The sequence below is a fragment of the Schistocerca cancellata genome, chromosome 6 (genome assembly GCF_023864275.1).
Source record: "Schistocerca cancellata isolate TAMUIC-IGC-003103 chromosome 6, iqSchCanc2.1, whole genome shotgun sequence".
In the NCBI taxonomy this organism is placed as follows: Eukaryota; Metazoa; Arthropoda; class Insecta; order Orthoptera; family Acrididae; genus Schistocerca; species Schistocerca cancellata.
Genome location: NC_064631.1, coordinates 92,345,161 through 92,417,249, shown reverse-complemented (window position 1 = coordinate 92,417,249; position 72,089 = coordinate 92,345,161). Strand labels below are relative to the sequence as shown.

Here is a 72,089-nt window from a genome sequence, read left to right as displayed (position 1 = left end):
TGGCCGAGACTGATTTTGATGTATCTGCCACATCTTTTTGCCAAATCAATGCGCAGGACTCTGAACTGATGGAATCTCTTCCCTTGCAATACAGTAAAATTGCACAGCTCACGGAGGCAGACCCAGATCTCAAGATTTTGTTGCATTACATTCGCACGTCTTGGCCTTGGTCATTGAACAGTATCCAGAACACAGCTGTGCGTCGATATTTTGCAAATCACCGTAGCCTTTAGTTCAACTAAGTGTGATTCTAGTTCAAAATGACTGTGGACAATCGCGTGTGCTTGTTCCTAAGGTGTTGCAAAAAAAATGTGTTGCGATTTCTCCACCATGAACATTGGAGAATTGTTCGCATTAAACAGTTAGCGCACCAGCAGTGTACTTGGCAGGGCATGGGCGCCCACATTGAACAGATTACGTCACAGTTTCACGCACCCGCAGAAAATCAATCTGCAGACTTTGCAGCACCATTCTGGAACACTCGTTGGCTCATAGTGGTAGAATCTTTTAGTAAGTTCCCATTTGCTGTGCCCTTGGCTTCTACCACATCACGTAGCACCATTGAAGTGTTGTACTACATATATATGTATACATATATATAGAAGGTATGCCAGAAGTATTTCTGTTGGACAATGGATCACAGTTTACTTCATGTGATTTTGAACAGTTTTGTGGAGAAAATGACAATCGTCATCCAACAAGTGCTCCGTTTCACCCCCAGTCTAACGAGAAGCAGAACGTACTTTCAAACAACAGATGGCCAGGCTTCGGACCACCCACACATGGGAACAGGCACTGCAACTTTTTCTCGTCTCCTATCGCTCCCACTCTGGATACGGACTATCATCGGCGGAAATTCCGCATGGCCACCGCCATCAAACGCCGCTACATTTGCTACACCCGTTGCAGCATCCGGCGCCACCAATGGTCCGCAAGTATCCCTTTCTGCTGCGCGATCTTAGTCTTTTCAGGGTTTATGGCAACCATGGGCACTGGGAAAGAGGCGTGATCATGAATGTACTGGCTTTTTTATGTACTTGATTGCAGGACCCAGTGGTTTGCACCACTGCCACCATTCGTGTATGTCATTTGTCCCGTGATTCTACTGCTTTTCTTCCCATAGATTTACGGCCTCAGGGGACCACAAGGCCTTTGCAGCCTCCTGCTGATGCCACCAGGGCACCCCAGGAACAGCAGATTGACAGTGCTTCCCCCACTTTTACATTCAGCTGTTACAAGTAACGATGAAAAATGGTGGTTCCGGAAGTGCTGACAAAAGGCAAACACAAATACTTGAACAGTCCTAAGTGTGTATTTACAACAAACACTTTTTGTGATACCTCATCCAATGGACTTTTCAGTTAGGTATGACGCAAATCTATCTTAGAAAAGTAACGTCCTGCTCCAAGCCTGTCCATGAATTTCTCAGGCTGAGGTAACGAATATGTGTCAACTACTGTCTGTGGGTTGATTGTAGACTTGAAGTCAACAGAAATGTGAATGCAACCATAAGAATTAAGCAACAAAATGAGAGGACTTGCCCATTGATTACCTTGAATGGGAGCAATTACACCCACCATTATCTTGCAAATCTTTCAATCCACTGGCTACTTTGTCTCTTAAATCAATTAGAATGGGGTGGGCCTGTAAAAACTTAGTTAGTGAGTCAGTTATTTGGTTGCATGTTCCACTGATCAGTCACAGGGTATGGTAGCCGTTATCATGTGGAACATGTCAAATGCACAAGAAATGCACATATGAAACAAGATTTTTTAATATATACTACAGTACAGAGTTATCTGTCAGGCATTTTATGTCATCTGATAGTTTGTTCAAAATTTTTATAGCAGCATACATTATCCCATTCTGTGCCAAAGATAGGTTGAGTAAACGATAGTGTAAGTCTTTCTTTTTTCTGGTATTATAATCATAAATGTCACTGTTGTTCTTATACTGGTCCGTGTTGTTGAGAACAAATTTCATTAGTGAGTAAATGTACTGAGAGGCTGTTGTAAGAATTCACAATCTTTTAAAAAGATGCCTACAAGATGTGCGACTATGAACCCCACATGTTATTCTAACCACTTTCTTTTGAGCAGTGAATACTTTTTGTCTAAGTGTTGAGTTGCCCCAAAATATTATTCCATATGACATCAGAGAGTGAAAGTATGCAAAGTATGTTAGCTTATTAATTTCTGTATCCTCAAAATTGGCAATTATTCTGATTGCAAAAGTTACTGAAACTAGTCGTTTTAGAATATCCAAAACATGAATTTTCCAATTAAGATTCTCATCTATATGTACACCCAAAAACTTAGTATGCTCTATGCTGTCTACTAACTTCTGTTGTTGTGTTATATTCATTGAAGGAACTGTACTTTTTGCAGCAGAAAATTGGATGTACTGTGTTTTTCCAAAGTTTAGAGCAATCCCATTGGCAGAAAACCAATTAATGACTTTTCCAAAGACCTTATTTCTATCATTTTCAATTGGAGTTTCTTCAACTGGATTAATAATGATGCTTGTATCATCAGCAAACAGTGTCAGTTCAGCTTCTTGTTTCAGATAAGAAGGAGGTCGTTCACATACAGGATGTTACAAAAAGGTACGGCCAAACTATCAGGAAACATTCCTCACACACAAATAAAGAAAAGATGTTATGTGGACATGTGTCCGGAAACGCTTAATTTCCATGTTAGAGCTCATTTTAGTTTTGTCAGTATGTACTGTACTTCCTCGATTCACCGCCAATTGGCCCAATTGAAGGAAGATAATGTTGACTTTGGTGCTTGTGTTGACATGCGACTCATTGCTCTACAGTACTAGCATCAAGCACATCAGTACATAGCATCAACAAGTTAGTGTTCATCACGAACGTGGTTTTGCAGTCAGTGCAATGTTTACAAATGCGGAGTTGGCAGATGCCCATTTGATGTATGGATTAGCACGGGGCAATAGCCGTGGCGCGGTACGTTTGTATCGAGAGAGATTTCCAGAACGAAGGCGTCCCGACAGGAAGACGTTCGAAGGAATTGATCGGCGTCTTAGGGGGCACGTAACATTCCAGGCTATGACTCGCAACTGGGGAAGACCTAGAACGACGAGGACACCTGCAATGGACGAGGCAATTCTTCGTGCAGTTGACGATAACCCTAATGTCAGCGTCAGAGAAGTTGCTGCTCTACAAGATAACGTTGACCACGTCACTGTATGGAGAGTGCTACGGGTGAACCACTTGTTTCCGTACCATGTACAGCGTGTGCAGGCACTATCAGCAGCTGATTGGCCTCCACGGGTACACTTCTGCGAATGGTTCAACCAACAATGTGTCAATCCTCATTTCAGTGCAAATGTTCTCTTTACGGATTAGGCTTCATTCCAATGTGATCAAATTGTAAATTTTCACAATCAACATGTGTGGGCTGACGAGAATCCGGACGCAATTGTGCAATCACGTCATCAACACAGATTTTCTGTGAACGTTTGGGCAGGCATTGTTGGTGATGTCTTGATTGGGCCCCATGTTCTTCCACCTACGCTCAATGGAGCATGTTATCATGATTTCATACAGGATACTCTACCTGTGCTGCTAGAACATGTGCCTTTACAAGTACGATACAACATGTGGTTCATGCACGATGGAGCTCCTGCACATTTCAGTCAAAGTGTTCGTACGCTTCTCAACAACAGATTCGGTGACCAATGGATTGGTAGAGGCGGACCAATTCCATGGCCTCCACGCTCTCCTGACCTCAACCCTCTTGACTTTCATTTATGGGGGCATTTGAAAGCTCTTGTCTACGCAATCCTGGTACCAAATGTAGAGACTCTTCGTGCTCGTATTGTGGACGGTTGTGATACAATACGCCATTCTCCTGGGCTGCATCAGTGCATCAGGGATTCCATGCAATGGAGGGTGGATGTATGTATCCTCGCTAACGGAGGACGTTTTGAACATTTCCTGTAACAAAGTGTTTGAAGTTACGCTGGTACATTCTGTTGCTGTGTGTTTCCATTCCATGATTAATGTGATTTGAAGAGAAGTAATAAAATGAGCTCTAACATGGAAAGTAAGTGTTTCCGGACACATGTCCACATAACATATTTTCTTTCTTTGTGTGTGAACAATGTTTCCTGAAAGTTTGGCCTTTCCTTTTTGTAACACCCTGTATATCAAGAACATAAGGGAACCCATGATTGAACCCTGTGGAACACCTAATTTCATTTCAACCCAGTTAGATGAAGTTGCAAACTTATTTAAATCACTTGACCCATATAAAGAATTTTTTGTTTACTGTTCTGTAGGTATGACTTAAACCACTCATATGCTATTCCATTTATACTGTAGAATTGTAATTTCTGTAACATAATGTCATGGTTCACACAATCAAATCCTTTGGACAAGTTACAGAAAATTCCTATTGGTGACATTTTAGTATATAAAGACTCTATTATGTGGACAGTGAAATTGTATATCACTGTCTCAGTAGAACAGCATTTTTGAAATCCAAACTGTGATTTACTAAGTACCCATTTACTGTTGAGATGGCTAACCTCGCTTGAGTACATTTTTCTTGAAGATTTTTGAAAATTCTGGAAGCAAGGATACTGGTGATTAATTATTGACATCTGTGGTGCCCCTTTTTGTAGAGAGTCCTGACAGTAGCATATTTTAACCTGTCTGGAAAAATACCTTGAGTTATTGATGCATTACATATGTGACACAGAATATCAGCTGTAATTGCTCCACATTATTCTAATATCTTATTAGAGATGGACTCTTCTCCAACAGAGCATTTATTTTTCAAAGATTTAATAATTTTACTTATTTCACAAAAGGTTGTTAGTAAAACTTAATCGGACTAAATTTTTTTCAAAACTTACTCTTCCATGCACTGCCTGGCTTTTTCTTTTGAACTATTCTCACCAATTGTTTCTCATACACTTAAGAAATTGTTGTTAAATACATTAGCTACTTGTGTACTGTTGGTTAGGATGGTCTCATTCTCTTTAATAGTGGTACTACCTACCCCAGTGGTTACTTTTCCTGTCTCTCTTCTAACAGCATACTGATTTTATTTTATTGCTGGAGTTTTTAATTTCTTCTCTAACATACTTATTTATTGATTTCCTTACAACTTTTCTCAGTGTGTTACAATAATATTTATAGTGTAAAACTACTTCTGGATCTTTACTAGTTCTTACTGTCTCATAGAAATTTCTTTTTCTCACTGAAGACGCTTTAATACCAGTAGTAATCCCAAGTTTGTTTGAAAAGTGTGTGGTGTTACATTAAGTAATTTTCTTTAGGATGCAATGTTCAAAAAGGGATAGAAATTTATCAAGAAATATGTTGCACTTATCACTAGCATTTGGTTCATTATATACAGCTCCTCAATTAACATTTCTTAAACTTTCTCTCAAGTGCTCTATAGATGCTGGGTTGAGCAACCTCATACTTTTTCTTAATGGTTTCTGAACAGTACACCCTGTTAGGTTTTGTAAGTTAATGTAAATGTGTGACCAGGTGCCTCCTGTCGGGTAGACCGTTCGCCGGGCGCAAGCCATTCGATTTGACGCCAATTCGGCGACTTGCGCGTCGATGGGGATGAAATGATGATGATCAGGACAACACAACACCCAGTCCCTGAGAGGAGAAAATCTCCAACCCAGCCAGGAATCGAACCCGGGCCCTTAGGATTGACATTCTGTTGCGCTGACCACTTTTTTTTATTTTTAGTTAATGTTTTTAATACGTTCTTAATTTGGTTTTACTTTATACCACAACAAAAATAAATGTCATAGCACCGCATTGTGCATTGAGTAAACAAAACAATATCTTGGCATGTTCCTACACCGAGTTAATGTATATGAGGAAAACGAAAAAAAAAAAAGAAAAAATGTGTTGCATACATGATGCAGAAGGGTGCGTCACTACGCTCCTTACACTTCATCATCCAGGTACATCTTCACATATGTTGTATGTTATTCCACCGAGAATAGAACTTACTCTTGTCAGCTCACTTAATGGGTGTCTTCTCCTACCTGTTGATGATCCAGCTGCGTGAAGGGTCGCGTAGGGCACTCCCTAATTAATTAGAAAAATACTGTCCGTATTTTGGGTTCCATATGACCTTGCAATGACGTTCTTGTAGTTAGTTCCAAAAGTCGAATACATCTTTAGGTCCATCGTGAAATATGTAGTGTACCGCATGCCCACGGATCCACGTGACTGCATTGGTTTTGCTGGACGGGAAATACTGTTGATCCGGAAATAGTAGAAACCGAGGTGTAATGTGTTCCGGAGTCACTCGTAGAAAATACCACAAAATTTGTCGCACCAAGCGCCGTATGTCTTCTGCCGCGCCACATGTGAGACGGTGTTCGTCCGCGTCTGGAACCCCGCAGTCTACACATAGAGGCGATTCCGCCATATTTATCTTGTGGAGGGGTGACTGGGTGATCTGTTTACCATTGACTGTGATGTACCATGTGGAGCGGACGTCTGTATCGAGTGTAACCGCGTGTATCGTCCGCCACACAACCTTCCAATTAACCTGAGAGCTTTTGGTCTCCACGATGCTTGGTGGGCGCCATTGCTGTAGGGCATGATATACACTCCTGGAAATAGAAAAAAGAACACATTGACACCGGCGTGTCAGACCCACCATACTTGTTCCGGACACTGCGAGAGGGCTGTACAAGCAATGATCACACGCACGGCACAGCGGACACACCAGGAACCGCGGTGTTGGCCGTCGAATGGCGCTAGCTGCGCAGCATTTGTGCACCGCCGCCGTCAGTGTCAGCCAGTTTGCCGTGGCATACGGAGCTCCATCGCAGTCTTTAACACTGGTAGCACGCCGCGACAGCGTGGACGTGAACCGTATGTGCAGGTGACGGACTTTGAGCGAGGGCGTATAGTGGGCATGCGGGAGGCCGGGTGGACGTACCGCCGAATTGCTCAACACGTGGGGCGTGAGGTTTCCACAGTACATCGATGTTGTCGCCAGTGGTCGGCGGAAGGTGCACGTGCCCGTGCCCGTCGACCTGGGACCGGACCGCAGCGACGCACGGATGCACGCCAAGACCGTAGGATCCTACGCAGTGCCGTAGGGGACCGCACCGCCACTTCCCAGCAAATTTGGGACACTGTTGCTCCTGGGGTATCGGCGAGGACCATTCGCAACCGTCTCCATGAAGCTGGGCTACGGTCCCGCACACCGTTAGGCCGTCTTCCGCTCACGCCCCAACATCGTGCAGCCCGCCTCCAGTGGTGTCGCGACAGGCGTGAATGGAGGGACGAATGGAGACGTGTCGTCTTCAGCGATGAGAGTCGCTTCTGCCTTGGTGCCAATGATGGTCGTATGCGTGTTTGGCGCCGTGCAGGTGAGCGCCACAATCAGGACTGCATACGACCGAGGCACACAGGGCCAACACCTGGCATCATGGTGTGGGGAGCGATCTCCTACACTGGCCGTACACCACTGGTGATCGTCGAGGGGACACTGAATAGTGCACGGTACATCCAAACCGTCATCGAACCCATCGTTCTACCATTCCTAGACCGGCAAGGGAACTTGCTGTTCCAACAGGACAATGCACGTCCGCATGTATCCCGTGCCACCCAACGTGCTCTAGAAGGTGTAAGTCAACTAGCCTGGCCAGCAAGATCTCCGGATCTGTCTCCCATTGAGCATGTTTGGGACTGGATGAAGCGTCGTCTCACGCGGTCTGCACGTCCAGCACGAACGCTGGTCCAACTGAGGCGCCAGGTGGAAATGGCATGGCAAGCCGTTCCACAGGACTACATCCAGCATCTCTACGATCGTCTCCATGGGAGAATAGCAGCCTGCATTGCTGCGAAAGGTGGATATACACTGTACTAGTGCCGACATTGTGCATGCTCTGTTGCCTGTGTCTATGTGCCTGTGGTTCTGTCAGTGTGATCATGTGATGTATCTAACCCCAGGAATGTGTCAATAAAGTTTCCCCTTCCTGGGACAATGAATTCGCGGTGTTCTTATTTCAATTTCCAGGAGTGTATATCCCGAGCCGACGCATGTTTCGTCAGTGGTACTGCGATACAGACATAATTGTGTTCAATGTAAAAGTTACCAAAGTTGTAGAAGGGTGGGGGTATGTCTTGCGTCGTCAGTGGGGGCATAAGAGAGGGGGGAGCTAACGACTCCAGCAGCAAACCTGTCAAACTTCCCGGGTGGTGGCGCCACAGCTTGATGTGTGAGATGACATACAGGGCCACAGCTCTGTCGTGGACATGGACTAGACCAAGACCTCTTTCTGGGCGGAACGCCATCAGTAACGGCACTGGAAGGACGCGCGCTATGTGTTGAAGGCGCGATGCGAGGTAAACATTGAAAAAGTGTGTCCTTTGAAGAATGTCGAGGGTCCGCAGACGAAGGTTGAAGATCTGGACCCGAATTTGTTGTAATAAGCGGCGGTAGTTAAGCGCCGCAGCGCGCCATATGTCGTCGTGAAAGTCTATTGCGAGACATTTGATAGTGCCACGAAGCTGTAAGGGTTCGATACACGCTGGGGTCAACCCGTCTCCTATGGCCATGGCGACCGATTTGGTGACGTCGAGACAGCTGCCGGAAGCCACACCGTACGTGGTAATCCATTCAAGTGCGCTGATTACATCGTCGCGATTGCGGAACACGAGAACCAGGTCGTCTGCATATGCTGTACAGCGAAATGTGACGTCACCTAAGGTGAGACCGGTGAGGCGTTGACGGAGGCCACAGAGGAGCGGTTCCAGTGCCAGAGCATATAGTAAAGTCGACAAGGGGCAGCCTTGGCGCACGGAACGGAAAATCGGGAGGGACTGCGAGAGACGCCTGTTAACGAGCACTCTGGAAGTCGCCCCTCGGAGGAGGCGCATCACGACGTCTGTGAATTGTGAATTGCTGTGGGTACTGCATGTGCTGGAGAACGGACGTTAGGTACGCGTGATCCACTCGATCAAAAGATTGGCTAAAATCTAGTGATGCCAGCGCTCCCGGGATGCAGCGTGCCCTGGCTAGGGCTAGTATGTCACGGTATCGACGCAGTGCTGTGTGGATGTTGTTGATACCACCTAGGGAAGTCTGATCTGGTGAGATGACGGAAGGTAGGGTCAGTCGTAGACGGTTTACTAGTAGTCTGGTGAATATCTTCATGTCGCAGTTGACGAGTGTTAGCAGGCAGTAATCTTGTATTCGAGCCCCACCTTTAGGCTTGTGAACCGGTATAATTATTCCTTCTACGAAGGTCGCGGGGAGCGGCACCACGGGGGACGTAAGCTCCCGACAGATGTCTGTCAACTGGGAATCCAGTAAATACTGAAAAGTTCTATAAAACACCACAGGTAGCCCGACGGGGCCAGGAGACTTATTCGCCGCTCCTTTACCTGTGGCGTCGATAACTTCGTCTTCTGTATTGTCGTTCAATAATTCAGTTTGTAAATCCTGTGGGACAACGCCGTAAACCAATTGTGAGACTCCTGCCACTGTCGTCGGGTCAGAACGTTGAGCAGAATAAAATCGCGCGTAATGGTCGAAGAAGGCTGCACCAACGTCGCGTTGTGTGGAGTGATGACGGCCGTCCTCATTGGTGATGGCATGTTTAGCGCCCGTCTTCACAGTGTACGTTCTCGAATGACGTGGTACATGGAGGGTCGTTCCGTTGCGAGTCTGTCTTGTGTTCGCGCTCGGACGATCGTCCCTTCGAGATGTCGGCGCATAGGGGCTACTATCCGTACCTTCGCACGCTATACTGTCATCTGTCGTTCCGGTGTGGATGGCAAGGAAGCGCATTCGCGAAGGACGGTGAAATAAAAATCGAGGGTCTGCCGCCTCCAAGCAGCAGTCTCACGACCATATGTGATAAAGGTTCTCCGGACGCTTGGCGCAGTTTAACCACCAACTAATCGATGTAGGATACGTCGGTAGGCGGCTGACGCACATACTCCACGTGTCTTCGATGGCGTGTCGACAATCCGGAGAAGCGAGATGAGCAAGGTTAAATTTCCAGGGATGTCGGCTGCGCCACACCCGTTGGCGACGAAGGGTGACGGCACATATATAGGCCTCGTGATCAGAGAAGGCCACATCTCCGCATCACTCACGGTTGCCGCGAGAGAACGAGAGACGTAAATCCTATCGATGGGACTAGACGAGTGACTCGCGAAATGGGTGTATCCCGGTCTATTTCCTCGGACATGTTCCCATGTATCTACCAGCTGGAGATCGCCGATGAGCGTCCCAAGTTCAGGGCACGGTGAATGGCGTGGCAGCTGATCTTTAGGTGCTTGGGTGCAATTGAAATCGCCCCCTAATATCAAGTCATCGTGCCCGGCCTGAAAAAGCGGTGCAATTCCTTCTGCGAAGAAGACCATCGGTCACGACGGCGATTCGTTCCGGAAGGGGCGTACACATTGATAAACTGGACGCCTAGCACCGTTACGGCCATTCCTCTAGCGTCGGGGAGATATCGGACTTCGTCTGCCTCGATGCCCTCTCTGAGGAGAACTGCGACTCCACTGTTAGTTGGCGAGGCGTGGGACACATGAGCCTTATAACCATACACACCCGGGAAATCGGCGACGAAGACTTCTTGGAGAAAGACAATGTCAACTTCTGCTGCATTGAGCATGTCTTGGAGCAGCGACAACTTCGAACATGTCCAAATGGTGTTAATGTTAATGGTTGTTGAGCGATAGGTCTGCGGATCGTATCCTGCAGTGGGGGCCGCCGTCAGTGTAGACGTAAAAGGTGGGACCTATAATCTGCAGGCCGCGTCCGCGCCGTCATCTGTTGCTACTCGGGAGGGGCCGAGGTGTGGGAGGAGAAACCCCTCTCCTCATCCACCACAGCGGCCGTAGAATCGTCTTCAATGTCATCCGCCCAAGGTCCTTAAGTTAACGGTGGCTGCTGTAAAACACTTGTGGGCTGAGCGACTAAGGGTGAATCCGCAGTTGTTTCTGGTTGTGTATCAACGGCGGGCACTGTGCTTGTGATCTGTTTACCCGAGAGAGCGGAATCGGGTTTGTCAAAATCAGTCAAAGTGACAGGTGAGGGCGATCCTGTGTCATCCATTTTCCTCGTCGTCTCGTCGGCCCTCCGGCCGTCAACTGGAGAAGACGTACGCTGTAGGCAATCGTCTGAGTGTGTGCGACGTCGCTTTTTATGTTTTCTCGGTGACCTTTGTTTGCGGACGTGGGTTTCTGGGTCCGAAAGAGTTTGTGGTTCCCATATCACATCCCCCCAGGGAGAAAAGCAGAGGTCGGTACAACCCTAGCGTCGAGTTCCATTCTCTTATCCGAATCTTCATGTGGAGTCGATGGGCAGCGTTCGTCAATCTCTGCGGACACCGTAATGTTGTTGGTCAGTCCCGGACTGGCGACAGGTGTGCATTCTAACGCTTCCTGTCTTCCAAGCGGTTTTTCGTCTGTCATGACGGTCGATCGTGTCACCCCTGCGTAATTGAGGGTGAGGGCGTGAGCGTAGGAGGTGGTGCCGTGTCATGTAATGGAATTTGTGTAACCCGACGTTGAATACACGCCGAGCGTACATGAGTCTCCTGGCCGCAACAGAACGAGGTTGTCCACCGTACATTACGATTACTCGACAGCCGCCTATGACTAAGTAGGATGGCACATGTTTCTTTAATTCAATTTTGACTTGTCGGACGCCGTTGAGGACCTGGTACGTCTCGAAGGTGTTCCATTTTTAGGCCACGTGGCTAATTACCGTCCCATAAGAGCGGAAAGCTCAGGTAACTACGTCCGGTGGCACTTCGAACGGAAGTTCGAAGACTCTTAGTGTGCGTAATCTTAGTCCAGCATGGTCAACGGTAACCTCGCCGATGTGGCCATCGGAGTGTTTGAACTTGAGAGTGTTCGCGCATCTGTTTACAACTGCGTGACATAACACGTCATCGACCATCTTGACGTAAACGACGCTACTTGTGATGGATAGATGGATACCGATGATGTGATGTGTTGGTATTTGAACTTCGTCACGGATGAATCGTTCGATTTCAAAGGCTCGTGGTCGTGCATAGTCGGGCTGAAAACTGATCTTGATGGTCGCTTTTCTGTACGAATGAGCCATGGCGACTCAATGTCAACGGACGCGAGCACTAGCTGCGGCGAGGAAGTAAACAGACTACGCGCTCGCGACTCTGCAGACGGGACGTAAACATGACGTCCTCGCCTCCTCGCCGCTCACCGGACGAAAGCAGACTGACTGAACCACTCAGCTACCGGGGGCGAACTGTAAGTTAATCAGTTCTGCAACTTGGTCTGACAATCCATTTACCACAGGGGAAGCATGTGTTTGTTTTACATCCTCTTTCTGTACAAATTCATTATCTATTAGAATTCTACTGTCTTGAGCTATACGTGTAGGGAAATTGACCACTGATTCTAAGTTATATGTTGTTAATAAAACTTCTAGTTCACTTTTCCTATCGGAATTACTTATAAAGTTTGCAATGAAATATCTACAGATTAATAACTTCTTTTTGTCTGACAGACAGCATAATAGGGAGTCAAACTTTTTTATTATTAGCTCCCAGTCTCCTAATGGGTTCAAAATGGTTCAAATGGCTATGAGCACTATGAGACTCAACTTCTGAGGTCATCAGTCACCTAGAACTTAGAACTACTTAAACCTAATTAACCTAACGACATCACACACATCCATGACCGAGGCAGGATTCGAACCTGCGACCGTAGCGGTCGCGAGGTTCCAGACTGTAGCGCCTAGAAACGCTCGGCCACACCGGCTGGCTCTCCTAATGGGGATCCGTATGCTGTTGCTAATATCAATACTACATTATCTACCTGAAGTTCACATGCACAAACCTCAAAGTACTGATCGACACAAAATTTGCTTACTTCTATATTTTTGTATTTATACCCTTGTTTTACGAAAATGGCAACTCCTCCTTTATCCATCCTTGATCTACAAGTGTAAGATGCTAAATTATACCCATTTATACTGACACTATCCGTCGCAACAGTTACATGGTGTTCAGACAGACAGAGTATATCAATGTCATTCTTATTTTTGGGGTCATCTAAACACACTAATAGCTCATCTGCTTTATTTTTTATGGGCTGTGCATTGTCTTTCAATGTAACATGCACTACAAAGTTATTGGCTTTTCCCATTCCTTCTGAAAATATTTCAGGAGTTCAGGGAATTCTTTAAGCACTGTCCTTTGGTTCAAAAGCAGACAATGAAAGTATATTGTCTCGGATGCTAAGTCCAAACAAATTAAAGGCATCTAAACCGAATATGTTCTCACTGTCTCCTGATTTCAACACAGTAAAATTCACTGTCCTAGTATGAGATTTGTAAGTGGGAGGCAAACCACACTGTCCAAGCACTGGAATTTCCTGTCCATTGTAAGCAGTGAGTTCCCTGCTAGATTTAGAAAGGTGTGGTGAGCCTAACTCTTAGTATGTGGCGCGATTAAGCCAAGTTACTGAGGCACCTGTGCCTAATAGGAAGTCCACACGACAGCCAGCAGTTTGTAATAAAACAAATAGTTTGTTAGAACGTCGTTGCAAAGCACTAGGGCGAGAAGGGCGTACAACCTTAATCTTACTTGTGTCAGAACCTGTTGTAGGTTTTGAAAACGCAGCGTTCACTGCATGTGCACGAGCCAATTTTTTTCGGGAGTGGGCAAAATTGACGTTTTTGTGCCATTACAAACAAAGTGCTTGTATATGACCTGTTTTTTCACATGTGTAACATGTTGCGTTATGTGATGGGCAGTCCTGTCTTTTATGGCGAGCAAAACATCTACGGTAAGATGTCACTTAATTCATAGGCCTGCTTACATATCTACGTGGCTGTCCGCGCGGCTATGTACGCGCTCGGTGTTGTGGCTGTTTGGGGCGCTCATGAACAAGGGGAGATTCGACCCGACAAATCGGGGCCTGGTCAAACTTGTCGGCTACTATGGCAGTCGAACCATATTGCTCTAAGATTTGCAGTACTTGGGGAAGTGATGGATCAGAGTACTTTAAGATCTGTTCCCGTGTACTCCTACCTGGGACATTGAATGTTATTGCGTCAAAAAATGGTTCAAATGGCTCTGAGCACTATGGGACTTAACTGCTGCGGTCATCAGTCCCCTAGAACTTAGAACTACTTAAACCTAACTAACCTAAGGACGTCACACACATCCATGCCCGTGGCAGGATTCCTACCTGCAACCGTAGCGGTCGCGCGGTTCCAGACTGTAGCGCCTAGAACCGCTCGGCCACTCCGGCCGGCTTATTGCATCATGTACCATTAAATCACTGTAAACGTTGCCACAAATACACTTCAATTTACACTTCCTAGTCATGCCCATTACTTCTGTCTACCATTAGCGGTACGTCTGTTCTGGTTTTTTTCTGCAAGTGAAAGAACTGATATCTAACTGCAGATACTTGGCCATGCTGGTCATAGTATTAAGTGTAAATGCAGCGATTACTTGGTCATAGACGAATTCGTCGGGAGACATGGTTGGGAACAGTTTTTGTATTAATGTGAACGCTGGGAACCCCGCAGTCGAAAGGAAGAATTGTAACTTGACAATGTGTTTATAACTGAGTCAGGTATTCAATCGATTCCTCCTCTGTTTCCTTAAATTGCAGGAATGTTGGTATACTGGTCAGTGGCACTTGTTGGGCTGGTTGGTTGGTCGTTTTGTAGCCAGTAGTTGCTGTACCACTGTCAGTAAGGTAGCGATATGTTGGTTCCGAAACTGAAAAAAACTTGTGTTAGTTTCACCACATTGGCCATCTGCAGCTGAGGCAGGGGGGCAGGGAGTGGATGGGGCAGGAATTCATGATTTACACAAATACATTATATTAAAAAGCAAGCAAAGTCTCTGAAAAGAGAATTTTTTTTAGTTCTTTGGCTCCTCTCCTGGAATACATGCAAGAAGACAACAACAAATTGCCAAATAGAAGTACTTGAACATGATCACTGCAAGCTAAAACACAAGAGAAGCAAGCAACATCTTGGCGCAAGTTGCTTGTCTTCGATCACCATTGAATTATCCTCGTTCGCCACAGTAGAGTCTTGTAGCACAAGGAAGCAAGGTACAAGCTCAACAGTAATAGTCCTCTTGCAGACTGATGTAAAGTACTTACTATTCTGGTTGAAGTAAACTAGTCGCACTGTAGTCACTAATCTAGTCGCTATTTATTGTTGTAGCCTGAGACGAACCGAACCCGCTCTGAGAGTGAACTGACAGATGCCAAACTCGGTGAGTAAGTGAGGGCCTGCAGTCAGCAGCGGCGGCCTAAATACATGCTGTTGAGAGGGCGTTGGCGGCATGTTGCTTGTGGGTGTGTCTCTGCCCTCTCTTGTGATATGCGCACTTGATCCAGTGTCTACTAATCGAACTTCGCACATCATCTTTGCCGACCAGTGTGCTAGCGATAGGTTACACCAGCACATTCCTCCTCCAGAAATGCCACACCATTCTCATGTAGGGAGGATACAAACGACAATTGGGGGGGGGGGCAGGGGGGGAGAGGCAGGATGCTGGATGTAAAGATGAGCTGAGAGCTGCTGTGACTGTGGGGTACAGCATACTCCTGACTGTACCCCACCATCTGCCCTGAAAACTGCTTGGTGGGTGGATATCCAGGCCTGAGGGTGTGTTCTGGGGCGACGATGGTTTTTTTTTTTTTTCGAAGCATACTGGTGTCTAACCACAGACAGGATATCAGACAATTTCATATCTAAAAGCTCATGACATATTCTGTAACCCTCTGACACTTCTGCAGATGGGCAAATTACAAGGATCTCAGCAGAAAACTATTTTATACAGGTTGAGAAACATACAACAGACATATTGCACAACAGTTGAACTCTGCAAAAGTGGTCCACAGATCAAGAATAGAAGAAAGCGCATTGTAGTAGCCACCATTTGGGGTCTCCCGTATGTGTGTCCATCGTCATGGCGCTGCCACGAAGATCAAAACCGTCCACTATCCTAATTGCAGATCACACAGCGCCCTCCTTTGATCTCGTGACCCCCACACAAAGCATCAAGTGATGGCATTTTGTTAATTGGGAAATTCTAAACTCGCTTCCTGTCTCTGTCTTTCTCAAGAGAGCTTTTCATCTCTCCTCAGACTAGTGTTCCTGTTGACTAATGCTGGCGACGGAGGGAGAGATGACACAATTTCGATACCAAAAATAGAGTGTCACAATCCATTTGCACTACCCTATCGAATTAATTGCTTAAGAATTTACAGGAGTCAAATAGATCGATTTAAACACTCACCTCCACCTTACGATTATCCTTCTTCATAATAAAACATATTTTCAACATTTGTCTGTCAGCTGGAAATGGTACGCAAATCAGGTAATGATATTTTCACCATAAATAGATCATAGCGCTAAATATATCCGAGGTCTTGCATGCACCAATGTTTGATAACACAAACATCCCCCTCCACCACAACATTTCCACTGAACATATGTGATGAAATAAGTCCTACCGATCACACAAACCTGCGATCACAAGGTGTGCACCGTCCACCAACGACAGGCTAGCCCTGTCCACACCAGCTGGGAGAGAGACCCGAACCTGTGTAGGCCATGCCTGCCAATACCAAACGCATGCATGCTCGCAATACAACTATCGGAAACAATAAACTGATCAATCGGGAATTTTACGCTGCGACTGGATTTATAAAGCTCTATGGAATTCCTTAACTGGTCCTCTATGCTACATTTGGAAGGAGGAGGAAGGGTCCACCATGTGGTGGGATAGTGACAACAACAAATAGATCTGCAAGGGAGTCAACAGTGGTGTATTGAAAAGCGCTGAACACGACACACATAAACCGCAAGTCAGTTCCTAGAATAAGTCATCATCTCTACATGTCAGAGATCGCTATCAATAGGGACTCTTATCTCTACTATATTCAGAAGCAGGAAGCATGTACTGTGTGGCACAATAGAGATCATATCAAATACCACTGCAAGACAGAGCCCAGTGCAATGCATTGAGAAGTACTAAACACAGCACACTTAAGCTACGATCCAGTCTGTAATGATAGTTGTCATGGACAGATATCGGGGATCGCTGATACACTCACACATCCCATGCACTCATGTCCTGATGCCCACAAACAGCATGCCGCAGGCGCCAATGCTCAGAAGTCGATGAAAAGTACAGCCACAGCTGTAGTCATGCAGTGCAAACAGCCATCATTTTGAATCTTCTCTTATGCAACACACACATCCGCTTCTATACGCACTCACCCAGCATACTGTCACTCTACTATCCGCCACTGTCGTGTGAGAACAAATGGATGAAAACATTTTAATGTCGGCTTACCCCCTAACACAGACCTCCGAGTCATTGTAGAAAAACAAAATGTATGGGTCTGTACACAGCTGCAGTCATACACTGCTTCGATGTGTTACAGCAAAAAAACAATGAATCAAACTACTTACGAAACAACAACACAGGGACCCTCTCTTGCGACTGATAGTCTGTGGGATATGGTCCTCCTACAGGATGGGCGACAAAACTTTATACTGGTGTGGAGGCAACTTCAACGACTGGTTGCTTGCTCCAGTGAACCAATATAAATATATTTAATGGGGTCATCACATATAGTCAACGACAGCATGGAGACAGTATTTGTTTTCGATGTATCGGAAGACAGGAACGTGGTAATATCTTATCCAGTTCTTTACCGTGTGACGTGGCAGGGTTTTAATAGATCGTAGTTTAGGTCTTTTCCATCGTATAAAATATGGAGGAGAGAGAGAATGTTTGGGTGACAGATATGAATGTAGTGTGTGAGATGCAGATCTTCTTCAGACTGTAGTACCTGTACGTTGTTTGGGGACGCACTACAATGCAGTAGCAAAATCCTTGTCCTTCTTCAAGTTCCTGTATGATGTGGGGTCTTCCTCATTTTCAAGATAAGAGATACTGAGAAATACTGCTGTAAATGCTTGTACTGTCTTGTCTACTATCTCGTGCTGCAGGAGAAAGCTTCGTTTGGCGCTGGCCTTACACATCGTACATTGTTGGCAAGCTACAACAATGTGTTCCCATTCTCATCGAGTGGTCAAAACAGTCCTGTCACATTAACTCAGCTCATCCTGTTTCTCCGCGTGATTCAGAAGGTCTTAGATATTGCGCTCTCTGACATCTGTTCAGTTCCAACTTAAATTGGAACGATTACATGGACAAAGCTGCAGGGACGGGGGGCAGAGGCTGAGGAACAGTTCAAGACGCAGAGGGACTGTCTCAAAAACCGCGCTGGAGTTTTGCTGTATGGGATCCTTAGCAAAAGGGTTCGGAAAAAAGAGGTGACTCGTTTCGAGATATGATAGTGGCACAAATATGATTCACAAGAGGCTGTAATTATTAAAAGATGTCTCCATAGGATCCAACGCAAGTATGTGGTTGAATGGATAGACTTGATTCCAAATTGCAGACAGCATTTCTACCAGAAAGTGTAATACTATCAGCGATTCTTGTGTGTGGCTGCAGAACCAAGACCGCTATTTATGCGGTGTGGCAATAACATAGTCGTTCTGGTCGTTCATTTAATAGCGCAGTGCTTACGCGAATTGTGCGTTGCTGGCGGTAGAATCCTTCTGTGGTCAGCTTCAAATGTTGGTTCTCAATAGTGTTCCTCGAAAAGAACATTGTCTTCTCTCCAGGTATTCCCATTTGAGCTAATTGGCGAGTGTAATCCGACAGCTGGGAAAATATTACTCAATTTGCAAAGTAACTCTCATGATCAATTTAATTAATTAGCCTATCAGTTAGATATCAATGATGTGCTACCAGCAGGTGTAAGCGAGGGCTAGAGTACCACATATATTATTGGGGAGTTGAAGCGATAATCAGGCGTTTTTTTCGTTGCAGCAGGATCTTTGAACGATATTTCAATGTCCCATCTACACAGGGAGATATGGCCATCCAGCTATATCATCGAATTTATGAAGTGAAACGTGGTATAAACCTAATATTTACAACTTCTCTGTGTTATTACCTTAAGAAAATTTGTGTGTGGCAAAACATTTGGTTACTTTAAGGGAGTTCGAAAGTGAGGAGGCATCCTGTGGCAGGGATAGATCTTAGCACTTCGTCATGAGCCAAAAATGAGTTTAATATTCTAGTCCTGTGATGCATGAAGTAGCAGATATTAAGCTGATAATAATACATTTTTCTATCTGATGAGAGAATACTTGGAGATAATGTAGCCTATGCCATACTGTTACAGGATTTTTACAAGTAACGATAATTTAGCGATGTGAAAAAGCGTGCATGTCCTGATTTCTTGTCCTCGAAACTTACACATATAAAAAGGAGAACTCTACATTTCTCGCAAGGAATTCGGTGACTATGGCCAACAACATCCCTGTCCCGGATTAGGTAAAGTGGATTTTATAAACTGTAGTCTATACTGAGGTGGAATTGGTTAGAACTACTCTATACATCCAAGCCAAAGCTGTTTGTTTCGCAGTGCATAGCGGCTGGCGTCGTTTGTTGCGCTGTGCACCGCGGTGTCGGCAGAAGTGATCACTAGGCTTCATGGACTGGAAGTTTGAGATTAGCTCAGCCTGTGACAGGTGGTTATGTACAAAGAATGCGCTGACCTGTCTTATTTTGCCCACGGCAGCGGAGGCTAGCAGAGTGACTAGTATGCTGGATCATCCCTGGATACCCTCCATGGCTGGGAGTGGTGCACTGTAGCACACATGGGCGTCCACGACTGTCACTGGGGACGCAGCGGTTTTTTGGGCCGACACCTGAGCATTAGCGCCGGAAGCACGCTGGGTGAGGACATCGGGATATGAATGCGTGGGATGTGCGAGTGTTTCAGCGATCTCCGACATCTAGCCATGACAACTACTGCTACGGACTGTATGGTGGTTTAAATGTGTCGTGTTTAGTGCTTCTCAGTCACTGCAGTGGGCTCTGTCTTGCAGTGGTATTTGATATCGTCTCTATCCTGTCACGCAGTAGACCGTTCCTTCTCCTGAATGTAGTGGAGAAAACCATTTTAGGAATTCTATAGTGCGCGGGACTGCTACGGTCGCAGGTTCGAATCCTGCCTCGGGCATGGGTGTGTGTGATGTCCTTAGGTTAGTTAGGTTTAAGTAGTTCTAAGTTCTAGGGGACTTATGACCTAAGATGTTGAGTCCCATAGTGCTCAGAGCCATTTGAACCATTTTGAATTCTATAGTGCTTTAAAAATCCAGTCGCGACGCCACAGTCCCGATTGATAGCTATCTCTGACATGTAGCCATGACAACTTAGTCTACGGACTGGCTCGCGGTTTATGTGTGTTGTGTTTAGTGCTTCTCAGTACATCGCATTGACTCCCTTGCGGATCTGTTTGTTGTTGTCACTATCCCATCATGTGGTAGACCCACGCTCCTCCTTCAGAATGTAGTGGAGCGGACCAATTTAGGAATTCTATAGTGCTTTAAAAACCCAATTGCAACGTAGGAGTCCCAGTTGATCAATTTATTGTTTCTGATGGTTGTACTGCGAGCATGCATGCGTTCAGTATGGGCAGGCGTGGCCTACACGGGTGCGGGTCTCTCTCCCGGCTGGTGCGGACAGGGCTACCCTGTAGTCTGTGGATGGCGCGCATATAATATGTTTAGTGGAAATATTGTGGTGGATGAGGTGTTCGTGCTATCAAACATTGGTGCGTACAAGACCTCGCATATATTTAGTGCTACAATCTAATTTTGGTGGAAATTTAATTACTTGATTTGCAGAATGTTTGCATGTTGTTGTTGGTTGGCAGGAGAGTCAACACCATGATGTTAGAGGAAGCCGAAAGGCACGCGTTTTAGCTCACGCGGGCTGGCGTGAGGTCTGGAACAGGTCAAGGAAATTAGAGTTTAGCAAAAACGGACGTAGCTGGTGGAATACTTAACTTTAATCCATAACTGGTGAACGTCGCTCTTGACTGTACATGATTCACAATATCAATAGTAATTGAACATGGCGCCTTGCTAGGTCGTAGCAAATGACGTAGCTGAAGGCTATGCTAACTATCGTCTCGGCAAATGAGAGCGTATTTTGTCAGTGAACCATCGTTAGCAAAATCGGTTGTACCACTCGGGCGAGTGCTAGGAAGTCTCTCTAGACCTGCCGTGTGGCGGCGCTCGGTCTGCAATCACTGATAGTGGCGACACGCGGGTCCGACGTATACTAACGGACCGCGGCCGATTTAAATGCTACCACCTAGCAAGTGTGGTGTCTGGCGGTGACACCACATTCCTCCCCCGCAAATCGGCGCACGGTTGTGGCATAAGGCTTCCGCCCGCCGTGGGGAGGACCCCATGTTGATGTATGCTACGAGGTGGGGAGCCTAACAACAGGCGAGGCTGTGCCACCCGCACCCTGCCATTCGGACCGTGGGGAGCTAGGAAACGCCTGAAAACCTGCTCCAGGGTGCACGCCAACATGCGGTGTATGCGCCCGCAGAGAGACAGGAGGGGCCGAAGGGTCGACCTCCATCTGGCCGGGGCACCCGACGGGCGAAGACGACATATGGTCCGGAGCGGGCAAGAGTTCCATGTCGGAGGACAACTGGTCACGGGAAGCGATCGGCGGCGCGTGACCCAGGGAGGCGCTCGGCGGTTGCAGTGACTCGTCCACTGCGGGCGTCGCCGGCGGTAGAACAGGCGGCGGCGGCGGCGGCGCGTCGTCATGGGGCGAAATGGAAGGCAGCGTCGGTAACACCTGGGGCTGAGGCGAGCCAGTAGATGGGTCTCCAGGGCGCTGACCGGACGGCACCGTCGCTGAAAGCAGACGGGGAGCGGCAGATCCCGTGCGACGATAGAGGCGCAGCTGATTGAGATGCCGACGCACCTCAACAGAGGCCCCCAAAACCAGATACATAGCGCGGCCGAGGCAGCGAAGAATGCGCCCTTCGAGCCAACGCCGTGAACCTCGATAGTTGCGGTAGTAGACAACGTCGCCTGGGGCAAAATCAGGTGTCTGCCGCTGCACAGGAACCTGATGCGGCGGATGTAGCAAAGACATCAAGGTTCGATGAGGGGGACCGTGGAGCAACTCAGCCGGCGAGCGACCATCTCGGGGCTGAGAGCGATACGAGGACAAAAAGAGCAATAACGCGTCCTCCCGAGAATGCGACTCTTTCAACTTCAACATCTGTAACTTGAAAGCCCTGACCAATCGTTCAGCGGCACCGTTTGACTGTGGCGAAAACGGCGCGGACGTCAGATGTTGAATACCATTGGCCTTGCAGAATGACTGAAATTCTGTGGACACGAATTGTGGGCCATTGTCGGAAACAATAGTCTGTGGAAGACCTTCAATGCAAAAGATAACGGATAACGCTTGGATGGTGGCAGATGACGTCGTGGAAGACATCCGGACAACAAAAGGAAAATTACCGAATGAATCTACCACAACCAACCATCGAGCATTCCAGAATGGACCAGCAAAATCGATGTGTAAGCATTGCCAAGGGGAAGTGGCTTTTGGCCATGCAAAGAATTTCCGCGGTGGTGCTGATTGTCGTTCGGCACACACCATGCAAGAAGAGCACATATTCGTAATCGCGGCATCGATTCCGAACCAAGTACAGTGCCGACGAGCAAGTTGTTTCGTTCTCACTATACCCCAATGTCCTTGATGGAGAAGCTGTAAGACAGAGGACTGTAACGAACGTGGGACCACGACCCTGGACTGATCATTATCTGAACGCAACAGCAAAACACCACGTCGTACAAAAAGTCTCTCCTGGTGAACAAAAAATCGGCGAACCAACGGATCCCCGATCCGTGACTTTGACAAGGGCCATTGCGTAGCAACAAAACGCAGAACGGTAGCAAGGACAGGGTCGGCAGCTGTGGCTGTAGCTACACGACGAAAATCAATCGGAAACGATTCGACCACGTCACGGTTTCCGAATCAATGAACATGCAAGCAAGTTCGGAGGAATCGAATGCTCTATCCTCAGCAACAGGCAAACGCGACAACACATCGGCGTTTCCGTGCTTAGCAGGGGACCGATACAAGATATCGTAGCGGTACTGCGAGAGGAAAATAGACCAGCGAATGAATTTCTGCACTGTACGTGGAGGTGTCGGCTTGGTCGGATGAAAAAGCGATGTCAAAGGTTTGTGGTCTGTGATGATGGTAAAGTGACGACCATACAAGAAATCATGAAACTTTGTAACAGCAAATACGAGAGCCAATGCTTCTTTCTCGATCTGTGAATAATTTCTTTGTGCAGACGAGAGCAATTTGGACGCAAAGGCAATAGGGCGATCGTGCGATCCAACTTTGTGCGCAAGCACAGCGCTGATCCCGAAATCCGATGCATCTACCATCAACAAAAGGGGCTTCCGGGCATCGAATGGCGTAAGGCAAGTATTGGAAAGCAACGCCGATTTCAACTGGCGAAAGGCGCGTTCGCATTCCGTCGTCCAGACGAACGGAACATCTTTACGGCGTAAGCGATGAAGCGGAGCTGAAATGCAAGAGGCGTGTGGGATATATTTATGATAATAGTTGATTTTTCCCAGCACACTCTGTAGCTGCTTCAAATTCTGCGGGGAAGGCAAGTCTTGTATGGCACGGAGTGCTCTGGACTGGGATGTATGCCTTGGGCATTGAGTACATGTCCCAGATAGGGTAAGTCACGAGCAAAAAACACACATTTGTCCTTCCGCAAGCGAAGACCATTTTGTCGCAAGACCTGAAATAATGTTCTGAGATTGGCTAAATGTTCTTCTTCCGTCTTTCCGGAGATCACAATATCGTCCAGATAGTTTTCTGCAATAGGGACCGACGCACAAACAGTTTGTAGATATTGCTGAAACAATGCAGAGGCGGATGCACACCCGAATGGCAGTCGTTTGAATCGATACAAACCAAGATGCGTGTTAACCACCAAAACGCGCTGGGATTCTTTGTCCACCGGAATTTGCAAGTACGCATCTGCTAGGTCCAACTTCGAAAAATACTTACCCGGGCACAGATCTTCTGGGCGGGGTAAAGGAAAAGTTGCAATCACTAGTTGTGGATTCACTGTTGCCTTGAAGTCCACACAAAGTCTCAATTTTCCCGAAGGTTTTGGCAAAATTACTAAGGGTGATGCCCAGAGAGAAGCCAGCACACGTTCAATTACACCTTGTGATTCCAAATCGTGTAATGTTTTTGCGACCTCATCACGCAATGCATGGGGAACATTGCGTGCTCTGAAAAATTTCGGTTGCGCGATTACTTTCAGTTCCAATTGTGCTTTATAGTTCTTAGCGCAACCGAGGCCCAGTGCAAAAATGTCTGCAAATTCTTCACATAGACGGGAAACACTGTCTGAAGGCACAGTCTGTTTCACTGATAGGATCTGATTTACTATAGACAAGTTAAACAACTGAAATAAATCGAAACCAAACAAGTTCACTGCAGAAGAAGAATGAAGGACGTAAAATGACACAAGTTTTGTTTGTCCCTTGTATGTTGCAAGAAGGCTGCACTGTCCTAACACAGGGATCTGGTGAGCCGAATAGCTAGTTAACTTAACATTTGCGCAACGGAGGTGTGCCCAGCAGTTTGTAAGTGTCTTGATTGATCAGTGAAACTGCAGTCCCGGTATCGAGCTGGAATGGTATCACTTTGCCGTTAATGTCCAAGTCCACAAAAAGTTTATTGCCCTGCTGACAAGAGCGACTGTCTCGTGCAGCATGAACTGACACTGGTACAAAATCACTTGCGACTTGACGGGAGTTCCTGCGATGTCAACGCACACTATTTGTGGGACGAACACAGTCACTGTTAGAGATAGTGGCACTGGGCGGAGTGGAATGAAGTATATGAATTTCCATGGGCGAAGTGTCGCGAGCCTGAGTATCCTTGGCTCGATTCCGATTCCGGCGCGAAGCAAAGGGCCTGGAATGGTTTTGAGTTTCCAATCTGAGCTGTTTCTGGCAAACACTTTGAACATGTCCTTTTTTATTACAGTAAAAGCAAATAGCTTGGCGTGCCGGGCAATTCTCACGCGAATGTCTAGTAGCACACAGTGGGCATGATTTTAGCACTGCATTTGCGTGCCGGCGCAGTACACGTGGCTGAGAGCCCGGCGGCAGCGGTGCGGTCGGGCGCAAGGACTGTTTACTGTTCCGTGCAGCTCGCCCAGCGGGCTGGTTAACCTGACACACGGGTGGCGAAGTTTCAAATGATGCCTGAGCAAAGTCAAGTGTGTCCTGCCGATCCAATATGTCCATCACTTGTTGAAGGGAGGGATTGACTAGTTTCAAAATCTGTTCCCGTATACAAACATCAGAAACGTTCTGTGCAATGGCATCACGCACCATAGTATCTGAATAAGGGAGTCCACATTGACACTCAAAAGCACAATCCCTAGTAAGGCCTTGCAAGGTTGCAACCCATTCCCGATTAGTCTGACCTGCCATACGTTTTGTACGAAAGAAGGTATACCGTTTGGCAACTACATTGACTGATTCTTTGAAATATGCATCTAATGCAGACAAAATTTCGTCGTAGGACAGAGTTGCTACGTCATGTCGGGGAAATAATTTGACTATCACATGGTATGTGTGCACTCTGACGGAGGACAATAAAAAAGGCTGCCGCTCGTTACCTTGAATTCTGTAGGCGGCGAGATGGAATCCAAATTGGCGTGACCACTCTGTCCAGCTTTCCAGTGCAGCATCAAAAGGACGAAAAGTTGGTGCAACTGCATGTTGTGGCTGCGTTAGCGGTGGAGCGGCGGCTGCCGCATCGTTTTGCATTGCACGTTGACCCTGGACGAGCTGTCCAAGGGCATCCAGTAAGGCCTGCGTCTGCTGATTCTGTAAACGATAAAATTCGGACAGTACATCTGGAGATGGTGGCGAAGCCATTACACAAGTAAATCAGGGCAGCATAGTTACGAACGCGGTGTTGCATCGTCGCCAATGTTGTGGGTTGGCAGGAGAGCCAACACCGTGATATTAGAGGAAGCCGAAAGGCACGCGTTTTAGCTCACGCGGGCTGGCGTGAGGTCTGGAACAGGTCAAGGAAATTAGACTTTAGCAAAAAACGGATGTAGCTGTTGGAATACTTGACTTTAATCCATAAATGGTGAACGTCGCTCTTGACAGTACATGATTAAAGTATCAACAGTAGCTGGTAATGGCGCCTTGCTAGGTCGTAGCAAATGACGTAGCTGAAGGCTATGCTAACTATCGTCTCGGCAAATGAGAGCGTAATTTGTCAGTGAACCATCGCTATCAAAGTCGGTTGTACAACTGGGGCGAGTGCTAGGAAGTCTCTCTAGACCTGCCCTGTGGCGGCGCTCGGTCTGCAATCACTGACAGTGGCAACACGCGGGTCCGACGTATACTAACGGACCGCGGCCGATTTAAAGGCTACCACCTAGCAAGTGTGGTGTCTGGCGGTGACACCACACATGTGATACTCAAATGTTGAAAATTAAGGCTCATAAGGAAGCATATAGGCAGTCCTTTTCCCTTGCCATAAGAGGAGAACTGGTATAAAAACTACGTTCCTTAGCCGAAACTATAAATTCGATAAGATTTTATTACTATTGGCCATCTCCCCTGACTGGCCACCTCCCCTATGTGGATGGGAATCACAAAGTATTCTTATTCTTGTATTATGAGCAAAACTCTAGAGGGTCTCTCTATACACCAGTCTTCAACCAACCCTTCCTGCAACATTGTCTCCAATTTAATTTGGAACTGACCCAAAGTAGCATCACACTGTACCTGCTACATTTGATATAGGCACACACACAGAACAGAAAAATAGCGCAGTTACACTAGATGTTGACAACTACACTACATTTACAAGTGATTTTAGAATACATGGCAAGAAGTGATTTCATGATCACATGAGCAGAAGTAACATAAAATCGATAAAATTACGAAAAACGACGGAAAATACGTATAAATTGATGGAAAATACGCCAAAATGCTGGTGAAATTGAGGGAATACTTGCATGTTTTCTGCTTGGTACCGGAAAATTCTTGAACATGTGAACGAGTAATTGGCAGTAATAACAATGTGATAAAAAGTTGACATGGTGGCACCGGAAACGAGGGAAACAGTCAATTTTCGTCGACAGCGATAAGTTGGAATAGAATGTGTTAACGTGCACGACTGCCAAACATAAAGTAATAAATTTATACATGTCGTATCACAAGCACAGGTGTGACCCAAAAGTTATCGGCAACCACCTTATAGATTTTTATAAAGCGTCCTTAGTTAAAGAGCGTTGTATCACCAGCTGTGGGACTATGGGACTACAACATACAACTACAGAATGGATCACGTGTCTGATGCTGTGAGACTGCTGTTCATATTTTTAAACTGTAACAAACAGTATTTACAATGTGTGTCTCTGTACCGTCTACCAATCACAACTACGCAGTGTCAGCTAACAAATACCTTGCAGAACTTTGCTACATTTTTAACAACATTCTGCTGTATGTCTATTGAGGTAATAGGGATACATACAAATTGACCGCTATCTTTGACGCTTTTCTGGAAAAGAGAACCATCTGCCTCTAAATTGGCATGGATCTGCGTTAAAGGACGATAGAAAGTAGTTGAAGTAATTGGTTGAAAGGTTTTGTAATGAGGTATGATTCAATGGTAGACTGATGCATCCTAGAAGGAGGGAGACGTTGTGTCAGGTTATTTATCATATATTTATCTATATTTTTCCGTTGTTCTCTCGGGGTGTATTAGTTGTTTAGTATAACCTGAGTTTGGCCTGTGCACAACTGCTTTTTCTGTGTGTTATTTAGAGCACTATCTACCGACAATCGTTAACAGCAAACCTCTCCATTCTACTGTCAGCAGAGGTTTTCCTGCGCCTGTGCGATGAATCATGTCCACCCAACCGAGGGAAAACGTATTTTGGCACCCTCCTCTAGACGAACTAAAATGTATGTGAAGTACTCCATTTTGCTGCCACGTCTTGGACATAAATCGAGTCATCGGTTTCATAACTGCAGGTATTCGAAATCAGTTACAGAAGTTTGCGTGGTACTGCAATCCCTGTTTATATAATTGCTTGACTGATGTCATGTGGGAAGAGACTGTTTTCTGTGCACAGAGTTAGTGCTGCATGGATTGCAATTTCACTGACAAACAACATTGCTATGAATTTGTCTGTTTCCTCCTAAGATGTTGTTTCATGCATTTCCCATTGCTGACCATTATTTTATAGGACTGCTGCGAGCATAGCATAATTTGCTAACCATAATTGGATGTGTACAGTGAGTCATATACACCTCCAGAAAGCTTTATAGTGCATATATCACAAACAATCCATCATTTTTTCTTTTCTTTTGATGTAAAAGGTAGTAGTTTTATCATCTTAAAGTTTTTCGCCTTAGTGAGTGGTATAGATAATTTGCAGGGTGAATGTATGTCAGGTGTTGAAAATATATGTTCTGCATTGGTGTATGAACAGCGTTGCATTCCATGTGACTATTATATTGGAAACCACGCTGCTTTAACATTATAACATATGTAAGTGCAGAACCATGTAGTCTTAGGAATGTGTGTTTACGTTCTACAGTCTTTTTTCTCTTTCCAGTACGTTCTTGGCATGGAATCCGAACACTACAACAGTACTACAGAATTGGTAGCACAAGTGATTTATATAAAATGTTTCCAACTCCTTCTGTCTGGAGAGCTATCAAGTATAAATCGTAACTGTCTTCTTCTTCTTAGTCGTCTGTTATATCACCACAACACTCTCAGATGTATCAACTCGTATCTGTATCTGCTGTACACCAAGAATGGATGTTTATCTCCTCAGCATGCATGCATTTAGAGAAATCATGTGTGATTGTGTGATGTGTGATTGGTACAGAACAATCTTTGCAGGACAGTAGTTACAGTATTGGAATGAGAATACTGGTCTATATCACAGGCGTTGGTCGAGTGTGCAAGTTTGGAACACGTATTATGCTCTTTCTGAAAGCAAAATATTGACATTCATTGATTATGTAGAACTCAGCTCGTTCTGTCCCTTAATGAGACATTGAATGTAGCGGGTATAGTGCGCACTTACTTTGAGTCAGTTCCAGATTAAATCAGAGTCAATGTTGCGGAGGGTTGGTTAAAGACAATTGCATAGAGAGACCATCTAAAGTTTTGCTCAGGATGTATGAATGCAAGAATACTTCGCGAGTCCCATCCACATAGGGAGAGATTACCAGTCGGGAGAGATGGCCTATTGTAATAAACTCTTACAAATTTATAAAGTGTTTTGGCTAAGAAACGCAGTTTTTAAGCCACTTCTCTGCTGATGGTTATTTTCTATACTAAGGAACAGTATTTGAGTTATGTGGTGTAGGCAGTGCAACAGGGTACATGACATGCTCACATGTATGTAGACCTCACAGTGTAATGTAGGGGAGGTGGGGGGGAGGGTTGATTTAGTAATGATACAGAAATTGAGAATCGTGCTGCAATGCCATTGGCTGATAGAATAATGAGATCAATGCGATGAGACCTTTTGTTGGGGTGGCAGGTCGTTGTGGGTGGTAGCTTCGAACTTGAGTAATTGGGTAAAATGCGTTTAAGTTATGGGAAACGTGGTAAAATTACGAAAATTGATGTAAAGTAGTTAAAACTGATGTAAACACGACGAAAATGTGAATGAATGAGGGCACTTACATGCTCACCTGGGTGTATGAAAATCGTTCAATTCCTCCAACAGTGTGACTGACCTCCATAATATCCACACTCTATGGGTTTAAGTCCCACAGAATTCCACTTTGTTCCACATGCAGCTATGCACTGTACGCCATAAAAATTAAAGACATAGTGTACAAAAATTTGGCTATATGGTGGCCACCACCTAGGACTCCGAAATGGTTATCATGTATCTGGGTGCGATATACCCTACCAATAAGGGAAATCAATGCTCTTGGTCTCATCGAAAATGGAACACTGAGACATCTGCTACCCTGTCACTGCAGAATAGGAGTTTAAATGTAGAGGTGAATTGTTTGGAGATGCTCCACAATATTTCAAACTCTTCCTGTCCATTTGTTGTGATGTTTCGCAGTTTTATTCAGTAATAGCCACCACCTCTATCTTTTATTTCAAACATTCTGTGTGTTATGGGAACAGCTTACGTTACACCATGTGATGTCCAGTTTCCTGTGAGAGCTGATGGATTGTATTGTGTTAATGCCAGTTTAGAAAATGGCACAGACCTCAAAGCCGTGGTGGAAAAAAAAATGTATGGCTGTGTACAAAACTGTAATCGTACACTGCTTGGATGTGTTACAGCAGAAAAACAATGTATAAAGCTGCTTACAAAAGAAAAATACAGGAACTGTCTCTTGTGACTGATAGTCCGTGGGATATGGTCCTGCTACAGTATGGGCGACAAGACTTTACACAGCGAGTGACTTGGATCACTGGCCATCTGCTTCAATGGACCAATACGTGGATATTTAATAGGATCACCACATATGCTCGATGTCAACATGCAAATGATATTTGTTTTCGATATATCGGTAGAGAAGGACGTGGTAATATCTTATCGAATGCTCTACCAGGTGATCAGTTTTTATAGTTTGTAGTTTCACTCTGTTGGGTGTTATAAAAATAACGAGGAGGGAGAGAGGCTGTGCCATGAATGAAGTCCTTGACACAATTACACTGTCATAGTTATAACATAGTAAACATAGGAATATGATAAACGAGATCAGGACATGTATAGGGTGATATTTATAGACAGTCATTTGGTATCGACGAATTGTAGGTGCTATGCTTCTGAATTTCCTTCTGCAGTCTGCATGTACTCTACGTGGTTGTGAACTTCCTCCTGTACATTAGTGTGCTATTTCTCTCGTGGTGATAGCTCTCTACATAGTCAGTGATGGGTCGAGGACTAGACAACCTTCTAACAAATGTAACAGTGATGCCAGAACGTGATGGGATTTCGAGAGAATTAGCAGGGGTCTGTGACTTGGCAGAAGACATTGCTTGCTCGTGGAAATCATGAGGAGTCAAATGCTGTATATCGAAGACAAGGAGAGTCGTCAGTATACGGCAGGTAAGCAATACTCTGGCGAAAGGGAAGTTGAGAGGTAAGTTGTATACCACATCTTCTAAGTATTGTGGGCATACATATCACAACCTCTCATATAAGTCTCGCAATGTGACTACAATGAGAAAATCAGGATCTAATACGAAGATTTTTATGGAGAGACAATCAGCAGCAGACGTTCTGCCTCTTGTATTCTCAATAAATAAGAGACAACATCCTTCCGTGAGGTTTGTATGCCTATAAATGGATGGAGTGACACATTGACAGGCTACACTTACATTTATACATATACAGTTGTTTCGCGAGCCATCTTATAGCGTGTGGTGGAGGGTACCCTGTACCACTACTAGGTATTCCCTTTCCTACTATTCCAATCAAAAACAGAGGGAGGGAAAAGACTGCCTACGTGCCTCCTTATGAGTGCTAATTCCTCGTAGGTTATATTTGTGGTCCTTATGCGAAATGTATGTTGGTGGCTGTAGAATCCTTCTGTTGTCAGCTTCAAATGTCGGTTTTCAACAGCATTCCTTGAGAAGAACATTGTCTTCCCTCCAGGTATTCCCATTTGAGCTAACTGACTTGTGTAATCCGACTGCTGGAAAAATATTACTCACTGTGCAAAGTAAGTCTCATGATTAGTGTAATTAATTGGCCCATAAGTTAGATATCAATGGCATACTGATGGCGGGTGTAAGTAAGTGGTAGAGTATCATGTATATGATTCGGGAGTTCTATTGATAATCAGGCGTTTTTTCGTTGCAGTGGGATCTTTGAACGAAATTTCGATCTCCCTCCTGCACAGGGAGAGATGACTATCGTAATAAAATCAGCTATATTACCAAATTTATAAAATGATGTGTGGTATAAACCTGATATTTACAACTTCTGTGTGCTGTTATCTTAACTTTGTATGTGACGAAGCATTTGATTACTTTAAGAGAGTTCGAAAGGGAGGAAACATCCTGTGACAGAGGTAGAGCATACTCTTACTACTCCATCATGAGTCAACAATGAGTTTAATATTCTAGTCCAGTGATGGATGACATAACAGATATTAAGATGATTAGAACAGAACTTTTTACCTGATGAGAGAACACTTAGAAGAAATATAGCCTATGCCATGCTGTTACAGCATTTTCACAACATTTAGTGATGCTGCAGCGATGTGAAAACGTATGTAGGCCCTGATTTCTTCTTTCTTCGAAATTAACTCGTATAAAAGGACGAAAACTGCATTTTGTGTGAGGAAATCGAGGTGTACGGTCAGCAACATATCTGTCTCGGATTGGGTAAAGTGGATTTTCTAAGTGGGAAGTGTATGCTGGGGTGGTACTGCAAAAAGAAAAATGAAATCATCATGTGGCACTGCTGGCTGGAAGGCCTCGTCTGGGGAAGTTTGACTGCCAGGTGCAATTCTTATTTCAGGTGAGGCCACATTGGGCGACCTGCACATCAGTGAAGATGAGATGATGACAAGGACCACACAACACCTGGTCCATGAGCGGAGAAAATCTCCAACCCAACCAGGAATCAAACCCAGGGCTCGCTGCATGGTAGGCAAGCACATTCCCAGTCAGCTAAGCAGGCAATGGAATTGCAGTTAAAACTGTATGACCAAGCCGCACCTTATTGTTGCACAATGCGCCGCGGCTGGCGGCACAAGTGGACAAGAGGCTTCAGTCGACCCGAAGCCACAACTTACCCTGTGATATCGCCTCTTGTCCGTGACTGCAGGGACAAGTATTCTTTGATGTAGACCATCATTGGCACGGAATAGTGGCTGCGAATCGATGTAAGTCTCAAGGAGTTCTTCTTGGATCATGTTGATGGTTTGTATGGTCGCAACACACGTGTGCAGGAGTGGACAGCAGTCAGGCAGGGCCATAACATAGATCGAAGAGGTGGTAAGCATTGGTTCATTTCCCATAACAATGATGGGGCAATAAGATCCAGGATGGACGGCTGAGTGACATGGTGGAGTAAAGCACCCTGGTTGAGGTCTTTCGAAAGGCTGAATTTATGAAGGAAGTCACCGCTATCATGGACTCAGAGACGTCACCTGTGTAAAAGGTCCAAATACAGCGTAGCTGTTCATAAGTTGTATGACTAGATGCACAGAGCTGTGCATTCGAATGCTGACATTGTTAGTCAAGTGTAGTTACAGTCCAAAGTCTATGTGGTTCAAACATTAGAGGAGGCATGGTGTACTCAATCTACCCTTTGTCTATAAGGAAATAGGAGGGTCGGTCAAAAAGTAATGCCTCCCATTTTTTTTATACTTAAAGAAATTAAGTTAAGTGAAAAATTTGAATTTGGCGCCATTCCTCAAACCTTCTTCTGCAATCCACTGCAGTAGTAACTTTCTGTGTCAACAGGTGGCAGCACAGCAGAAGTTTGTAAGATGGCCGACATCGATGTTCGTTTGAGACAGCGTTGTGTGATTGAATTCTTGAATGCAGAAGGTGAAACGCCCATACGCATTCATGAAAGACTGAAGAAGGTGTATGGTGTTGTGACAGTGGATGTCAGCACTGTTAGACGATGGGTTCGTCGTTGTAAGGAAGCTGAAGGGCAAACACCGTTGACTGACGAAAAGCGGAGCGGCAGGCCGGTGAGTGCAGTGACTCCACACAACATTCAGCAAGTTGATGACATCATTCGTGGTGACCGTCGGGTGACTGCAGATGAAGTGTGTCGCATTATTTCTCTTAGTAAAGGCAGTGTGATCACGATTATTAAACAATTGGGGTACTCAAAAGTTTGTGCACGGTGGGTTCCAAGAATGTTAACCGATCAGAATAAAGAGGCAAGGAAAACAATAGCCTCCCAACACTTGCAGCGCTTCCGTTTGGAGGGAGATGAGTTTCTGAAAAAAATTGTGACCGGGGACGAAACATGGGTGCATTTTTTTGAACCCGAATCAAAGAGGCAGTCAATGGAGTGGCGTCACACAAGCTCGCCGAGGAAGAAAAAATTCAAAACTGTGCGATCGGCAGGGAAAGTTATGGCAACAGTTTTCTGGGATACAGAGGGTGTGATTCTGGTTGATTTTTTGGAGCAGGGATGCACAATAAATTCTGTTCAATACGTCACAACCCTCAACAAACTTAAAGCACGTCTTCAGCGAGTTCGCCCAACAAAATCAATGGCAGATGTTCTTCTTTTGCATGACAATGCAAGACCACACACCAGTCGTCACACCTCTGACGAGATTGTCAAAATTGGATGGGAAGTTTTGCCTCATCCCCCATACAGCCCTGACCTGGCACCATCAGACTTCCATCTGTTCGGGCCACTAAAAGAAGCTCATCGTGGGATTCATTTTGAAGATGAGGAGGCCGTCAAAACATCCGTGCGTCAATGGCTTAGGAAGCAGAGCTGTGATTTTTACCGTGCTGGGATACATGCCCTTGTTCAAAGATGGACCAAAACTGTAGAGATGGGCGGAGATTACATTGAAAAATGACAAAATGATCCTCAATGTTGTGGTTTTCAACCTATGTAATTGCATTTAAATTTCCTGACAATTAAACGTAGAAAAAAAAATAGGAGGCATTACTTTTTGACTGACCCTCGTATATGTCCATGGATTTATCCCAGATCTATGGTTGCCCTTCATGAGAAGTAGCTGTGGCAGAAGAGAGGTGGCTTGGTATTGTAGTGTGAGCCAGTGCACCTATTGTGGTCTGCTGTAGTCATTTGGGTACAAGCAAGGCTGCCACCAATTACAGATGGCTGCGCCATACTGCATGTGATACCAACAGTTTTGTAGCCAAAGGGAGACAAGATCAGTTGGCATGACGTTTGATGCAGGTGATGTGGTGCCATGTACAATCTGCGAATTAGTGCTTCACAAGGGGAGTAAGACGTCAGCTTTGCCTGAGGTCAAGTGGCATCAAGATTGTTTGGATTTTATACCAGCCAACCGAATGATGAAGGTAGAGATGCCCAAATTGGTGTGCTGTGTGCTGGTGTGCCTGCGCTATACTGCTGAATACGATCTGTCTGCTAGGTTCCACCTTGTGTGCAGTCATTGTGTGCTGTAGCTGAGGCAGAAATCTGACAATCCATAATGTCTAGAGAGTGGGGCCTAACATTAACTTGGGGTCCTCTAGCGAATGTAAACAGTGCTATAATTGGAAAAGAGATCCCTCAGTAAGCTGCTCTTCATAGACCAATTGTTGATCAGGTATATGAGCAATCCATTTTAGAAATGCTGCTTTTGCTGTGTCGTAATTATTGTGTGCTGATGGGGGTAGGATAATATCATTGATTAGTCCTGCACAAGATGGCAGATCAACATTACAAATTTTTAGTTGTCGTCTATAATGGCTAATGAAGCAAACAGCCACTCGACCAGCGCAAACGTTAATGTCACTTGACCAGTTCAGAAAGGTGGGCGTATAGGATGTTGTGCAGCTCTGCACTGTCCTGTGAAGCCCAACAATGGCTGTACTGCTGAGCTGAATAGGAAGGCACGACCGGTGTTGCAACAGTGGTCCGCAGCGCATCGGGAGCTGGGAATATGGCGTCAATGTTGCATAACAGTTCTGCGAATGAAGTGATTGCATCGAATATCAGCGACTGTGGTACAGTAAATGCGGAAGACACTGTTGGCGCTATATCCGTTTGCACGAAAACCGAATGCGAATTGTCCTCAAAGCTAGTCAGCGTGGGGTCGGTATGTAAGTTCCGACGGCGGCCGCTGTTGAGTCACAGTAACTGTGTCTTGTGGGATGGCATTTCTGCAAGTTCTTGTTCTGTATTCCACACAGCTTGTTTACGAAAGCCGATGTCGATGGATTTGGAACAGTTGAGCTGCAAGAAACAACAAACGATGTAAATTTCGTGTCAATAGTTAATGCACAATAAAGCGACACAAGACAGTATTTGGCGAATAACTCGTTATCTACTGTAGTCAGGGTCACCAAAGTAGATGTGAACCTTTGAGTAGTGGAAATGAATACACCAATAACGCGCAAACACGAGTATTACAGATTTAAACATTTATTTGTAACTGCACAATAGAGAAAGCCACCATGACCGACCTGCCAAAATGCAGAGGCTCCACACCTTCACTGGGCTGAGTTGGTCAGCTATGTTCTTTGCCCCGGTGTCCCCAGATAAGTAACATTGAATATTGCATGAAATATTTGTGTTTCACGACTAAGGAACTCCCAGAATGTGTTACAAACGCGAAAATGATAAAAGCAATTACAAGTATCTTGATTCGCACCTACTTCTTTTGACTATATAACAACACGTCTCTAACTACAAGGCCACATGGACTGTAGAGAGGATACTGCTTTAAAACTGTTCATAGTAAATTTTCTTAGAATTTTGACAGACAATTTATCAGTAACAGATATTTAATTGTAACAAACAGAACATAAAGTGATAAATCTTCAATGTATCTTTTCCTAAGTTATAATACGGAAACAACCGAAATATGATAACCCATTATGATAGCTCAAAAGCAGTGAACGCGGACGTCACATGACTACTCTCCGAGTCCAGCCGAACGCCGCACGCACTTCCGAATTTTAGTCACTCGTAATAAATAAACCTAAAGAAGCACGGCACGGTTCACCAAGAACTTAGTTATCTATTTCTTCATCTGTGTGTACCTGATACTGACTGCTTGCTGTTGTACATTACATTACATTAATACTTGTTCCATAGATCACATTTCGTAGTGATGTGGAACGTGTCAGTTTAACATAAGTTTTCTATACGCAATATAATTATTTTTTTACGGTTGCTACTTCATATCTAAAAATTTATCTATTCAATAGAAAGAGTTGTCATCTGGAAATTCTTTTAATTTCTTTTTAAATGTTGGTTGGCTATCTGTCAGACTTTTAATGTTATTTGGCAAACGTGCAATGATTTTTGTGCCAGCATAATTCACCCCTTACAGTGCCAAAATCAGATTTAACCCAGAATAGTGAAGATCATCCTGTGCACTTCGCAATTATTTTTGAATTGGGATGGGATATTTTAATAGCAAATTTCGTAAGGGAATATATGTATCGCAAAGGCACTGTGAGTATCCCAAGTTCCTTAAATAAATGTCTGCAATGTGGTATTGGGTGGGCTCCAGCTATCATTCTGATTACACGCTTTTGTGCAATGAATACTTTTTGTCTTAATGAAGAACTGCTCTAAAATATGATGCCATATGAAAGCAGCGAATGAAAATAGGCGTAGTGAGCTAATTTACTGATACGTTTATTGCCAACATTTGCAGTAACCCTAATAGTATAAGTAGATGAACTTAACTATTTCAACAGATCATCAATGTGTTTCTTCCTGTTCAATTTCTCGTCAATGCACACACCCAGAAATTTTGAATATTTTGCCTTACTGGATAAAACCTGGAATTTTAGCAGTAAACAAAGATCACAGACTTGTGTTAGTTGATAGTGACGGCTTTATTGGGTGTAAATACATATATGAATTATATGGATGTGTTCTTCGAACAAAATACAGTGGCAGTAGTTCTGCTTTGCACTCTGTCACGGTCGTGACCTAGCGCAAAACTTTGTCCGTCTTGCAGATTATATCGATACGTACATCGAATCTCGAATAAGACCTAAGTCGATAGACCATATTTATTTACTGGAATTAGGAATAGTTAGCAAACACATGTGATCGGGAGGTGATTTTTATTAAAACAAGTCTCGTGGTTATGACATTTGATCAGCCAGATTCTTAAATTATATTTAGTTCAAGAGTATGCAGTTTGGAGATAGAATGAAAAAAGTGTTGCCTTTGCTGGCAGCAGCTGTTTTGATTTATCACGGGACTCTGTATTACATGAAGCCGGTCTATGCACCTGAAGGTGGAAAAAACGCCCTGAACAATAAGAAAGAGAGTTGATTACAAGAGTATATGATCGTGTGGATGGACAAATTTAAGTAGATTACTTCTTTGTGTAGTAAACGTTGTGAAACTTTATCAGGTGCAAGTTGCCGGAATTGGACAAGTGCCAGCTGTACAACAGCTAGTGATGAGAACATTTTGAGTTGTAGATACTCGGCTAGTTATGAGAGTCAGAAGACCAAGAGGAATTACAAATGCACAAATCATTATTGTCTCTTTTATAGGCATCCTTGGAGGCATTTATATCTGGAAACCAGTACTACAGAGGACTGTTTTTAGGAAAGAGGGCGTACCTGTGGAAGTCCCAGACAAGTGAAAATACGTAAGTGCCAGTATGTTGTTCAGATATACCGACAGTAGTGGGTAAAGTTGCTTAAGTTGCTTACTTCTCACAGTAATCTCGCCCTGTCATCGATATCTGGGATTGTAAAATGCTTTCTTGCAGTAATACCTGTGTTTTCTTGTGTGATACTACGCGAGACGCAATCGTAACAATGTACATTTTTCTGTTTATACTTTAAACACTGGGTGTGGAAAATCAGAAGGTAAATTGTTTATATTTTTGAAGGCTGATAGCCATTTGTATTGAATCCTATAAATAATTCAGTGGGCGCACACACACATAGAAACTCTGTTTTAAATTTTAATCAAACGTTCCGCAACAAAATATCTGTCAGAAAGTGCACTTATGAGTTATGGTTTCTTCTTATAGCTTGTTTTATGAACTTATAAACGTTGTCGCTAACCAAAGATTGATTTCATCTAAATAAATGCCGTAGAAGCAGTTTGCTATTCATGTCATTAGACTGCATATTATTGAGCAGTATCTGCTATCCTTCTTATATTGATGAGTATTCTACCCATTGTTTCAATAGATGAAAATATGAATAACAGATGGAGTAGAATTATCTCCTTGCGTATGTAGACTATTTTTGTACACTTGAGGTGCAGGGTTTGCAACAACTTGATACTTCTTTTATTTCTCTCAGTTCTTCTTTATCAACCTACTTCTGTTCCCATTGTCACATTAGTGATCAAACTGGCTGCTCCCTTCCTCTCTTTTTAGATATTATCATCTACTGGTTTTTTTTCTGTGGAACTGTCTTGCTTGTTTCTTTGGTTCAGGCCCCTGCATGACATTCATATTTGATCTTCAGTAGCCTATTTCCTTCAACGTATTTTTCTCTGTTGTCACATTAAGGAATGAGTAATCTAGCACTTAATCTACTTTTTATTCATGTCTGTATTTAATATAGTAAAATAAAATGGTGAATGGCAGCCATTCACCTAACTTGCCTACAGCTGATTGATGACCCCACAGGCATGCTAACTCATCCACCCATGTCTGTGACACTTCTGATTATTTATAAGTTGCTGCTCAGGCTGAGAAAGGAGTGAGGGTGGGATAACCAAGTGACCACTGGGAGAGTGTACAATGTACAAAGCATGGAAGAGTTAGGTAATGGAGGCATAATACGGGAGAACCAAGTGGCTATCAGTGAAAATAAGAAAAATAAGGGCAGACAAGATGACTGTCTCTTATTTTATTCCTCTTTGCAGATTTACGTAAAGGTGATTTTAAGCAGTATCCAAGAAACGTATGTTTCTCACAATTTAACATCTAGCGTGTGTTTATCCTACGTATGTTTGCAGATAAATTGTAGAAATAATGGTTTCTATACAGGAGGAAGGGTAAAGGGTTTTATTCTGACTGCAGGACTTGTATTTCGAGGAAATGAATGGTTCTACGAGTAAATTCAATTGTCTCCTTCTGCTCTACCAAAGGCAGTCGCGGAAAGGTATGAGAAATTTGCTCAGAACATGGAATTAAGAGGAACAAAGGTCAAGGAAACTGTGTGATTCCATTTGTCTGCCTTGGCCTGGCTCATAAGTGTGTTGTGTCATGCGACGTCATTGTGGTGCTGTGTTTTTTAATCAAGTCTTGTTTGTAAAAGGCATGTTGTATTTGGTAGTGCACACCTGTGGTGGATGTACATGTTTGAATGTGTTTGTGTTATGTTTGATATTCCCTCATTTAACTTTGTGCAGTCATTCTGTGAAGTTTTTGGAAGAGTGTAATGTGTTGTTAGTGAGTTATGTCGATTTATTGTTTCGTGCATTTGAGTTTGCTTTGGGTATGATGAGTGTAGTGTATGTTTTATGGACCTTGAAATGTAATAGTGTTTTTATTATTTTTTTGTTAGAGATGGATATGACAGAATAATTTAATAGTTATTAACTCAAGAGTTGTGCTGGCTGATGATATAATGACTACAATAAGGTTTTTGTAGTCGTTCGGCTCAATTGCATACTACATGAGGTGGTTTGTGTGTGTGTGTGTGTGTGTGTGTGTGTGTTTGTGTGTGAAACGTCACACACGTCAGACTCGGCAAGGACCGCCATATATGGCCGTGTCCCCAGTACAGTATTTGACGATCTATCCAAGGGGGTCACTGGTTAGAGAGATGTAGTTTTGCCATCAGGGAAATTGTTTTAATTCCATATTATTTTTGTTACCGTTAATCTTTACATCTTTGAGGAGTTATTGTGTTTTCTTTTTTTGAGGACTTATTCTTTTTAAAGGAATGTGAGAATGATTTTAGTCTTTGTTTGTTATATTTCTTTGTGGATATGGTGTTTAGAAGTGGGTTTTGATTGGTTAAAGGGTGGTGGGGGTTGGGAGATTGGGATTTTTTGAAGGATTTTGTTTAGTTTGTGTGTGTGTGTGTGTGTGTGTGTGTGTGTGTGTGTGTGTGTGTGTATTTCTTTGTTTTATTTTGTCTTTAATGCATTATTTACAGTTTTTTCATTTGTTTTTGTGTATAGTTTTTTTTTATTTGTGTTTTACTGGTTAAGTGGCTCTGGGGGTTCTTAGTTTTTGATTTATGTGAGGCATTTTGGTATAATTGGCATCATTTGAACTATATAGGTGAAGGGAATGTTACAACACTGCATTTTGAATTTGCATGTGTTGGATTTTTTGTGTTGAGGGTGTCATTTGAGGTGTATAGGTGAAGGGAATGTTGCAATACTGTGTATTGCATTTGTATGTTTGATTTTTTGGTATCAAGGGCTTCTTTTGGGCCATATAGGTCAAGTGAAATGTACGAGTCTCATCAATTGAATGATCCTGTGACAGTTTGTGTTGTCCTACTTTGTATCCATTTCATATCCTCTGTCGGTTCTATTTGGTGAAGGTCCCACAAACTTCTGTAATATTGCAGGATGAGTTGTATGAGTGTTTTGTATGTAGTCTCTTATGTAGTCTGGTTGCAGTTCCCTAGTATTCTACCAGCGAACCACAGCCTGCTTTACCTACAACTGAACCTGTGTGATCATACCACTTCATATCCCTACAGATTGTTACATTCAGGTATTTGTAAGAGTTGACCAATTTCATCTGTGACTCATTGATATAATAGTCATAGTCTACAATTTTTTTTATCAGAACATTTCATTTTGTGAAGCACACATTTTTACATTTATGCACATTTAACCAAGTTGCCAAGCTTTGCACCACTTCTGAAATCCTATAACACAAAGTAACGGAGGTTATTATTAATATTTTCTGCAAGGTCATTAATATAGTCCATAAATAGGAAGGATCCTAACACACTTTCCTATGGCACACCCAAAGTTACTTCTACATCTGTAAATGACTCTCCAACCAAGATAACATTCTGTGACTTCCATACCACAAGATCCTCATGCCAGTCACAAATTTCTGTTGATGCAATATAATATCGTACTTTTTATTATAAAATCTCTGTGCCTCATCTTTACAGTCTCCCACCATATCCTAAAGCCCCACTTCCTGGCCACAGAGGAGCATTCCCCACATAACTCAGTACCACCCAGCACTGGAACACCAGGGTTTCAACTACTTCTCGTCATGCCTTGAAATGGGAAATGTCCTGCCCGCTATTCTTCCCAACCCTCCCATATCGGTATTCCACCGTCCTCCAAACCTACACAATATACTCGTCCATCCCTACACAATACCTGCTCCCGACCCCTTACCTCATAACTCCTACCCCTGTGATAGACCTAGATGCAAGACCTGTCCCATACATGGTACAAAATTTGTACCACAGCCAGGACTTGAACGCAGGTCTCCTGCGTACTAGGCAGATGTGCTAGCCATTACACTATCATGTCAGTATAGCTAACACAGCTGCATGGACTGCCCTAGTCCAATGCCCTCCCTAAAACAAACTTCAGTTCTCATCTTCAGCCTGTTTTTCCCTTCTTAAATTGTCAGTATTGCCAAGGCTCTGGCATAGGTGGTATTGACACTTTAAGAAGGGGAAAATAGGCTGAAGGCGTGAATTGAAGTTTGTATTAGAGAGGGCACTGGACTAATGTCGTCATGCAGCTGTGTTACCTGTACTATTATGGTGATGTTATGGCTAGCGTATCTACCTAGTAAGCAGAAGACCTGGGTTCAAGTCCTGGCCATGGCACAAATTTTAATTCATTTCTTCAGGCTCTATCAGTATCATAGATAAAATTGAGACTTTATCATAGATAAAGTTGAGACTTTATCATAGATAAAGTTGAGACTTTATCATAGATAAAGTTAAGACTCATATGTATCAAGGAAAGTTTAATTCCATATTTTACTTCATCAAATTTCCTGCTATAATTTTGTTTCTTAAACCTCACTTTCTCTCTCCTTGATTCATTAAATTCAAAATTTCCTTATACCTTTTCCAAACATATGCTGACACTTTCTGCTCTTTCATTTGTCTCAAATAATTTATACTCACCTTCTTTACTCTTCTTCACTACCTCAAAAGGAATATACACCACAATATCTAATTACTGATAGGCTCTAAAACAGCTAACCAGCTAACATGAACCCCAACTTACTAGATTTAAGTTTCTGTGTCCTCTGAACAATGTAGCTGGTTGAAGAATGTGCCAATGCTGCACTGATATTTCGAACTCCAGACCTCTGCATGTGTGCCCCAGCCCACCCAGTGCTGCTGCTGCAATTCGGACTGCTTCCTATGTGCTACCTGTGTTCAGCAACTCTCCTCAGTTTACATGGCTCGTCTCATCACATCTGCTGCTGCTGCTGCTGTCTCCTGTCTTCTTCCTTGTGATGTTTTTCTCGTGAAATATTCGTATTTCTTGGATGCGGTTTAAACTTCCAGGACATGAACTTATTACGTTAAGTGACACACCTTTTGCACCCAGCAATATGCAGACCTCTAGCGCTTTCTTGTTACCTGCTAGCCATATATTTGTCACTTTTAATTCAAACTTCATTTCCTGCCGCTCTCCCCAATGCACTCATGTTGAATTGCACCACTTGTTCTGAACAAAAGCTTTAAAAACATTTCTCAAGCCTAGTAATACCACATTGTGCATTGCCTACACTATCCATAACATCAGTTTCTTAAAGGCCCACACAGTGGCTGCCTTATTGAAAGATCCCCTCGTGGTACCTAATCTCCAGAACAGTTTTCGGTTTAGCCGTGAGTCTATTATAGAAAGCGATATATTAGGTAACATCTGGTACAGCTGGTCATGCAGGTAGCTAGTCTATTTCAAATAAGTCCTGGGGTGCCGATATAGTGTATTTATTAGCAAACACTGTAAAATAGTTTGTAGTTAAATAGTTGAAACAGATCAGCATATATGTTACTAAAGACAAAGAGCATGGTTAAGACAACTAGTACAGAGAACAGCCTCAGATTACACTCTATGGCGGACTGATGAGACGGGCGTGCGGCAGAAATCTCGTGTGTAGCTCTTACAACTTCATAGCTTTTGAATGCGGTCTGTAGCTGACTAATTTTCATTTGTTTTCAGATTTAACTGGTTTACTGCATAGTGGTATTGTAGGATTAAAGTTTTAATGATAATTAGGCTGCTCCTAGCTTTCACTAGCCTAATGTACTCTGATTATTAATACTTATTAAAGAAAATTCTGTTTTGCATCATCTGAATGTATGTGGTTTCTATGTATATAGATTGCCAAAGATTCTTTGTCCTGGCTTGCTTACATCTCCTCACTTGAATGACTCACTACTGTGCCATACAGTCCCTCCGTTACCAATTTCTGTGTGAGAAGCAGCTTCTCATTTGCTGAAGCTGCATCCTCCAGTGCAGCTTGAGAGAGCAAATTACTTCTGCTAGCTGCAGTGCCCCAATAAAATGTAAAATTCAGGAAGTAAAATGCTGTCCCCAAGTAAGGGATATCTCACACACAGTTCCCTTCTAACAATCCTAGTTTAGATTTTTCATTGTTTTCTTAAATCATGGTAGGCAGGTTTTGTGATGGTCTGTTCAACTTTTTTTTCCATATCTTCCCATAATGGCAGTGGTGCACAGTCTCTAATTAAATAGATATTGATGAGACACAAAACTCTAATTCTGTTCTTTTTGTACAACTAGAAGAAAGTCAGAATGTGCAATGTTGTGAACATCCTAAGGACTGCTAATACAAACAGTTTTGAGATCGTGTCATATCCATTGTAGAAAAAGCAAAATTTGAGGAAAATATTTTGTATTAAATTAAAGCAGCTACATCTAGTTGCTGTGTCACTGTGCCTTTGTGGGAATTATTGTACTGCATAGATAAATAGTTGCTGAATGTCAAAACACCCATACATGCTGAGGTAATGGTGTTTTCAAGGTTCGAACAACATTACGAAACATTGCGCGTGAAACAACTCCAGCTGCTTTATTAGCAAAAGGACTGCACTGTCCTAAGGCTTCCTTTTTCCCACCCCACTAGCAATGGTAGTATAGTGACTACATTTCCAAACTGAATCATTAACTTAGGTAATTCACCCTCTTCCTACTCTTCAACTGACCTCTCTCTCCTCCTTCCCCCCCCCCCCCCCCCTCCCCATATCCCCCTTCTTCTTCCACCATTTCAGAGATGCAGGGCAAAAATGAAGATACTTATTCAACAACACATTTATGTTTACAAAATTTGATTATCTTAGAAAGTTATCCACCATACGTAAAGCAGTTGTCCCAATGATCTGTTTTTAAAATCACTTAAAGCTATGTCGTTAAATTGACCCCAGCAGTTATTTGACTCTGAGTGTGTTTGGACTGCAAGAGTCATGGGAGGGGGGATTCATGATTCTCATCCCCCATTCCTCCCTCTGCCCCCCCCCCCCCCCCCAGGAACATATTTGTAAAAAAATGTATATTTTTACATATTTTATTGTATGGACTATAAGACCCACTTACTTCTTTGAAAAAATGCCTTCAAAATTCAGTTGTGTCTTAAACTCGAAATTAATATATATTAAATGTCTAGTGTTTGATTTAAAATTCCTGCCAGTCTTAAGAATGACCATATATCTGATGCCACAGGGAACCTATCTCCAGCTGGCAACACTGGATTCAACTGGCAGTAGCAGTGCACCGATGTGATGAACATGAGTTGTGGGGATTCACAAGCTTGCTAACACTGTCTCTCTCCCACACTGACATCACAAACTTAGAACACTGTATGTAGGTTATGATGCGTCACTGCAGTCTGTGGTGCCAGTGAACTTGAATTGAGAGTGACTCGTGGTATCGGTAATGGTACAAAATTTTTTGTTGGTATCTAGTTTCGTAATGGAAAAAAATAAAAGCTATTTGTATGATGTGTGCTATAAATATGCATATGCAGAAGAACATGGAAGAAAAGCAGCTAAGTGGCATTTTGGCACTCAACCAACAGAAAAAACCCTTCATGATTTGGGGAATAGTAAAGAAGAACTGAGAAAAATGAGGAAGACTAAATGGGCAAATAGAGGACTGAATGCAAAGTGGCCAAAACTAGAACACAACGTATTGGATTGAAGGACACCATCAAAATGACATCAGAATAAATACAAAAATGATTCAAATGCATGATCGTAAGCTAGCACTACAGTGCAACTTAACAGAAGGGTGGAGTTGGTTGGTGCTACAGGTTCACGAATCATCGCGTACTTGGGATGCTAACCAAAACCAGAATATCTCGGGAAATGCCACAAGAGTGTGAAGACGTATCTTTCCATCACTTCATTATTCAACACTGAAAGAAAACCAGTGTGGAATTAAGCCAAATAGCAAATATGGACTTAACTCCTCTGACATTTGATGTGCCGAGTAACAGAACTGTTGACGTAAAAGGTGCTAAAACTATAACTATAAAAACAAGTAGACATGAAAAAATATGCTACACTGTTGTCCTTTCTTGTCAAGCTGCCTGTCCTAAATGTAATCCAGTGATCATTTTCAAGTGCAAAACAATGCCAAAGTCTTTTCAAATACCACCAGATGTTGTTATTCACGTACATGACAAGGGTGGAGAGATGCTGGTATTATGAAATTATGGATTAACGGAGGGTGGGAGAGAAGGAAAGCTGCTGTATTGAAGAGTTATCTTGTGCTAGATCAGTTTAGTAGTTTTTGAAAAATTATGTGCAAGAGAAATTGAGACAGGGAAATATGGAGCTTCCTGTTATTCCAGGAGGACTTATTTCACAATGGCAACCTCTTGTCGTCATGATAAATAAACGATTTAAAGTGTACTTGAGAAAGGAGTTGAACAAATGGTTAATGGATGAAACCCAACATGAATCCATGCCAAAGGGAGCTTTAAAACGACCTACAATCAAACAAGTGTGTCAGTGGATAAAACAGTCTTGGCCTAGAATGACAGAAGATGTTATTCTTTACTCTTTCAAGAATGACAGTGTGAGTAATGCTCTCAATGGCAGTGAAGATCATCTTATATATATATATGAAGAGGACAACAAAGAAGATGAAGAAGAAGAAAGTTCAGATGACGATTTTTAGGGATTTTAAAGGTCAGTTTGTTTTTATAAACCAAGAATTTTGTTTTGGTCTAACTTTGCAATCTAATAATAAAAATTGAAAAAAATATTATTTTAGAAAAAAATTGATTAAAAAGTAAGGTGAACCTTATAGTCTGTAGTGTCCTATAGTCCATAAAATGTTGTATGTCAAATTATAAATTTCTCGGGTAACTTTCAGAGGAAAAGTAACATGACAGTTAATATTCTCAAAAATGGCAAGGAATCCTAAAAATTTGTAGCTACTGTATGTTTATCACAGGATACTTTTCAGTTGGTTGCCCATGTGAATGGAACTGTAGGCTGACTGGCTGCTGTAAAACATTCCAACCATGTAAGGGCACCTGCACCCATTCGCAAGCTGACCACTCCTGTTGTCAACAACAAATCTGACATAGTTTGTGATTCCACAGGGAGACCTGGCAAACCACAGGAAGCTGAGTAAGGCCAAACAGAAACAGAAAGACTCTGCACAAAGAAAAAAGAACAGATAGGCTGACTTTGCAAACATAAGCAGAAATGGCTGAAAGAAACAGTACTCCAATACCCCCCCCCCCCCCTCCAAATTACACAGTTACATAGCCATAGTCTGCAGATCTGTGTTCACAGTTGTAATACTGAGTGAAATCCTGATAGCGTTGAGAGCACACTTCAGTTTTATATTTTGTAAACTGTGAAACTGCCAAACTATTGAGAGTTTGTTCTATTACAATTCTGAAATCAATTGCTTTGCATTTCTCTGAACTGCAGTGTTTGGAAGCTGTGCTAAAGTTAGATACTAATGTCTGATGTAAACAAATAATCATTACTACAAATGTCTGCTTGTGTCTGTGTATGTGTGAATGGATATGTGTGTGTGTGCAAGTGTACACCTGTCCTTTTTTCCCCCTAAGGTAAGTCTTTCCGCTCCCGGGATTGGAATGACTCCTTACCCTCTCCCTTAAAACCCATATCCTTTTGTCTTTCCTTCTCCTTCCCTCTTTCCTGACGAGGCAACCGTTGGTTGCGAAAGCTAGAATTTTGTGTGTATGTTTGTGTTTGTTTGTGTGTCTATCGACCTGCCAGCGCTTTTGTTTGGTAAGTCTCATCATCTTTCTTTTTAAATATATTTTACTATATTAAAACATATTTGAATGTTAATATTATTAAAATCTAAGACATGTTAAAAGTGGGAGTGACAGCGAGTTATATTTGGTGAAGTAGAGACAATAACAGTTTGGGAGTCCTTAAGAACTGAACCACGAATCCGAACCTGGAGAAAATTCTATGAGCACCACAATGCAGGCAATTTTTCTGCATTGTTTCACAAAGTACTTTAGGACCTAAAAAGTAGGTAGTGCTGGTTAACTGTAATGCCTTGGAACTAATTCATAGTGGACTATTCTCGTTAGGTCAAGGAAACAAACCAACACTCTTTTGATATTTGTTCTTATTTCTTTGGCTTCCTTCGGTTGTGGTGACTGAGTACTGTCAGAGCAAACTAAACTAAGTTGGCACATGGCGTGGTGGCTGATGGGTGTGCTTATAAAGACATTTCCCATTTACGGTCACTCTCTATGGCACCCAACTGGGTTGAGTGTCAGCTGAGACTGCATGGACAATAATTTTCCACTGGCTTGATTGTTGATGGTTTTTTTTGTATTACTGTCTTGTGTACTGTAAAAGTTTTTGAAGGAAAAATAAAGCAGTAAGGCCAGAGTGACACACACACACACACACACACACACACACACACACACACACACACACACACACACAGACAGATACAGACACAGACAGAGAGAGAGAGAGAGTGAGTTATATTTGATGAGGGAGAGATAACAATTTGGGAATCCCCCTTCAGACTTGAACCATACCTGGAGCACATGGAGATAAAATACTTTGACAATAATTAAAGAACACTACAGTCAATTGCTACAGTTAATCAGTTGTTCTGTTAAGATCAAATGTGATTTGTTACAGATTTTTTAGTGTTATTGCCCATTCTGGAAGGCACTAGATTTTTGGCTATGGTTTATCTTCTGTAGACATCTGAACAACTTTTTTATGATTAAAAAAGGGAGAAGGGGTGGAAACAGCTCAGTCACGAAGTGTGTTCGTTGTCTCATCAAAGAATGTAGCTCCACAGTATTCCATGAAACTCATATTTTCTGCTTTTCTTTCCTTGTTTGGCATAAAATTTATGTAAATAGTTAATATTGACATGTGGCAGGATGTATATTCTGGAAAGATAACTGGTAAGTGTCAGTCTACAGAAGTGTATGTCTAGATCTGTGGGTGCTTACTTCACTATAAGAACCTTTCTATCAGGATCATTAGACCAACAAAATATTAGTTTCTGTAGTGCTAGAAAAGCAGCACAGCGGTCCTGGAAGAAATGAAGCTGTAGATATAGTTCGCGTGTCGTATCTGGCTAGTGTTCTTTGTGAGAGCACTGCTTGTGAAATGTAAGGGTCCAGTGTCTATCCAACATACAGTTGTAATCTTCAGGGAAGATTCAGGAACTGCTTATTTCTCTTACCCTTGTAGTGGTTGAGGACTGAGTGTAGACTTTATTAATCATCCTCAGCAGCATTTAATAGGACCTCTTCCTGGATGTTTATTTCACAATTTTCAATTAAAATTATTATAAATTACAGCACGTAATTCACTTTTGTATGCATTGTTTGTTTCTACAAAAACTGTGAACAATAAATCCCAACAGTCCAACTTGCTGTATTAACAAGCATCTTTGATGTTCATGAAACAAAGGAGAGTAGCTGTCTGTAGTGAAAAGTTGCAGGACGTCACATACATTGGCCCTTTGATGAACACAGGTTTTATTCAGTGCTTCCATTCAAATTTTCTGGTATAAATGTTCAAAATGTGTATATGTAAGTTTTACATTATCTGTTATTATATTATGATTTTTTAAATGTTCACAACATATTGTTCAAATATTTTGTTTCATGTTTCAGGATTTCATTATGTGCAAAACTATGGATAAACAAGGGACATTTTTGCAGCGACTTAGGAACAGACCTCTGTATCCAGTAATTCTTGGGTTTGCACTGACAATAGGTGGAGTTATTGGCTATAAATTTTTGTATTTACCTAAAAAGAGAAGAAGAAATATGAAAGAAGCAGAGGAAATGGCAGACTTCTTATTCGCAAAGGAACAGTTGCTAACTCCTGAAGGTAGTTCATAGTTTTCACAGTATAAATCAACACATTATGCAAAATTAGAAAATGAAGTATGAAAATAAATGAAACACAGATATAATATCCCTTTCAGGTCATATTAGAATAGTTTTTGGAATGGGAGTATTACAGATTATGAACACAAATGGTACTGCAAGAAGGAAGTTGTTGAGCATATAATGTTCATGAAGTATAAAACTATAATCCTAATTTTAATAGTACAGACATCAGCCTAGCATAAAGATATGTAAGAAGCAACATTTTAATCATGGTAAAGCCATTAGTAATTGTTGAATTACTTTTTGAAATGTTATATTTTCTAGCAAAATCACTCATAATTTTAACAGTAAATTACCAGCTCTGTCTCTCACTGTCCATCTTAAGATAATGAGAGGGAAGTAGTAGTACTTTACTAAGAACTCGGAGAAATCCACATTGTCAATGGATATGAGTCAACAGTGTCGTGCAAATAAGGGCTAATTCCCTGATGGGGTGACACTCCTTACATATATCTGTTGACACTGTAGATTTCTCAGTTTTTGGTAGGGAACTGCTTCCTTCGTATGATCTGAAGTTGCCCGCTGACAGTCAAAACTTGTAATTTCCTATTGAAATTACATGTGATTGCGACAGAAAATAAACCATTAAAATGATTTTTCACAAGATGTCATGAAGGCTATGATGGCCAGCAACTTAACAGATAACACAGTAAGGTGTCATTCGTGTGCTGCAAGATGAAAGGACTGACTGTTGCATATTGTGTTTCATATAAGGACAGGTCTTTCTGGAACATATGTAATATGCATCAGAGAATGTTAAGATCTCCATCAGTTTCTTTCAGAAACCATGTATTTGTCATCATGACACATTATAATTTTTTACATGAAAATGTCTATCTTTTCATTAAAAAAAATTAATAGTTCATGATTATGAAACCCATCATCTTTGAGTATAACAGGGCACCATAGGTGAAAACATGTAGTTGTATACCTGTACAGAAATTAACTTTTCAGTTAACCTCTGTTCAGGTAGGATTTAGAACAAAAATAAAGATGTTTGTGTACATAATTAAGTTTTATGTTCCTTGTATGAGTGTTTATTTCTGCTTGTGATTTGGTTTGCCATTATTTAATCCTCAAACCACTGCAAAAATAAGTATATAGATATTAGTGTCAATTTCATTCAGAAACAACTAAATCATTAAAATTAAAATTGAACAAAGCTACACAGCCTGTTGGAGTTCATATCAGATTATATTCGGAAATCGCAACTTAGATACTCTTTTAAGCGTAATATGCTGCAGATCCCTCAAACAAAAAACTTTGCTCAGTAGGTGGGAGAAAGAACAAGTCACATCGCTCTACAATTAGAGTAAGAGAAGTGATCCACAAAACTGCTGACCAAGACCATTGACATCTATCTGTTGTAGAATTGTGGAACATATCTTGAGCTCAGATGAAATGAGGTGTCTTGAACAGAATTATCGCCTCTGTACAACTTGCATGAATTCCAAAAATTAGCAGTGTGAAACCCAACTTGCACTTTCCTCATATGAGGTTCTGAAACTCAAGGATCAAGGCAGTCAGACTGATGCAGTTTTTCTTGACTGCCGAGAAGCATTTGACTTGATATCAGACTTTTTCTAATTATCAAAAGTATGAGCTTAGTAAGTATCAAGTGATATTTGTGGCTGGATTGGATTCTTGGTAGGAAGAACTCTGCATGTTATTGCAAATGGAGATTCACTGATATAAGTAAGTTATTTCAGGCATGCCCCAGGGAAGTGTGCAGGGACCATTGTTGTTCATAATGCATACCCATAACATGGCAGACACTGTTGATAGCAACATCAGACAGTCTACAGATGATGCAGTTATCTGTGATGAAGTACTGTTTAAAAAAGCTACAAAAAATATTCAGTCAGATCTTGATAAGATTTCAAAGTGGTGCCAAGATAACTTGTGCACTTCACAAAACAAAAAGTAGTATTGTAGACTTTTTTATCCACAAGTCTCAATTGGAATTGGTCAACTCATACAAATATCTGTGTGTAACACTTGGTGGGGATATGAAATAGAATAACCACATAGATAAAAAATGTACTCACCAAGCGGCAGGAGAACACACATAAAAGATGGTTGTAATTGACAAGCTTTCGGAGTCGGTGGCTTCTTCTTCAGGCAGAAGGGCTGAAGGGGGAGGAACAAAGGTGAAGGAAAAGGACTGGAGAGGTGTAGGAAAAAGGGTAGATTTCCTTCACCCTTCTTCCTTCCCCTTCAACCCTTCTGCCTGAAGAATGAGCCACTGGCTCCGAAGCTTGCCAATTACAATTGTCTTTTATGTGTGTGTTTGCCAGCGCATAGTGAGTAGATTTTTTATCTATCCAATTAAATAATTTTGTCAATAATTGTTTGTTTTTGTTGCGATAGAATAACCACATAGACGACTGCAGGTAAATCAAGTGGTAGACTTTAGTTCACTGTCAGGATACTGGGAAAATGCAGTCTATGAAGGAGACTGCTTACAAATCACTTGAGCATTCCACCTTAGAAAATAGTTCAGGTGTGTGGGCTCCACATAAATAGCACTAACATGAGACATTGTAGGGTGGCATGAATGTTTTAAGATTTGTTGGTCTTGGGGAAAATATCGTTGGAATGTTGAAAAACTTGGTCAGTCAGCCAACCAACCTACGTGGCAATCACATATTATTCTTGCTGCTCGCTTTTGTGCATTCAGTTATTTCTTTCTCAGTGGTGAGTTACTCCATAAAATTATTCCATAATATGCTTCTTCCAGTTAAAGTTTTCATCAGTATGTACACCAAAAAACTTGGACCATTCTACCATATTTACTGACTCCTGCCCAAGTGCTACATCAGTTGCTGGTATGACCCTATTTGTTGCGCAGAACTGAATATAACATGTTTTCTCAAAATTGAGTAGAGTTCATTTTCAGAGAACCACTCAATAATTATTCGTCTCGTCTCTGTGGCTTTCTTGCTAATGGTATTTATTTTTTAAAGCTGGTATTGTCTGCAAAAAGTACCAATTCTGTGTGTTTAATGTTGAGTGGAAGGTCATTCACGTCTATAAAGAACAGGAGTGGACTTGCAATTGAACACCTTGTGATTTCTCTCTTCTATACATTTTTTTATCCTTGGAACATCGTTTGAATTATTCAGCACAACTTTTTGCATCCAATTTGTTAAGTATTACTGAAATCAGGTTTGTTCAAAGCTATCGATTCCATAAAACTAATGTTTTTCTAAGAATGTAACATAATCTACAGTCAAATGCTTTGAAAAGATTGCAACAAATATCCTTTGATATTTTATTGTTTAAGACTTGTAATATTTGATGAGTGAATACAAAAATAGCATTCTCAATTGAGCTAACATTCTGGAATCCAGACTGTGTTATACTAAGTAGGTTGTTTCTGCTTCAATGTGACTCTACTCTTGAGAGTGTCAATTTTTTGAATGTTCTGGAAAACGATGTCAGTTAGGAAATTGGACGATATTGCATGGTACTTGGTTGTCTATCTTGTCATTTTTCTTATGAAGAGGTTTAACAATTGCATATTTTAATCTGTCTGGAAAAATTCTCTGTGCCAGTGATGTTTTACCATACATCACTAATGAAATTACTTACTAAGTTAGAATAACTTTTTATAACTTTGTTTGAAATTCCATCAGCACCAAATGAGCTTTTCATTTTTGGAATTTTTATAGTTCTATTAATTTCAGCCAAGGACATTGGTGATACATCTGGTTGCTTAAAGTTTTGTGAAATGCCATTTTTAATATATTCTCTCACTTCTTCAACTGAACTGTTTAATCCTACTTTTGCTGCCACATTTAGAAAGTGATTGTTAAAATTACTAATAGCTTGTGAATATCTGTCACAACATTGTCATTTAGTTTAATTGTTACGGTTTCTTCTATGCTGACTGACTGTCCTGTCTTCTATTTAACAACATTCCATATAATTTTAATCTTATTACCTGCATCATTAATTTCTGTCTAGATGTACATACTTCTTGACATTTTAATGGCTTTCCTTAAAATATTACAGTACTTTTTATAGTAGTAGCATTCAGATGTGACACTAATTTGCTATAGAATAAATTGAATTTGAAATTAGCAAATCTTTCTATAGAGACCTCAACTCATTCATCTCTTGTAACTTAATCCTAGAACACTGTATCAGGTTCTCATAAATAAGCCTTACTGCTTTGAGTTAATCTGCCTCAGGGCTGCAAGGTGGTATATTGTTTATTTCCATTAATTGTTCATCATGACCAGATAGTCCATTAATGATGGGGTACCCATTAACTGTTTCAGCCTTAGCACTGTCTATGAAAATGAAAATGCTACCAATCAGTGCCGTACTGTCGTGCTGCACACAAGGTGGAAAAATGACTACTGAAATTAGATTGAAACATCCAGACAATGATTCCATTTTCCTGTCAGTATCCTTTAAGAAACCTACATCGAAATCTTCACAAACTGCTAACTGTTTCATCATGTCTAACAGGTAGCTAAACTAGACATCTAGATCTCTTCTAATAACTGAAAGTTTCCCAGAGGGGGATCTGTAGACTGTTACATTTACCAGAGAAGTATTCTGCAGTAACAACTCACAAGCACATGCTCCTGGGTTCTGATCTATGCAAAAATTATGTGTTTGAATATTTTTGCACTTGTGCCCAACTTCTACATTTGTTACAACTCCTTCTTCTATGTTATACAAAAATTTATGCTAATTTGTAAACCCTGATATTTAACTACTCCATCTCTGAGGTTACATGGCGTTCAGAGAGGTACAGAACACACATCACTTGAGAATTTTCTACATCTAGGCATACAAGAAGTTCATATATCTTATTTTTCAAACCTCTCGCATTCCAACGAAACTAATTTTATTTTTTGGGAACTGTAGCATATGAGGGCATGCTGAAAAGTAATGCCTCTGAGTTTTTAATGTGAAAGCTCTTACAGCTTATTAAATAACACAAATGTTACTAATTCTACATCTTTATTCTTCATGTCTACAAATTTGCATGCCTCTGCCCTAGAGAGCTCTGAATTGTAGCAGGTAATACGGTGGTGTGTAAGGAACAGCATGCTGTGAACGAGTTTCAAATTCAAAGAGTCTGTCAACACATCGAACACATCCTTAAGCATGACAATGCCAGACCCCACACAAGCATTGCAATGTCTCCAATACTCTCACACTTTGTGTTGACTGTCAGTGATCATCCTAAACACAGTCCCGACTTGCTCCATTCAATTTTCATCTGTTCCAAAACTTAAAGAACTCCTTCGATGACTTTACAGTGATAGTGATGAAGTAGTGCGAACAGGTATAAGGTTGTGTCTCTGTCAACAAAGTCAATCATTATACAGTGATGGTATCAGCATACTGGTCTTGCATTGAGAGAAATGAGTTTGTCACCAGGGTGACTCAGTTGAGAAATAAATATGTAGACATAAAGAATAAGGATGTTGAATGTTAATAACATTTGTTTTATTTAAAAAGCTGAAGAGTTTTCACATAAATAATTTGGAGGCAATACTTTTCAACACATCCTCGTATATTATGGTCCTGTTCTGCTCTAATTTCTGTCAGTAATCTGACTATAACATAAAAAAAATGCACTCCTCTGACTTCACTAACCACAGGGATTTTGTCTTGTGTGTATATGACCCCTCTCCTCTTACACTTCCTCCAAGATGATCAGATAATCTGTCCTTCCCCCTCATATTCAGCTGCAGGCCACAATTTGTATGTCCCAATCTCCCAATTGCAGCAACAGGCACAGCATGGATATGAGACTTGCTTAAAACCTATCAACTCAGCTCTTTGTTTACATGGCTAACAGCGATGTGACTCCACGGCTCATCATGGCACTGTAAAACCACCACAAACCCAACACGAGTGTGTGCTGTTGGTGCTTCTATTTCTTCCAAGTGCCCTTTTGTAGTATATTATGAGTTGCTAGCTACGCTGTTTCATGCTCCTCCTACTATAAGTACCTGATCCTCTGCATCAAAATCTGTGCACAAGGCTACCATTTTCTCTGTCACCTGGCTATGCTGGGCACTAGGTTTCACTATGCTTGTAACCTGGTATTCTACATCTAACTTGCTTTCTACTTGACTTTTCTACCAACCTAACCATAAAGTTGTTCATAAGTATCTGCTGCTCAAAACTGGTTGAGGCTCTTCCCCTCTTTCAGGTAAAAGGTCAGACTGATTGCTAACCAGAATTTGGAATGTGGTTTCAGAGGTTTTCTCCTTTTGCCTATTTCTTGTCACCTCGTCTGAGCTCCCACTGTCTCTTTCTTCTGTCAACCTATCTCATTCAAAAAATGCTACTTCTAATTCTGCCTTTTCCCCCCGTTCCATGATTTCCGTGTCTCAACTGCATATACGACTCCATGGGAGAGCCTCATCTGATAGTTTACTGCCTTCTCCACTACAGTCACTTTGGTAAAACATCAACCCAAGGTCCTGACAAAACTAACCAACCTACGGCAACATCTACTTTCTTCCCATATGACACTTCTTTCACACTAAACTAAAAAGCTCTATCACACACTTAAACTGTAATAAAGTAATAACTAGTGAAAACCTATCTTTCATTGAGTTGTGCAGCCAACTTCTGACAGCAGGCAGACATAAAAACACGAGAATGTAAACAACGCACAGAAGTTCGCTGAACATAAGCTTTAAATCATGGAAAACACACAAACAAACTAAAACTAAAAAAAGCAGATATTTTTAATAACAGTATTAAACATAAATGTTAACATCAGAAGCCTACATAAAGTGTTTCAAGAACCAGTATTAAGTGAAGACTGTAGACAAATTCATTCCCTTACATTTCACTCCCATACGGACCATGAACACAAGATTAGGCTAATTACAGGATACACTAAGGTACTTAGGTGGTCATTATTCCCATACTTTATATGCACTTGGAATGGGAAGAGATTGTAATATGTGGTGTCAAGCTAAGTACCCTCTAACATGCTTAGTGGTCTGCAGAGTTATGTATGTGGATGAAGAAATGCTGCTCACAAATGGGCATATGAATGCCATCACTGATGTACAGGCTGACAAAATATACTGTTTTTAGACAGTTTCCATTGCAGCTTGTCCTGCAACAGTCACTTTATCCTGCTTGTTATTGTATTTTAAAACTGTTAATGCATAGAGTTTATAGTGCTCATTCTTGTGCAGTATTGATGTAACTACACACTATTTGGTTTCTGAGATCAATAATAATCAGGTCAAAGGCCATTGTTTCCATAAGATAGGAAAAGGGAAGACACTCAGGATTGAAGTAAAGGTAGTGGATGGAGTACTAAGGTTATTATAAAACCTTGGAGTAGACAGGCATTAAAAGACTTTCGTGGTTATTCTTACCCATGCTTTGTTCTTATTTATATTTTTGGCAGTATAAAATGTAGTGAATGAAAAATTAATAAAGAATTAAAATAAATGAAACTGTGTAGTGTTAAGGGGCAGTAGTTGTTTTTGATTGTGAGAATAATGGTGCTGTTCTTATTTTCTAAAAAAATACATTTTAATATTTTTATTTTCTTTTCTAATTTTTATTGTAGACTTCCACATTCATAACGTTAAGTATTTTACTGCATCATGATATGCGCTTTTTTTCTTATGTATAAAGTTGATGACAAAAGGATTACTGGAGTAACTAAAGTGCAAAAATAATTCTTGTTACAGGTACTGGAGAATCTGGTGACTGAAGCATCTTAGTTAACAAGAACTATAAATATATTTTGTAGCATATGGTGGTGTACATAAGATTTCAATTTTGTCGTGCTGTCATTTCCAGTCTGGAAGGGTGGTCTCTTGTTTGGAACTGTTTATTAGTCACTAACCTTTGAAATCAGTAAAATATTTAAAAAAATATTAACATCATGTTTTCTTTAATTTTGCATCTCTTTCACGATCTTAGAGTAGGTGTAGTCTGATTAGAATTACTTCTGACACTTCATGTGTTAGAGCTGGTTTCCTCCAATCACAGCGCTCAAAGTCACACCTGAATCATTCGCGTTACTGAACTGCTTCAGCAGTTGTTCAGTTTACTTTCAATTCCTTGTCTGGCATTCTTACTTGATCTGTTCGGATTTTGTATTTGACCACACTTGCTAACCACACCAAAAACAAAAAACACACACACACAAAACGATGCTAATGAAATGCATAGATTTCATACACATCACTAACCAAAACTGTTGGATACTTCTGCACAAGCTGTGATTCAGCGTCACATGTACAGTTATAAGCACAGAGATCAACTTATGTTGGATAAGCTTCACATTGAATGAAGCTGAATTATTTGAAGGCTGCAATTCAATGTTGCAGCTCAGTCATAAGTATAGGACTCTAAGGCAATATAGTGGTGTAGAACACTAGGTAGTGTATAAACAGTACGTATAGAAGGTCATAGCTTCAAATCTCATTAAATGCCACAAAATTTTTTTATTTCTAACTCTAACCCAAAGACTTTGATTATTATTTCTATTCAGTCAATGTATTTCAATATATATATATTTTTTAATTTCTAATAAGTTGCCGTGTCATTTCCATCATCATATTGACTTTTTTACTTTTTCTTACTTATCTTCCTATCATTCTTTATTCATTTGGAGTGTGGCAGTGTTGCCTATAATTGTAACCAAATGTCAACCGGGACTGTTCATCAGTTGGTAATACAGCAGCTTGTGTATCCCGTGTGAGGATTGTTTTAGGTAACCTATGACAGTAATAAATTATAGTTTGCTTTCAGCATTGAAATGTCAATTTTTTTTGTCTTGGGTTTGCTCATAAAGATTAGCTTTAGTTGCCATGAGCAAAGTGATCACAATTTTAGTTATGCTGCAGATATTTGATCACTGTTTTTATGGATACATTGCTTGTCACAAGGTTGTGGCTAGGTTAGGACATGGGTTTAAATTCAGGTCTACAAAGTGCTCCATATGCTGAAGTTCAGTCATTGGTCACTTAAAATCAGCTGTGTTATATTTCTGTCATACCTTGCGACAGCCGCTTCCAATGTATCGGTAAATGATAGAAGTTAAGTATCAAATAATTTTAATTGGACTATAGTACCTAGCAGAAACAATTACTAAACACCGGTATCTGTGAAAATTGGTCCTATAAAAATAATGACCATTAAATTAAGTAATGTTCCATGCCACTTTGATTTATGTCATAAAAAATACACTCCTGGAAATGGAAAAAAGAACACATTGACACCGGTGTGTCAGACCCACCATACTTGCTCCGGACACTGCGAGAGGGCTGTACAAGCAATGATCACACGCATGGCACAGCGGACACACCAGGAACCGCGGTGTTGGCCGTCGAATGGCGCTAGCTGCGCAGCATTTGTGCACCGCCGCCGTCAGTGTCAGCCAGTTTTCCGTGGCATACGGGGCTCCATCGCAGTCTTTAACACTGGTAGCAAGCCGCGACAGCGTGGACGTGAACCGTATGTGCAGTTGACGGACTTTGAGCGAGGGCGTATAGTGGGCATGCGGGAGGCCGGGTGGACGTACCGCCGAATTGCTCAACACGTGGGGCGTGAGGTCTCCACAGTACATTGATGTTGTCGCCAGTGGTCGGCGGAAGGTGCACGTGCCCGTCGACCTGGCACCGGACCGCAGCGACGCACGGATGCACGCCAAGACCGTAGGATCCTACGCAGTGCCGTAGGGGACCACACCGCCACTTCCCAGCAAATTAAGGACACTGTTGCTCCTGGGGTATCGGCGAGGACCATTCGCAACCGTCTCCATGAAGCTGGGCTACGGTCCCGCACACCGTTAGGCCGTCTTCCGCTCACGCCCCAACATCGTGCAGCCCGCCTCCAGTGGTGTCGCGACAGGCGTGAATGGAGGGACGAATGGAGATGTGTCGTCTTCAGCGATGAGAGTCGCTTCTGCCTTGGTGCCAATGATGGTCGTATGCGTGTTTGGCGCCGTGCAGGTGAGCGCCACAATCAGGACTGCATACGACCGAGGCACACAGGGCCAACACCCGGCATCATGGTGTGGGGAGCGATCTCCTACACAGGCCGTACACCACTGGTGATCGTCGAGGGGACACTGAATAGTGCACGGTACATCCAAACCGTCATCGAACCCATCGTTCTACCATTCCTAGACCGGCAAGGGAACTTGCTGTTCCAACAGGACAATGCACGTCTGCATGTATCCCGTGCCTCCCAACGTGCTCTAGAAGGTGTAAGTCAACTACCCTGGCCAGCAAGATCTCCGGATCTGTCCCCCATTGAGCATGTTTGGGACTGGATGAAGCGTCGTCTCACGCGGTCTGCACGTCCAGCACGAACGCTGGTCCAACTGAGGCGCCAGGTGGAAATGGCATGGCAAGCCGTTCCACAGGACTACATCCAGCATCTCTACGATCGTCTCCATGGGAGAATAGCAGCCTGCATTGCTGCGAAAGGTAGATATACACTGTACTAGTGCCGACATTGTGCATGCTCTGTTGCCTGTGTCTATGTGCCTGTGGTTCTGTCAGTGTGATCATGTGATGTATCTGACCCCAGGAATGTGTCAATAAAGTTTCCCCTTCCTGGGACAATGAATTCACGGTGTTCTTATTTCAATTTCCAGGAGTGTAGATTTCATGCTCTACAAGTACTCATTGTGTTACTTTTAGATCAGTAGTCTCAAGATTTATGTCTGTATCCAAAGAGAGCTGATATAGATGTCATTTGGATTGTCAGTAGAAGCAAGTTTTGGAAACTAGAAAGTAGTGTTAACATAACTTCAGCGTATAACTCGAGAGAGCCGTGACCAGACTTGTGAGGTTTGTATTCTAGTACTTATTTTGAGAACTTTTCCTGTTGGTTCTTAGTATTCCCAGTTTTTGTTCATATCGTAATTCCTGGAATATGCAACCAGCCAAATTGTTTTGTAAGCACCCCAGTGGAACGTACTTCTGCTAAGAGGTATGCATGTGGCATTAATGCTCAGTTGAACTGCTCGATGCATGTAGTTCCGTGAAGTCCGGCGTGTGTCAGTGCAGATGCTTTGGACCCAGGGAGCAAGTGTATCAGATTTCCTTCATCTAGTTTGTGAACCTGCTTTAATTAGCTGACTGCCAGTCTGTCACCCATTGCAGGATCACATAGCAGGTGAATGTGAGACTAAGGAGGTAGTAGTTATCAAATGTAGTGTCAGAATAATGTATCCCGAGTGTGAAAAATGATGGTTGTAGCAGAATTTGGGAGATATTTTTAATAGTGACTGGTAAGGATAGAAATCATGTTGATTATTAGCTCTGATCTCCTGTCTTTCAGTTCCACTGTGTTGCAGCTGAAGGCATGTGTCTGTAAAACATGCCAAAGTGATATGTGATATGAAATGGAATGAGCACATAGGTTGTGCTGTGGGTAAAACAGGTTGTAGATTTCGGTTTATTTGTAAAAGCAGTCTACAAAGGAGAATGTTTACAAATTGCCCCTGCAACCAGTTCTAAAGTAATGCTCAACTGTGTCTAACTCGTACCAAATAAGGCTAACAGATGTTGAACATATACAGAGAAGGGCACCACGAATGGTCACAGGTGTGTTTAATCCATGGGAGAGTGTCACACAGACACCGAAGGAAATGAGCTGGAATACTTGAAGACAGACGTAAACTGTCCCAAGAAAATCTATTAATGAAGTTTCAAAAACCAGCTTTAAATGATGACTCTAGAAATATACTATAATCCCCTATGTATCACTTACATAGGGATCATGAGGATAAGATCAGAATAATTACTGCACACACAGAGGTATTCAAACAGTCATTCTTCTTACACTTCATATATGAATGGAACAGGAATAAACGGTAATAACTGTGACAATGGGACGTACTGTCTCCTGTGCACCTCAAGGTAGTTTGCAGAGTGTAGATGTAGATCTAGAATTTACATTCTGAACCGTTACCAGCTTTTCTGAAACACATGGTAACTAAAATGAGGGTTGAAGTCTGTGCTAGGGATCTTTGCCCGTTTACATTAATACGAGGATGGTTTGGAAAGTTCTCGGAATCACCATGAGAGGTCAGCACTAGCGCGACGAGTTGTTCATGTGATACTAATTGGACTGTTGCCTGTAAATACCTGCCATTTCAGTGCTTTTGGAAGAGAGCTGTGGCAGTGACGTGGCTCTGTTGTTCCCATGTAGTGATATGCAAAGATGGAAAAAGTCAAATTCGAGCAGTGATTAAGTGCTTCATAAAGAAAGGTATAAAAACAAAGGACATTCTTGCTGATTTCCAAGAATACACTGGGGGACTCTGCTCCTTCATATTCAGGTGTTGCCAAGTGGACAAATAAATTTAAATTTGGTCAGGAGAGCTTAGATGATGATCTGCACAGTGGTCGGCCATGATATGTCCCTACTCAAGAAATCATTGCAAAAGTGCACAAAATGGTCATGGAGGATCGCTGACTGAAAATGCGTGGACTTGCTCACACTTGCCAGATGTCTTCTGAAAGGGTATATCACATTTTAACTGAAGAATTAGAAAAAAAATTATCTGCAAGATGGGTGCCGCAACTCTTAATGCTGGATATAAAACTCATGAGAATGAACATATATTGGAACAATGTTTTGTCCGTTTTAGGAGAAACGAGCAAGATTTTTTGTGCCAGTTTGTGACCATAGATGTAACTTGGGTGCACTATTATACCCCAGAGACAAAACAACAGTGAAACCTGTGGAAACATGCTGATTTTCCGCCAGCAAAGAAAGCAAAGACAATTCCTTTGGCAGGAAAGGTCATGGCATCAGTGTTTTGGTATGTAGATTGTCTCTCCACTGGTTAAACAATTACTGGAGAATACTATGCTGACCACCTGGACAAATTGCAACAAAAAAGGCCAGGTTTAGCAAGTCAAAAAGTCATCTTCCATCAAGACAATGCGCACCCCCACACATGCCGTCACCATGGCAAAATTACACGAATTAAGGTATGAATTGTTGCCACACCCACCTTATTCACCTGGTATTGCTCCATCAGACTTTCATCTCTTCCCAAAACTGAAAATTTTTCTTGGTTGACGAAGATTCATTTCAAACAAATAATTGATAGCCGGAGTTGACAACTATTTTGCAGGTCTGGAGGGAACTCATTTTCGAGATGGGATCAAGGCACTGGAACATTGCTGGCCCAAGTGCAATAATCTACAAGGAGACTACATTGAAAAATAAAGATATTTTCAGTGATGTAAGTACTTTTTTTCTATTCCGTTCCGAGAACTTTTCAAAACACCCTTGTATCAGGTGGAGAATTTTGCATTTTGTCAGTTCAGAATTTGGAAAGGTGTATGTCTCCAACATTATGCCCCATCATATGGCAATGACACAAAATATTGAAAGACAAGTCAATGAAACATGGGCGAGTGTGATGCCCAGGATAGACAAGGCTGTAGATGTGAATGCATGTACAATGGATATGTGAACTGATCCGTATTAGGAAAGGTATTGTCTGTCTATTGCTGCACACTTTGTCACTCAGAAGTGGACACTGCAGAATATGGTATTGGCAGCAACTCACTTTCCTGAGAAGAAAAAGTCTGGGGAATTGCGGAAATGTTATTTAATTTAGGAGTAAATCTCCAGCATATCAGTAAGACTTCATTTGTTACTGACCAATGCTGTAAAGTATGCAAGATATTGCAATCCTTTCAGTATTATGCATGCATTACACATATTATGTTTTGAACATGTCCTGAAACATATTTTTGATGATAATTATTTGAGAAGTGAGGTTCCCGTGATTTATTTGATGACTTATGCTGCCAAAGAAACACACTGTTTGATGAAGGAACTATGATGTGAATTTGTTATGGACTAGCTTCAAGCAAGGAATGAAAGCTATAAGGAACATCTTGTTTCAGATGCTACAGTCTATCATTAGGCAGCATGATAAAATCATGTAAATACCTACAGAGTAGGGTGTCTCTGAAAAACTTCGTGGTTATGACAACAACTCTACAAAAGAACTCATTAAATTTTTAGAGACATTCACAGGTGCAACAGAAATGCTGATAACCGAGTAGTAAACTACAGTTCAGTTTCCTTTGTCATAGCAACTCTGGGCCCGACAGTACAGAGGTACTGTAGAAGCACAGTTTAAAAAAAAAAAAAAAAATACATGTGTGACCAGCAAATGCAGATTTACTTAGCTACAAAACATCAATTTCACTGTTACCAGTATTCAGCAGTACACTACAACTGTCATATTAAAGTCTGTTATCTGCAGATACTGTGAGTGGATATTGTGTTGTCTCTGTCTTGTGGAGAAGAAAGTCACAATTTGGACATTGCACAGACTAACATCTTTTCGTGGCTGCCCTTCTGACTATTATAAATGATGTCCATTACTGATAGAGCTGAGGTGTTAATTGATGTACGTCAAATTTGTGTTGAAAAATGAATTCCAGGTAAGGTACAATTGAATTAAAATGTGACATTGTCATATTCTGTTTTATTAACATCCAGCAATATTAATTTGGGATTGACATAATAATGCTAGTGGAATATAGAATTCAAATTTACCAGAAGAATTCCTACCAAATGTATGAATTCTGTCACGATACTGTCCTTTTCCCTTTAGGAACAGTACCTATACCTTACTTACGGGTTGAGCCTATGAGTGCACTTCCTCCTTCTGTTTCAGCAGGTACGCCCCTCTTAATTCTTATTTTCCTATGGCATAGGTCAATCTCCTTCTTGGTGCCCCTATCCGCACAGTATAGGTCAGCCTCCACTACTCTTCCACTATACTTCATGTAGACACCACATTTATATACACTATTCAATATATCATACCTTTACTTCTGCTATACTTGTCCCACTATTCTACAAAACATCAGACCAAATGTTCCACTGACATTCCTGAACAATTATCACAATTAGTTCCTCCTTAACTGCTTCTTTTAAACTTACTGGTATTGGATAAGGCTTACAGAAAAACGGAGTACTATCTTTGATTTTAAATTTACATACATAGTCACTAATACTACCCATATGATCAGAAAATACAATTTCATATTCCTATAGAATTTTAGATAAATCTAATTTTTGGTCATTGGTTAATACTGGAGATTCATTTAATTTGTTTTGTATGTCAGTGTGGTGTGATACATGACTTACATTATCAGATGCTGGTGACAATCTTGCTGTAGCCGTTAATCTCAGACATCGACTCTCAGTTGTTTGTTTACCAATATAGCTGTCCATCACAAACTTTACACAATATTTGTATTCATCTTTCCCAAAACAAAGAAAATTCTCCTCAAAATTCTATATGACATTAAATTCTGATAGCCAGTCTACGCCAAATAACACGTCCCTATTGATATTTTCTACTACTAAAAGTGTCTGACGAAATGGGATATTCCCAATGTTTAATTTCACCTGGGTCTCGTGTTTTACAACTGTGTTCTTTGTTCCAGTAATACCGACTATGTACAATCCCGTTACTGGTAATATCAGTAAGTGGTGATATGTTCATAATGTGTTAAAGAAAATGCTAGAAATAAGTGACACTTCACTCCTGTAATCTAAAAATACGTTACCTTCAAAACCCTCCACTTTTCCTATTATTATTGGTTGTGGATTAATGGTAGTTAAGCTCAGTTCTTCCAGGAGCAACCATTCTTTGGATGGTATTTTATGCATGAAATTAACATACCTATTATAAACCAGGCCTCCTAATGTATTTCTATGACCTGGGCCCCAATCCTGGGTTCAGTTCACACTTAATTTTCCACATTATTGGTGATCACTGGTTGGTTATCAAATCGGGCTATTACGTTACCATTTTGTACTCTATTACTACTTGGTTCAAATTCATGCAAAGTAACTGGATCTAAATCTGAAGGTGAATGCGACTTCTGATAATCTTAGCTACCCTTATTCCGGTTTCCCTTGTGTACTCTAGCTGTACTCGCTTCAGCGGTACATATACTACAAAATTGTACTCTAGCTAAGTTGGCCTCATGTCTCTTAAAATTGCTATTACTGTTATTGCTACCTCTTCTGAAATTCTGATTTTCATTTTGATGTACATTCTCATTATGGTCTTTGTTTAAGGCATCAAGTACATCTACAAAGGATAATAATTCTTCTACGGTTTTCCACCCGCTATGTAATATATCCTTCCACCACAAATTCAATCATTTTTGAATCTTCCCAAGTCTTGGGCAAGGCTTGATTGAACCTTTCCAAAAAATGAGTAGGATGTACTTCCCCATATGGCATAAACTTAGAACTGTCTCAATAACCCTAAATTTGCCCCCCCCCCCCCCCCCCCCCCCTCCATTGTAAATCTGTCATTACTTCACTAGTTAATACTATGTTGGGAGAAGTCACTCTATCATCTACTGTGTCCTGCATAAGTTTGAATTCTTTCCACAGTTCATCTACATTTCTCTTGGTATTACTAAGATCAGAAGGTAAAAATAGGATGCACATTGTCGGAGGATACTCTCACAGCAACTTTTCTGTCTATCATCTCTTCTACTTGTTCCTCCAGACTGCTTACATTTATTGTGTCTGATGTTGCTAGTTTCTCTTTAAAATTCCTTTGCATGTTATCATCTCGAGTGTTATCACCTGCAATTTGCAATTGAACTACAGGAATTAGCTTGTCCTGTTTCTCAACACTTTCCTTTAAAGTGTGTAATCTCTGCTTTACTGCATCAAATGTAACATTACATATACTTTGAAATGATCCTAATTTTTCATTAAATTCAGATTCTACATTATTACATTTATCTTCAATATCAAATTCTAGTTTTTTAGCTAAGTCCTGAAATTGGTTACTCTGGGTCTGACTAAAATCAGTGAACGGTTGGTTGACATGGATAGTCAGGGAATTACTTAATTCATTCTTTAATTTTAATTGCAAACTCTCCACTTTATCATTTAAGGCATTGAACTTAGCATTTAAAACCCCACCCTGTGCTTCTAGTTTTTCACTTAAAGTAGCACTTAATTCCTTTCTTATAGCAGTTGAATCCGCCTTCTGTTCATCTAATCTACCATTTAACTAAGTATTTACTGAATCTAACTTAAGACTTAGTTCTTGTCTTAAAATAGCTGAATTTGCACTCTGTGCATCTAATTTTTCACTTAAAGTTGTAATTTGAGCATTTACAGCTTCACTTAGGTCATCTAATCTAGCATTTAGTTGTGTATTCACTGAGTCTAATTTAAGATTTAGTGCTTTCATTAAATTTGCTACCTCAGTCCAGTCTGGCATTTCTTTTGTCACTGTCATGACCATGACTGGTTCTGATGTTCCCCAGCTTTTTTAGTATTGTCCATATTTTTCTTACTTTTAGATCGAATTATCATTACAAAATTCACCTCTGAGTATAATAACTATACTAACACTCCATTATTGAACAGTGTCCTTAACTTCACAGTCAATTAATTGTCTTTCGCTCACGCGACGTAGAGTTTTTGGCTGCATCGGTGAGCAGCTGTGGAATCAGCGCTGGTGAACAGCAAAGGGCACTTGCAGCGTCAAAGGTTGTTTTCAGCACCGGTGAGCCGCAGCTGGTGTCGTAGGCGTCGGTTGCTGGTTACGGGGTCCACACCCCCGCGATGTGTGCAAGGGCTGCTTACTCTCCACACTGGAACTTTGTCATCGAATAGATCTCATCGTAACTCTTCTTAGTCTTAACTGTTGAGATTTTCCTTGCATCTTTTCTTGTATGGTATTTATTAATTTTCACCCCTTTTTACTGTTTATGCAGAATCCAGCTCTGCGAAACAATTTCCCTGCCTTGTTATTACTGGTTGCTATGGCAGCTCTCAAGATGTTTTTATCTTGATTTCGTTTGAAAATGCCTCTCTCTTTGGGTCCTGATCATGTCAGGTTCCACATTCTAACGTTTTCGGCGACAAGAGAAGTGGTACAAAACTGAATTTGAATAGTTGACTTACTTGAAACATTTAGCCAATCCTCTTCTCTGGATATGTGGCTGCGTTAATCTCCATAACTTCTTCTCCGAAGAAATAATGCTGGTTAGAGGAATGAAAAAATTACTCTCTCTCTCACTTGAAATAACTCGGTACTCTCGTATTTTCAGTTCAGCTCAGGTGTATTTTCATTTCCACAAGTTCCATATAAGCATACAAACTCTTGCAAGTCAACTACACTGATACCCATTAGATACAATTAAATATAATCACAATTGGCTGGTTTTAACAACTAAAAAATTTATAGATGTCCCATGCATTTTGCTTCGTTCAGAGTTAAGACATGAAGTAAGTAAAAGTCTATGATCAATTGTTCATTTTCCTTTTTTTTTTTTACAACAACCACATATATTGACACAGCAAAGAATAGCATTTAATTACTCCGTGTCCTCGCACACAGCGTCTGTGATGCTTGCTGCAAACACTTGTCAGCATTGTTCAATTGCCCCACTTATCGTCTTCTTATTACAAACTTCCAACCTGCACACAGAAACTGGTGGCACAGTAGATACGTTTCTGCTCTCTTACTTATATTTAAAATATCGGGTGTTCGAAATGGTGGAAGGCAGAGTGTGTCTAGAATTTACACTGAAATTCTCGAGTCACTACAAGCTTCGTCATACTGCCAATCTGTGATGTCACCAGACAATCAGCCAGTAACAGAGTGTTTTCTATCATGTGACCATACCTTCATATTCAATGATTTTTAAAGCTTTAATCACATAGCAATAACAGATACTTTATGAGAATATTGTCTGTAAATGCCATTTAAATGTTTTAATCAATGAGAACAACTACAGTCTGAACCATATTTTTAACAGAGGAAAATAGCCTATTGACTAGTATTTAACTCTGAATGGATGGTAGGAGTGACAATGGTCCTCTTGAGTGGCAGAAGCATAACAGTAGTGTTTTTTCCAAGCTATCTGTTCAGTGAAGAGTGTTTTGCATTCCAGCCTCAGTTTTAGTGCAGCAGAAAACCTCCTTGGACAGATGAAGCAGTTTTTGTATTTCTTATGTCACAATATTCGCATTTGTAAATTTGAATAAATAAAGCACAGGTGTTATAAAAAACAACAAATGTGAGTTTTTGTTCTGAGATCAACCATCATTACGTACAATAGTTAGTAGTTACCTAAGTTTTTGTAAAATTTTTTGTTCCCAAATTTTTATTGTAGTTCAAAGCCAGCATTTTCTCTCTTACAGATTATAATATCACAATTAGACACTACTATGCATGAATATACATTTACAATACAACTAAACTGAGTTAAGTGTAGTTCTATCAGCTGGTAGGAATGTATCAGGAGCAACACCAGCCTGTAGACACACAAGAGTTACAAACAACAGTGAGTGTGCCAGCCTAGCGTGTGTGTCCCCCTCCATCAACTGGGGGCTCACAACTCTATTGTAAGTACGTGCTTGGTACACATAGGGCCCCTTCCTTTTCTGTGTTGTATATCTATCCTCCCCCTGTTCTTTCTCCCCTCTATTTGGGACCATGTCTTGTGTACACTCGGGAACAAACTTGTGAAAGTATTGAAAAACTGATGTGGATTTCATTTTTGTCTTTCTCTCCTTTGTTGTTGTAACTTCTCCTGCCCTTTCTTCTCTTCAGCATTTGATTCAACTTTTTTTGTCTCTCTTCCTACCTGCCCGAGGGAGGGATAATGAGTTAACTCCGAACCCTGAGTCAAAGGCTAGAGCTTGCGCATACTACCATGGTAAAGGCTAGGACCAGAGAGGGGTGATAGCCTGAGCTGTTACCTTCCCAGTTGCCGATCAGTTCCTTTAACTAGAATTTGTGAGGTGTGAACGATCACCTAAGGTGGGTGTGCTCCCCTCTGTGGGGTCCTCCAGAAGGAAGGAACGCCGCCATTGGAGACATTGGCAATCATGGGGGATTCACCCAAGATGAGCACATTAACTCCATAACTGCAACCTCCATCTAACAAATTGAAAGGGAATACAGCCAAAGACACAACAGATCTTGCATTTGCACTTTATCTTGTGGTGTCATGCATAGGAGATGGTCAGAATTTTTCTGCAATGAACCCCTTCATCATTCAGAAAGGTGTGAATACCACTGCAGGCCCACTGAAGTCCTGCACTCACTTATGCTACAGAACTTTGCTTCAAGAGACAGGCTGCCTTCCAAGCCCAAAAACTGCTTAAAGCCACACTCCTCCACAAATATACTGTTTGCCGGTATGACTGATGGAGATAATGTTGTGTATCTCTCTGAACAGGGCATAACCACAGTCAATCACGTTATGAAGAGGTTTGATGAAGACAGAATTAGTACCTACTCACACCCTTTTTGTAACATTTGATTAGTGGAGCTCCTGTAGAAGATAAAGGCGAGCTATGTAGTTACCGTCAAACTCTACATACCAAACTCGTATTGCTACCGGTGTCAGTACTATAGCAATACTCACATGTCCTGCAAAAATGTGACAGAATGTGTAACTTGTAGCAAGGATGTTCGTAGGGGAGATTGTCCATCTCCTCCTCCACACTACATCAACTGCAACAGTAACAATGCTGCTGAATCCCGCGAGTGCCCTGTGTACCTCGATCAGAGAGCCGGTCAGGAGATCCAGGTGAATGAAAAGGTGCCCCTCAGTGCTGCTCGCAAAATGCTATCTAGCCAAAAGCCTTGCATACCTCTATCCGGCACTTACAGCACTTTTGTTGCCATTGTGACCCACAAAAGATATGGCTTTGCAGACCTGTGACCTCCAGTTCACTGGTACAGTTGTGAAATTGCCTAATGTTAAGGTGATGTCCTCACCTCTACCAACTACAGTTGCTCAACACACCGAAAAACCTTCGTCCACACCGGTGCAGCCACCTGTGACATAACCAGAAGAACGGAAATTTAAAAAGGAATACTCCCAAGATGATTTTTTGTGTACCTCAAGCCAACAAGCATCTGCAGCCCCTTCTGACAAATGCAGAGGTACTGGGAAGTCGAAAAAAGACAAACCTCCTTCCCTTTCTACAACTCAGACATCCTATACAACAGTGACACTGTGCGATACCTCTATCCAGCTGACCTCCATTTCACCAGTGTGACTCGCCAACCAGTTCTCTACCCTGGAGTCAGCTGACCAATCCAGGGAGGCTATTGGTACCTCTGAAGAAACAATGGAATAGGATCCTCCGAACTTAAAACCTTGAGTAGTAGTGCACAGCTGATATCTGGCACTCGGCAACCACCGAAGTAATTGCCCCCTTTTACGAGAAATATATCCTCCCATTTAATATGGCTGTTCTTCAAAGGAACATTCATGGCATCAGATCACACAGGGCAGACTTGCAGATTCTATTGCACTCACAATGTCCAGTTGTTTTATACCTCCAGCAAACGAAATTATGCCCTCAAGATAAACAAAATTATGCCCTCAAGATCGCTGTGACCTCATACACTTCACTGCATTACATTTCGACTTTCCTTCCTAGGAAGGAACTCTAGCTCAAGGGGGAGTCATGACACTCATTCAGGATGACATCCACAGCCAAACAATTTCATTGGACACCCAGCTGAAAGCTGTTGCTGTCCGCCTTTCCCTCCCCAGTTACAGCTTGTCTCTTTTTAATACAGGTCAAGTAAAAGTCCAAGTGTATACGATTGGATGTGAATGTATGCAGATAGCCACACCACTTGTGGTTATATACAACAGAATGGAGCTGGCTAAACCTTTTCGCACATTTGCATATTCTTCATGCCTGACAGAGTTGTTAGCAGAGCTCAGTCTGGTCATAGCCGTAGCCGGCCATCCAGGTCACTTGATTTGTCAGTGTGCGATTACTTTGTGTGGAGAGCCCTGAAGTCTAATGTGTATCACAACAACTCACATAGGATTCAAGAACTGCAGCAGGACATTTCCGATAAGATTGCAGCAGTCCAACTTCGATCTGCCTTCAGCAACTTGCTGACAGGGTCCAAAACTACCAAGAGATGAATGGTTGTCACTTTCAACATCTGTCGTAGTCAGGTTGGTATTGTATTTCCTTTTCTCTGCTGTGTTTCTTTGTACCTTAGAATGCTGT

The 72,089-nt window shown here is 42.0% G+C and overlaps 1 long non-coding RNA gene across 1 annotated transcript; it reads left to right on the top strand.

Moving 5' to 3' along the window:
* Positions 1-37,732: 37,732 nt before the first annotated feature.
* On the top strand, positions 37,733-57,934 carry LOC126191503 (uncharacterized). Its single transcript, XR_007538360.1, has 3 exons — positions 37,733-38,303; positions 49,758-49,977; positions 57,737-57,934. It is a non-coding gene; the product is annotated as an uncharacterized LOC126191503 (long non-coding RNA).
* Positions 57,935-72,089: the final 14,155 nt, after the last annotated feature.